Below are 72,089 nucleotides of genomic sequence, written 5' to 3' on the forward strand. Positions count from 1 at the left end.
TTTAAAGTAAAAAGAATTTTTTGTTATTTTTTAAATAATTTAAACTCTAAATCACTATTCGTAGGTTTTTTTTTATTTCGCTTAATTATGTGGCAACTAATTTTTTTTAATTAATATATTTTTTCATTGTTCATGCTTTTCTGCCTTTGTATAAGTTATCTCATCCGTCAAATATAAAATTTGTAATGTACACAAAATATTTTTGCTATTTTTTATATATTTAATTTAAACCCTAAATAATTATTCGTAGTTTATTTATTTTTATATACGTGGCACATAAAATTAAACTCTCAAATTACATGCGCTATGTGGCGGCTGATTGTTTTAATTACAAAATAAAATCTGAATCACTTTTTCATTGGTTGAAATAATACCTTTATTTATTATTATTATTATTATTATTATTATTATTATTATTATTATTATTATTATTATTATTATTATTAATGTTTTGTACCTAAGCTAGATTAATTTTCATGTTTATTAGATTGTTCAAATAAGTTAATGACTTTATAATTTTTAAAATAGTCAAAATGAAAAATATATACCAAGAGTGTTCTGATTGATAAAAACAAATCTTTACAATGAAATTTCATTATCATATGTCCTTTTAATAACTGAATAAGTATACACTACTACAATGATGAAATAATAGATATACACAAAAACATTTACAAAATAATACATATATTCTATCAAAAACTATAATACACAGATCACAATAATTAGAGACGGCTCTTACAATCTTTAATTTTTTTTCCTTTACTATTATTGTCATATTATAGTTGCATACTTATATTTCCAATCCACTCATTCCTCTTCTGGATATTTAAGTGCTTTATACAAAATATTATAGTCATGTAATTTCATTGTCTCGGCAATGGGTTTGGCGTATAATCTCGGGCAATTGAGCACTTAAACCATTTAAATTTTGCTTTCAATTAATATTTAACGAAAGTGTTTGACATATATTTCATCAATTGGCGCATGGACATACTCCCTTCAAATGAAGAATAAATAATAAAATAATTTTTTTAAATAGAAAAAATATTATAATTAAATTATATTTAAAAAAAAACTAAATACTAATAAGTAAAACAATTAGAGTAGGTAAGATAACAACAAAACAAAAATTATTGTGATTTTCCTATTTTTTGGTTTTTTGTTTTTTAAAATCATATGATACATGTTATGAAATGAATCAAAATTCAGTCAAACTTATTAAAATCATGATAATTTTGAAAACTGACAACAGAAAAGTGAAAACATCTTTTTCTTGTTTCCTATTTTTGGGTTTTTTCTTTTCAAAAAAACTGAAAATTGAAAACAAAAAACAATGCCAAACAACATCAAAAAGTGAATAACAATCAATTTATTTTGTTTACCATAAAAAATCCTTGATATACTTAATTACATTTATTTTCCAATATTTTTGTTAACCAACAAATTAGACTTCAAAAAAAATCACACCATGAAAAGGAGTAGATAAATAATATTTTACATTAAATTTTGCTTTTAATTATTATTTAACAAAAGTGTTTGACGGATATTCATCAATTGGTGCATGGACATAATCCCTTCAAATGCTGAATAAATAATATTATAATTTTTTTTAATAGAAATAATTTTATAATTAAATTTTTTTTAAAAAAAAAAATTAAATACAAATAAGTAACAAATTAGAGTAGGTAAAATAAGAAGAAAACAAAAATCTTAGGGCTTGTTTGGCATGTTTTTTTGAAAACCAAAAACCAAAAATTAGAAACAAGAAAAAGATGTTTCCACTTATCTGTTTTCAGTTTTCAAACTTATCATGATTTTTTTTTAAACCAAGCTATGAAAGAGGAGGTCAATTTCCGCCAAAGTAATCAAACTTTGGGGAAAGGACCCAAAGAAACAAATTCATTACAATCTATAGCATCCCAACGAGCAACGTTATGGGTTAGAGTATTACCCGCACGCTTGACATGAGATAAATAAAAAAACATCAAAGCAAGAAATCAAACTACGAACATAATCATAAACTAAGAAAGCAGGAGAAAAGCCAAACAGCTATCAACTTGATAGCACGCACCACAGCATCAGCGTCACTCTCTAGATGTACCTTGGAGTAGCCAAGTCTTCTTGCCACTCGAAGTCCAATTTACAGGCAGCAGCCTCTGCCTCAACAACCCCCCAACCTGCACCCTCTTTACGAGCTGCTGCAGCTAGCAAGGATCCCTGCTCGTCCCTTATGACCACCCCTAGTCCAGTTGCAACACCAATATGTGCATCGCAATTAATCTTCACGACCCCTGCAGCTGGACATTGCCACAATGTTGCTGACCCAACAGCCATAAGAGCAGCCATTTTGATGACTTTTGCAGCATATTCATTGCTCTCTCTAACATAATTCACCCATCCCTTACCAATCTCAACTACAACAACAGATTTTTGCTCATAAACGAAGGTATTCCTACAATGCCACGCTGCCCACATAAGGGATGTCATTGTGATAGCATCTGACTTGGGTGCATTCTTTGATAGCCATAACAATCTCTCACATCATTGAGAGTATCACAGAAGGGGTTTGCATCCCAGATTTCTCTAGCAGCAGAGCAATCGAACAAGGTATGACAGATGGTTTCCTCTTGAGCATTACAGACGAAGCGAGCAGAATCAGTGGCAATGTGACGGTAAAACAGTCGCTCTTTCACCGCTAAAACCCCTTGCAAGCTCTCCACAAAAAGTGCTTCAATTTAGGTGGGCATTCCAGTGACCATATAAGGCGCTAAAGCTCAGTCATGTCTACCCCTTGTGCAAGATTTGGCTCTCGTTTGCACAACAAATAGCCCGATTTAACACTATAAGCACCATCCTTGGACGGCCACCAATACATTCTATCGGGGGGACAATTTGGAGGCAAGGGGATAGACATAAATTTTGCAATGTCAGCCACACAAAAATTGCTACTCAACACATTATTATCCCACACACCATAAGAATGATCAATTAAATCACAAACTCTCATCTCCAAATTACTCATGGGGTTTGGGGATGGAACAAGAGCGGAAGAATATCCCGGCAACCAAGCATCACTCCATACATTAATAGAACACCCATTCTCCACAAGCCACTTAAGCCCTTCAAAGAACATTACCCTTGCACCCCACATACTCCTCCAAGCATAGCTTGGGTCATAACCTTGACTAGCCTTGAGCACATCACATGATTTTAAAATAAGTTTGACTAATTTTTTATTCACTATATGACATGTATCATATAATTTTACAATACAAAAAACCAAAAAAAAAAAAAAAAAACGCAGTGATACCAAACGGACCCTACAAAATAAATAACAATCAATTGATTTACTTTTTTACCATCAAAAAGCCTAGACATACTTACATTTATTTTCCAATATTTTTGTTGACCAACGAATTAGACTTAGAAAAAAAATCACACCATGAAAAGGAGTAGATAAATAATACTACCTCCGTTTCTTATTACTCGCAACAAATGGGTATTATTTGTGAGATATAAAATATTCATTTGTTGCAAGTAATAAGAAACGGAGGTAGTATTTACATGATTGTGTTTATGTATTATTATAAATTAGGTATTATAGTTTTAAGGAATTATATTGTGGTTGATTGGCTGTGCTTGTGAAGTATATGGTGTCTATAGAAAATTATATATATATATATATATATATATATATATATATATATATATATATATATATATATATATATATATATATATATATATATATATATATATATATATATATATATATATATATATATATATATATTTGAGAGGATATGATGCATAAATCTTTTACATCATCCTATCGTAGTTGTAGGGAATATTTCAAACATCCCAAATTTGAACCCCACTATGATCATACACTTAAGCATAGTGGTGTCCAAAGGGAAGGAAATAAGAGCAAAGGTGTCGCCAACAAGTTTTAGGAACTTGTAAACTGTTCACAGAGTGAAGGTTACACCACTTCACGATCCTAGATATCGCTAACTCCATAGTGGTCTGGAACCATGACTGGATATTTGGGGATGAAGGTACGAATCCAATCTAAAAGAGAAAGAACCCGCCCTAAAATAGGCCTTTATTTTATTCTTCTCATATTCATATGCGTTTTCTGACTAACATGCAATAATTAAGTTAGCCCTAAACCTGTTTAATCTATATTGGTTGAATATTAATGCACAAATAAAACTATTATTGGCGACCACTTGAATTAAAATTATATTAGCCTAAACCAAATTATTAATTATCTTATTAGACGTGATTTCAAGTACAAATTCCCTTTAAACCTGCATAAAAGGCGTGATCAAGTAATAACAATAATAATGCATCAAGCAATATCATATCATTGACACAACAAATCATCATAATAATAAGGAAAAATTGTCAGGAACTACACGCTTAATAGGGTATTTGGAAACAACTACCCACTAAAAATTTTTATCAAAAAAACTACCCCCTTAATATAAAAAGTTAGAGTAACACTACCCATTTGCATTTTCCGGCGAGAATGTCCGGTGCGTAGGCCCACTTTTTCAATTTTTCTGTGAAAAAACATGATGCAATGACAAATTGGACCTTAATTCGTAACCCTAAGATAACCAATTTGAATTAAAAGCAACAAATTCAACTAATTTTAAATTATCCCCAATTTCTAAGAACCCTAATTTTTCTAATCGTGACACCATAACATTAAAATTCATAATTAATGGATTAAAAGAGAAGAATTAACTATGAATTGCATACCCTACTTATTTTCACTTCTTCAATTAGGAATTTTCAAAAGAAAAATTGAAAAAGTGGGCCCCACACCAGACTTTCTCGCCGGAAAATGCAAATGGGTAGTGCTACTCTAAGTTTTTAAATTTAGGGGGTAGTTTTTTTTGATAAATTTTTTTAGTGGGTAGTTGTTTCCAAATACCCCTATTAAGCATGTAGTTCCTGACAATTTTTCCTAATAATAAAGCTTAATAATATTAATAGCAAGGCATGATACTAACAAGATTAATAACAAACCCTAGCATGTCACTAAACAATAAAAATCAAAGCTTTAGCCCTAACATGAAACTAACATGATATTAGAAAGAATAGGAAGTACCCTAAACATGATACTAGAAAGCAAGAAAAACATCCTAATATGATACTAGGAATTAATAAAATCTAAATATGCTTTGTAAAGTATAGGAAGTAAGCTAACTACTCACTTTGATGCCTCGTACCTTTTTCTAGTAACAAAATACACACGTTAGTAAACTTCAATAAAATAATAAATCAGACAATTAAACTAAATAATTGAAATAGGGATTTCGGACCAAACCCTCAGAAATTACCAACATTTCACGTCGAGGGCGAAGGCAACTTCGAGCTTGACTAGGTGTATCTAGAACTTGTGAATGCGGAATTGTGTTTGAAAAGGTTAGTTAGAAAGCAAGACGGAGAAAGAATAAGCTAATGCTTAAAAGAGAGAAAGAGAGAATTGAGATATTCTTGATAATTGTTGATGATTTGAAAAACGGGGATTGAGGACCCTATTTATAGAGAAAACAGTCCGAAAAAAGATTAAAAAGAGATCGAATTCGACTCGGATGAAAATAGCTCTTGTCGTGAATGACATGATCCAGTGCGAAACGACAAGAATCACGCATCGCGACAAAGTTTGTCGCAGTGCGACGAAAACGTCGTTTGGCGCTGATTAAAAGATAAAACGCGCTTTGTATAATTAAGTAATTAGACTCCGCGTTTATCAGTTTTAAAATCAAATTTATCATAATAAAGCACTTATTTTATTCCGAATAAAATTGTTTAAAATATAATTATTAATCCTAATTCCATTAGAACTTATATGAACCTTCTAGATTATTCTAGAAGATTAAATCCAATCCTAATAACTTTAGGAATAATAATTAATAGGCCCTCCACTGGATCATTGGGCCGCATATAAAATTCATTTCGGGACCAACTTAGTATTTTGGTCATAGTTTCCTCATTTTTCATCGGAATTGAGCTTATAATATATCGTTGGAAAGCTCTTTTCTAGACCTATCCAACTACACTATTATTGGATCCTTATCATGGATAAAACTAAATTGGGGTGGATATTTTCATAAATAGAGTAGATTTTCATAAACAGAAAGAAGGGATATTAATAAAAACAACCGCATCACTAGACTTTTCACACTTTCACTTCGTTTGATAATCATTGACGTGAAAGATATTCATTTGTTGGGTTTAGTTTTTTGGGAGACACATTTGGGTGTCTACAGTAGTATATGTGGAGTAGTAGATAAATCTATAATAATTTTTTTTAATTTAATCATGATAATATGAGATTACGAAATTTACTATTTACATGATTATAATGCCTAATCATGTGGATTGCTAGATAAGATAAAAATTGAACATTAACTTTTTTTTTTTGGAAGAAAATTGATTAGTTATACAAAAATTATTTTTTTTCTTTTAATATGGTTATTTGATTGAACATTCTTTTTTTTTTTAAAAAAAATAAATTGAATGTTCTCTTACAATAAATATAATTTTTGAACATTTTTTTTAAATCTGTTTGTATATAATATCATTATAGTTCTATTAAATAATTCAAATCCTAACAACTAAAGATGGTTTTTTTGTTCTTTAAAACAAGGACTATTTTTAGTTTTCAAGTAATTTAAAAGCATTATTTGTTGTTTTAACCTATGTAGCAAAACTCTTAAATCTCATTGGTAACTTTTGTACTGTTTAGGTGGCATGTGAATTTTTAAATTCAAAAATAGAATACAAATCTATTTTTTTATTAGCTGAAATAATACATTTGTGTGACACGTCGAATACTCTCGAAAAATACCTACTTTATTTAGATTAGATAGATTATATTTAGCCAAAAATAAATTAAACAAAAACTTGTTCTAAGCTCGTTGGGTTGACCTGTACCCAATATTGTATCGGGAATAAAACTCTAAACCAATTAATCTATCCAAATTGTATTGAAAATAAGACAATAAACTAACCTTTTTTATCCTACAAAATTTTTTTATCCTAATTCAAAAAAATACAACTTATATATTTATTAAAAATATATCCAAATAAATATAAATCCTACCTATTATAATATTATTTAAATGATACCTACATGGCACGACACTTGGCGAAAAGTTAAGCTGCCAAGTGTCGCTATTTCGTAGCCGGGTTAAAAATTTAGCCTTAAATATTAGTTATATGATATGATATGATGTGATTTATTAAAAGTTATGATTAATTTTGTATAAATAAAATATTAGAAGTATATCGATAATAGAACTCTACATAACATTTTTATCTTACACAATTTATCCAAAAATCGGTTACTTAGTATCAAATGTGTCACAATTATACTTATTTGTCGCCATCGTGGCGTGACACTTGACGAAAAAAAATAGAATGTCAAGTGTCGCTGTCTCCTAGTCTTGTTACGAGATCTGACTTTATTTATTAGTAACTAGATGAAGAAGCCTGTGCAATGCACGATTTTTTTTTTTTGAAAAAAAAAACAATCACTAGTATTTTTGTATGTATGTGATAAAATTTGTTATTTTATTCGTTATACATAAAATACCATTTAATTTTTTTTTTATTTTAAAATAAATTAATGTGAATTTCCTCACATTCCTCATATTTTAGATAAAATGCCTAATATCAAAAGTTAACATTTTATATTTAATTAATTTAAACTTGAAAATCTCATTCGCCAATTTTACTTATGTAGCATTTAAATTATGTAATTCAAATAGAAATTACAAATCTCTTATTTGATTGGTTATAACTACAATTAATAATCTAATATATATAAATAAAGTAGCCATTTTTGGAGAGCATTCGGAGCGCCACGTAAGAAATATACTTATTTCGTCCAATAAGAAAAATGATTTGTATTTTATTTTTGAATTAAAAAATCCCTACCTTATAAAAAGTATAAGATTGCTCTTATGAATAGTGCATGGACCATTATACCCTTAAAATGTTTGTTTATCTTCTTACCTCCATGTGTAATTTTGTAATTTTACTTAATACCAATTAATCAATTAGAAATTAAATGGAGGATGGAATAATAAAGATTGAGGTTATGGTTTAATTTCATGACAGCATTAGTTACTATACAACGAAAAGTTGTTGCTTTATGTGGGCGTTATTTTAAAGTAGTTTAACTAAAGTTTAGAATGTTGCACAACTATACAACATTCATCACATTTATCTATATATTTTCAAGTGTTACATTTCCGTACCTACCCAAGGATATAACTGTCAACAATTTATTTCTTAGGGCCTGTTCACATTTACTGAACTGAACTGAGCTGAAATGAATATTTTATGAGAGAGGAAAATTAGGAGCTGAACTGAACTGAACTAAACTGATTGGAGCTGAACTGAACTGAACCGAAATTAAGTAAATGTGAACAGGCCCTTAGTATATGCATTCTAAAGCATAGCCAATAGGTTTTGGGTGTCATGACGAGCTATTACAACTCGACCATAAACATCGATTATGTTGCAGCAACGCGCGCGTAGGCTCCCCGAGTTATATCAAAAATAGGAAAAGATCCAATAATAAAAAATATTCAAATAAAAACGCTAATAATAAAGTTTGATACCTACCATTAAAAGATAAATTTTAATAGTATTTATGATAAGAAATAAAAATTGTTCGTTAATTATAATTAAATTTAAATTTGTGATACCCGTCATTATAAATTGACACATAATACGACACAAACATAATTTTGTGTTCATTTTTGGTCATCAATAGCCAGAAATTTTTAGCTTAATTTATAAAACCCTATGTTTAAATTTGTATTTGTAATTACTACTTATATTGTTATTATTTACTAATTTTTTTTCCATACAGATCTAGCGCATCATAAGACACAAACAAAATTTTGTATCAATACAAAACCTTATCAAGCAAATTTTGTGTGAGTAATTTTATGTTAGTTTTAGGTCATCAATATTCGAGTAATTTTTTAAATCTTATGTTTAAATTTATACTTGTATTTATTACTTACACTGCATTTATTTATTTGGGATACTTAAAGAATATAATGGCACACAATTTGATGTTGTATACTTATTATATGGATGGCGTGGACTGTAGTTATTATTTTAGATGATGAAAAACATTCCAATACATAAATTTGATTTTATGTCGCAACAATTTTTCATTTATTGGTAAATATATTGATTTATTTTACATAAAAGTAAAGATTTAATTTATATCAATTTCACTTTTGCTAACTTGTCACGGTTCAATTTTATCATTAGATGTAGTAGGTTGATTGTGAACGAACGAAGTTAGTGATTCCATCGAAACAAAAGATATGGTAAAACAATGAATAATGATTTAAGATTTAAATTTTTAAAAATACTAAAAATTATCTTGTCACATTAAAGATGCTATTAACAGATAAACTATCATGCTTACCATTTATTTTTATTTAATAAATTTATTATGAATTACAGTAAAAAAAATTAAAATTTAACTTTTTTAATTTAGTCTGAAATTATTAGATACAATAAATCAAATAAATTAAAAACATTAGATGAAAAAACCATGCATCGCACGGGCTTTCATCTAGTATATATATACAGAGAGTTTTTTCTCGAGGTTTTAGAGAGCCACGTAGGATTTAATTTTTGAAGAAGCGAATGATATTTTTATGTTTAAATTAATAAAATATAAAATATTATCTTTTAATATTAGGAATTTTATTTAAATATGTAACAAATTTTAGCACATAAATACAAAAAAATATTTTAAAAAATTTAAACAAGTCGTGCATCGTATGGGCTTCATCTAGTCCTACAATGAAAGTGGAAGGCTTTTTTTTTAAATTATTATGGGTCATATTGGCGGGGCGTGCTGGCTGGCAAAAGTTTGTGCAGCACGCGAGCTCGTGCCGAATTTTTTTTTTTTTTTTGTTATAGAGGGAGGTGAGGGAATCCCCCTTACTTCCAAACATTTTGTAGTTGGTGGGGCTCGAACTCGTGACTTGGAATTCCCCACCAACTTTTTTATTTTTTAAAAACAAGTTCCCCAGCAACCCTACCAAGCTTCGCTTGGTAATATTCTTATATAAGAAAATATTGATGCAGCCATGATATTAATACAGATGATATGATGGAACATGTATCTAATCAAAGACATTAGTGGGGTAAAATCAAGTTTCTCTCTGAGATTAATCTGTGAATTTATCTCCTCTCACAACCTAACTATTTTATTTTATTTTTTAAATAATAAAAGTAAAATAACAAAGTGACATAGATTTTAATGCATAAAATTGTGAGAGAAGATAAACTTGAATATTAATTTTTGAGATCAACTGGGGCTCCTTCATATTAGTGACATGAAATAATATGATGATATGTCCCGTACATTAACGCAGATGCATGATTTAACAAAGAGGAATTTTAAAGGGAGGAAAGTTATACATTTCTAAATGCATAACATTGCTTAAAATATTTTTAAAACACATGATAGAGTGAGAAAAGAGGAGAGAGATAGGAAGACAGAGGTCTATAGGTTAACCCCACTTATTTTTTGGTCGGATTGTATCACGTGATGGGGGACCACAGATTGATTGTTCCACTGAAAGTTTATATGGTACCATTGAATCCTCAGTGGTACTATTTATGCATAAATTTTGTACAACTGAATGCATATATAATACCACTATGTGCATATATAGTATCACTATATATTCAGTGGTACCATTTGATCATTCAATGATACCAAAATGTTCATTCGTTTGTACATATGTACAATTACATGCATACCCCTTATTATGCATTTGTAAATGCCTAACTTTCCTCCATTTCTTTTTTTTTGGGAAATTCTCTTTGGTAGACTTGTGTTAATTTAATTTATCAGTGGTAAAATTAAAAAATCGTTAATATCCTTGGTAGACTATGTTTTAAAAAGTTAATTCAATGGTAATCTTAATTAATATAATTAGCAGTTGGTTAACCATGGTTAATGAGTCTAATAAAAAAAAAGATGGAAGTGACTAAAATAACCCCCATTTAATTACCCCCACCCACAAATGTCAAATCAGTTTATTTCTTTGTCTCCAAACGATCAGCCTTCCTTCTTCATTTCCTTGCGCGGCATTGATGAATGCTCTGTAGAAAATCGAAAGTTGAGTGTGAAATTTTTCGAGCTTTAAAATTCTGGGCTTTATGAAACAATTGTTCTGGGTATTTTTTTCCAATTATTAGTGGGGATTAAACACATTTTGGGGGAAAATTGAGGAAGGTTTGAGGGTTTTTGTTCGTGAATTGCGTGGAGTGGAAAGTTGTTTGTGCTTGACGATCTGCAGCAAAGTTTGAATTTTTTCAGAGAATCTCACCATTTGTCCTTAATTGAAGCAAGGTATGTGCTTTATTTGCGTATAAGGTTTATGCATGCTCTGTTTTTTTGGTAAATGGGGTTATACATGAAATGTGGTTAATCGTATTGGTTTAATTTGGTTGCCTAGGGTTAAAGCGTACTTTTTTGTTTGTTTAGGGTTAAATTATGTGGTATTATGTTGTATTGGTATGTTATTTAGGTCAGATTCTTATTGATGTCTATTGTGGATGTTGTTTGGTTTGATGATGCAGAATGGTTGACAAAATTGTACTACAATTTCAGTACAATGGTATTGATGTGTCTGTTGTGGTTGATGATGTTGATAAGGTTAATTTGATAGACCTTATTGTAGAGTACTGGGAAATTGCTAAGGAGAAAAATATAGAAACACCAGAACACCCCACCTTTCAGTATGTGTTCAAAATGAAGCATGTGTCTTTACTTAGTGATGCTGATTTGATGAAGATGTTTAGGAATTTACCTGAAAAAACTGAGATATACATATGGGTTGGGTGTGGTGCTAAAGATAGTAAAGTTGTTGCAGCTGCAAGATCTTTAATGAGGGGAAAGCAAAAAGTGAGTGAACCTGTAGCTAACCCAGTTGTTGAACCTACAGCTGACTTAGTAGTTGATCCAGTACCTAAAGTAGTAGCTGCTCCTAGGAAAAAACTCACACCTAGGAAGAATAAGCAACCTGAGAATGTGGAAGCTGTAGTAGTAACCAAGGCTGATTTTGATAGACATGTAAAGAGTCTAGGAAAGTCAAAGAAGATAAGTGAGCTTATGAGTGAACCTGTGAGTGAACCTGTGAGTGATCCTGTGAATGAACCAGTGACTTTAAATTATGACCCAGATCAAACATGGGCTGAGTTACAAGCTGAATTGGAAGCAAACCCTATACCTAAGGGGAGAGGGAGGGGGAGAGGCAATGGTAGAGGGAGAGGTAGAGGGAGAGCATCTGAGAGAGGGAGAGGCAGAGGTAGGAGCAGAGGGAGAGGCAGAGGTAATGCCTTGGAAAATTGGTTCACTATTTCCCCTACACCATGGCCAACTGAGCAAGAAATCCAACCCCAGCAAAATGACCAAATTGATGAACCAATTGATGATCAATACCAAGTGCCTCATGATATTATCACTCAAAATACCCAAGCCCAACCATCTACACAGTCCCTGGTACCTCCTTTGCAAAACATTGGTGAGTTTGGACCTAGGGGTAATTCAGGTGAGAATCAATCATCAAATTCATCTAGAGTATCTGCCTTTTTTCAAAAGAGAGTGCCTAGAACAACTGCTAAGAGAAAAGGGATTGTGATTAGCACAAGTACAAGTGGGGGGGATAGTGAACAACAAAATGGGGATCAGAATATGAATAGGGAGGTTACTGTTAGTTTAGGTGAGGACAATGATACTGTAAGCTTGGCTTTAGTTAGTCAGGATGGTGACAGTGAAGAAAAGAGGAATAGGGAGACCTGCAAGGAATAGGAGGAAGAAAGAGGGTGAGCAAGCCAAAGGGAAAAGGTCCAGAACTGTCAAGTGCAGCAAATGCCAACAGTTTGGCCATAATGCACAAACCTGCCAAGGTGGCCATAATGCACAAAAGGTGGCCCTAGGTCAGACCAGCAAAAAACCAACAACCCAGAAGGGCAAAGTGGCATCTGTCAGCCAACCTACACCAACACCAGTGGCATCACAACCATTAAGAGTTTCACCAAGGAAACAGAGAGGAAAGTGTCATATCTCAGCATCACAGCCATTAAGAGTCTCACCTAGGTCTAAGAGAGCTAAAGGAGGGGTCTCAGCTTCTCAGCCTGCATGATGTTTTTCTCCAGAGTAGTTGGTCAGAAAAGTGTATTTTTTTGCTTCTTACTTGAATGTGTTTGTCAAACTTGGATATGATCTGTTTCATGATGTCAAATTCTGGTTTTTTTGGACAAGACATTTAAATTATAAGTTGATGTAATATTTTCCTTTTGGCAAATCAATGACATATCAGCATTATTGATTGAGTATTACCAATTTCATGTCACAAAAAAGTTTGCAAAAATTCACAAAATTAGTACCACTTTAAGGTGTCAAAAATGCTTCCAGAAATTGACAATAGTAGTACCAAATGGTATGTGTAAATAATTGCTTGGAAGAATTGAGAAACATAGTACCAATTTCATTGATTCATCGTTCATTTAACAAACCAAATTACATCATTTCCATACCTATTACAAAACATCCAACTTCCACATTCTACTTCATACTAATACACCAAAATCATCACTTACAAACAACAAATAACATAATAAAATACATTATCAAAGCCATCTTCACGATTAGCTTGATGAAATTCATCAATTCATCCAGCCTTGAAGTAACACCAGCAAAACCACCTTGTTCAACTTCCAATTCATCACCAACCCTTATTATATCCTCCTCCTTCAACCACGCAAAATAATCGCACCCTTTGCACTTGTAAAAGAGTCTTCTAGGGTTCTTCGTGGTTTCTGAAATCTTCACAGCAGCCACTTGAGGGGGAGAACAGTCGCAGCGCATATGCCTAATCCAAGCAATCCTATCGTCCATGGTGATTGGCTTCAAGGAAGAAGATGAACGACTGTTCTTCATTGGCTCTTAGAGAGAATTTGGGGAAATCGATTTCTAGGGTTCTTACAAAAACAGGGAAATAGATTTTCATTTATAAAAAAAGGGGGAATTCGATTTGGAAGGAAATCAGGTCTGTTATTAGGGTTAAGTTAGTCATTAGATGCTTAGTTAACCACAGTTAAGCTTAAAATGCTAATTATATTAATTAAGATTACCATTGAATTAACTTTTTAAAACATAATCTACCAAGGATATTAACGATTTTTTAATTTTACCACTGATAATTTAAATTAACACAAGTCTATCAAAGAGAATTTCCCTTTTTTTTTAAATAGCTTTCCTCCATTTCTAGTTACTCGTTTAACAAATATCTAATCTAGTTATAGAAATTTCTCATTGGCTTCGTTTTGTTATTTTACGCCGAGCGATGACAAATTGTCAAATTGACAATGAATGAATAATTAAAAAGAAAAAACTCCCTTCTCTTAAATACTCTTCATACTTTGCTTTTAGCTTTGGTTAGCCAACCAATACCCCAAATTATACCACTTTCCTCCATTGAAATTCCTCTCAAACCTTCTCTTCAAATATCAATTACTACCATTTCAAGATTCATATTATCAGAGAAATTTGCTTAATTGATCAAATCAATCAATTTTTTTTAATCAAACCCCATTTCCCCAATTTTACGCGGTTTCCTCCCGCTCTAAATCTTGTCCTCCTTTTTCTGGGTTTTTGTTGATTTTTAGGGATCAAACCCCATTAATTAATCATGTTTACGAGGATTTTCGGCAAACCCAAGGAGGGTACAACGAGTGCTGTTGCTACTTTGGATAAATTGAGTGAGGTTTGTTCTTATGATTTTTTAGTTTTTGTTTTATTAATTAAGATTTTTTTTTCGATCTCTTGCAATTGATGAATTGATTGATGAGATGGGTGTTTGATTTTGGTAATTTACCGCTGAAATATATGATACTTTTTATTGGATTAATATCAAGTGTGTTCAGATTTTATTGCTGTTTTTTGTTGGTTAATTTTCTGAGGATGCGAATGAGTTTACCAGTTTTCTGTAAGAATAAATTGTCTGTTGCAATTTCGTCGTGTTCGTATTGATTTGATGCGTTGAGTTGGTTGTCCTGAGATAGTGTACTTCTGTGAGTTGTATTTTGGGAGTTGATTCATTCTCTGGATTAACTAGGCGTGAGGCGGTTTGAGGAGTATACTGTTTCGATGGGATTTTCTGTTTTGGTTTAATTTTTGGCAACTTAAGTTGAGCAACAATTATGAGTTTACAGACCAATTTGATTTACAAGTTTTTGTAAATTATTTTGTGAATGAGGTAACTAATCCTCACTTTAATTTCAACACCCAGTCAAATTAATTACAGAGATTAACTAATCCTAATAAGTTGTTTGCTTTGCAATGTCGTAGGGAAAAAGGAATAATAGATATTATTTGCTTATCTGTGTCAAACTGTCAAATAATTAGGTTTTTAACTTGAAAGTGTGGAAATGGAAAATAGTTATGTATCGTTGTCATCATGAAACAAAATTCCATCTTTTTCAAGTCCATGCCCAACCCCTTTGTATTATAGGAACCAGTTATTTCATGAACCGCAAATCAGAAGAGGGTGGAGGGGTGGTTTAGGTCTTGGTGAGAATCTTTATGGCATAAGCCGCAAATGGTGGAAATGTAGAGACAAGCATTAGTTGGTGGCAATGGTGTTCGACAATGAAAGAAGAAGTTTACAAATGATGATTTTGCACCTCAATCTGAAATATGGATAATGATTAGTCAGGAGTTGATAGCGAAAATAAACTTTTTGGTGTGGGATTATACATTTGATTGATATCTAAATCTGAATATTACAGAAGCAAACAATGTTTCCCTTGTGCCTCGGCAGGCTATTTATTGGGCTTGATGTGTACTAAAGTGTGAAGGGAACCTCTTTTGTTTTTTTTTTTTTACACAAGGTAATAGGTTTTAGCTTAATGAACTGTAAAGTAAAGAGACAGCTAGAAAGCCTTTTTATTAAGAGATTGCTACTTAGACGTAACTTCTGCTTCCTTGCTATTTGAGTAGTAATTTTCCCAAGCATACTCTAAGGGAAATTTAAGTCCAAGCAGCTTAACCGGCTGAGTAAATTTCATGACTGGAGAGATCTCTGGACACCGCTGTTTGCTGATGAATAGTGTCGACGATAAGATGAGAGGAGGAGGGTGGAATAGTTAGATTTGAATGGTTGAGGTGAAACAGGAGAGGTAAATAATAAGGGAAGGACGAATGTATTGAGGGTTGGCCATTTGTGCTCAGCAGCTCAATTTCAAACTGTCATATCTTGTTTGTTTGAAGTCAGATATAAGCTTCTGACAAACTCTTTTATCTCCAAGTGGAATCTCTGTGAAACGATTGTAATGAAGAAGATATTGCTGTCCAAATTTGACTCATTAACTACTCCCTCTGTAATTATATAAGTAAAACATTTAGACTTTTTCCACTATTCATCTAATTCACTTTGACTATTGTTTGTGATTTATACATAAGAATAAAAAGTCTTGTGGGTACTTGTTGGAATTGTCTCAATGAATAGTTTATTGTTATTCAGTTATAATTTTTACTTATTGATAAACAAAGATATTATTAGTCAAAGTTTTGCATTGGCATACATGCACAAGAGAAACATTTCACTTATTTAAATTCGGAGGGAGTAGCAACCAAGCACTTGCATTCCCTGTCATTCTTACTTTCAATTTACTTGTTCCCTTCAAAGTAACCTCATAAAGCTCCAATGCATTCTCTTAGGCCATGACTATTCTCAATGCACCTAAGCTACATCATTAGCTTATATTAGCCTTTTTAAATACTTGTTTTAGAGCTAAATGCCACCATCTGGAATTCAGGTCATATGCTAGATTGAACTAAAGGGATCCATGGATGTTACTGCATCACGTAAGTTGCTAATTTTGGATATTGAAATGCTCCAGAGATATAAACATTTAAATGATGTATATCCACCTTTACTAATCTAAAATTTCTTGACCCTGTACTGAAGTCTTAGTAATATACTGACATGGCCTGCTATGCATCTATAACTTACAATTATATTTAACAAATTATTCTAAACAACTTGACAATTATGCAAATAGCTTTTTCTCAAGATAGTCATGCAGTGATGAAGTTAATGAGCTGCTCTAGTAAGACAAATCTGGAACTTCAAAAAAAGATTCAATTGTCAGCCATCACCCATTGAATTGTTGTCTTGGTGATGCTCAATGGTATAATTAGAGCTCTAATGCCCAGCAGATGAACATTAGTTTCCTTCAAAGCATTTGGCCAAACACCTTTTGAGTACCTAGGTGTGGTTTTTCAGAAACACTTCAGTGCCATCTTAATGTATCACTGTCTTGCCATTTTGGGTTTACTAATATGCCTAATAATCATGTGAGTAGGAAGGTTTAATTTGTTAGTCCATATAATTTTATACACAATTGATTCCAAAATCATTTCTCTATGGTTTCCGATATATACTTCTGAAATTAGGTATAGAATATTGAGGTCTTTGATTCTAATGAATGATGGAGTATAATGAATGTTGAGTTAGGCCAAAACTAGGTGTCTGTGTACCCATTACCCAACAAACATCTAGAGGAAGGAAAGAGGTATAGTTATACCAAATCAGCACCTTATTGAAGCTACTTTAACAGAGTTTCCCTTTGGGTAGTTCATTTTTGCCAAATTTTCTCTTCCAGTTACATGAACTGTTGTTAGAGAGATTTTAATAAGATGATGCTCAGGCTAAGGAAAGAAATAATTGAAATGAGAGACAAAGAGATATTATATACATGCAGGGGAAGGAGAAGGAGAAGGAGAAGGAGAAGAGAGAGGAGAGAAGAGTGTGTTACTAACCCGAAATGACTGTGAGAGGTAGGGTTTAGCAATTAGGAATTCATCTGAGTAATCATTACATTTGGATCACACTTTTGCCTACCCTAATTCGTTCCCAAAATTCTTGTAACTGCTTATTTAGTTGATCGATTTATTTTGTTTGTGATTGGATAATCTGTTTAGTTTACTTTGCTTTTAATTTGGACACAACAATTGGTAAATATTATTAGCGCGTGAAAAAAAAATAAAAAAAAATACAGCAGTCGGCTAGCCTAGTATGTACAAGGGCCTGTCACCTACATCAACTTACAACAAGTTTTGAAATGAATTTGTGGATAAAGTAAATTATTGAGGGAAAAGTGACCAAATGTAATTATAGGTTTATAGTATGAAAGACCCGCAAATGGATTTGTCAAGGGTCAAACTGTGCAAAAATAAAAAGTTGGTGTTCCACTTAATGTGGAAAATGTTATGAATTTTGGCTAGTATTAAATCATGCTTGAGAGAGTGCTCGAATTCATGACAGAGAAAGGCAAAAGAACCTATTCAAAATCCTTTCACCACTAAATATTACAACTGATTTTAGTGCACCTTAATCAGCACATATTATCTATATTTGGTCGGTTTGTGTGCTCGATTTTTAAAATGACTTTATTTCCCGTTATTAGCCTTTATCCTTGTAAATTGTCTGCCCTGAAAAATAGATGTACTTTAAGGATATGTTGGCACAAGAGAATGTCATTATTATCTGACAATTGTTATTAATTTATGTTATTGGTCATTTAAAATTTTTCTACAAGGAGTAATTTACTACATATCTACATTAGTGGTATTCTTAAATAAAATATGTTCTTGTTTCATTGTACTTATAGGGTTTATACAATTTTGTGTGATGTGCAGACACTTGAAATGTTGGAGAAAAAGGAGCAGGTGCTTTTGAAAAAGGCTGCTGCTGAGGTAGAAAAGGCTAAGGAATTCACTAGAGCAAAGAATAAACGCGGTATTTTTTAGATTTTGGTGCTATCTTGCATGACATTGTATTATCTACTTTGATCATTTGCTATACTTCCATGATTTGTTGCCATACTCTTCCAACTTAAATAATTTATTCATGTAGATTTGTGTCAAATGTAAGGGGCATTTGGTTTGCACAGGGTAAAAGGAATGGAATCAAGAAAGGGATGGAGGGTGAAAGGAAAGTGATACCCTTTGACTTAATGTGCTGTTTGGGTGATATTTAGTTACTTACAAACCTCCCTCTTCTCATCTGTCCTCCACCAACTACTCTCATACTTATGAAGCATTGCTGATCCTTTCCTACCATCGCCAACGTTACCCCCCTTTCTGCAGCCACTGCCATGACCCTCATCCTGCCGCTACCTACCTCTTCTTGCCGCTGCCCCCACGTCATCGCTACCACCTTCCTCTCTCTTATTTATTATTTCATTTAAGGGCTAATTTAAAAAAATTTAAATTCAAATTCAAGCATGAAAACTTCAGATCTGGAGTTTTCATGGCCGAATTTCACCATACAAGACCATATTTAATAATATAATAAGGTAATTTTCCCAATTTTATTCTTTATTTTTAAAATTAATTTTAGGGTTGGTAGTATTTGGGAGGATGTAGATGGAGTTTGAAGGTGTTGGATTTTTTTGGTGGTAGTGATGTGGTTTAGGTGGTTGGAGTTTGGTTTTAGGGTGGTTGGGTGGTGAATTCGGGTGGGATAGGATGGATTACATTGGTGGGATTTTCAGTGGGATGGTTTCGGGGTTCGTTTCTGGTATGGTAGATGGTTAAATTGGACGAACAAACAACATAAGTAGGGTAATTGATTGCCTTTCCCTTTTCTGAACTCAAAATTTAAATTCCCCCTTAGTTGACTTGGCTCTTTTCCCTATTTTTTTTTAATTATAATTTTTAATTTATGTAGTATCAATGTACTAGCCTGTTCTGCGATGCTTGTAGTGTTGTTGAAATCCAGGAATTGGGCAGGGTTTCCCTCCAACATCCTAATGTTTGAGCTTGCATTAAGAATGTCTTTATATACATGTATTTTTAGAATGGGGTAGGTAATACTGCTAGTCTGCCATGTCTAGGTGATTTAGGAGTTCTAGCACATATCCTTTCATTAACTTTCAATCCTTTTTTTTAAAAAAAAACTTATGTTATTGTTTTCCTTGAAATATGCAATGTGCTGATCCCGTTACTGTTTTTATGTGAAGCTGCTATAACATGTTTGAAGAGGAAGAGGCTATATGAACAACAAGTAGAACAGCTTGGAAATATGCAGCTACGAATTCATGATCAGGTTGCTCAATTGACTTCAGTGCATGTGACATAGTTCAGTAGTGTCTATGCCTTTTTTTTTTTTTTTATTTATTTATTTAATGTGGCTGTTTAACAGTAGTGTACTTTTATTTGTGCATTGCGTTGAGGTGTCCTGGGTTTATTACTTCCCTTTCTTTCCTTTTTTGGGTGCGTCTGGTTTATATATTATTTTAATGGGAAAGATATATTTATTACTTCTTTGTTTTCTTCTTGTCGCTTCTGTTGGCTTGCAGATGATATTGCTTGAAGGGGCAAAAGCAACAACAGAGACTGTTGATGCATTAAGGTCTGGTGCCTCAGCTATGAAGGCCATGCAAAAGGCAACGTAAGTATTCCCTTAAATTTGCTGTCGAGTTAACGTGGGTCTACTTTTAAATGTGGAGTGGATGAGTTTCTAAGTGCTAAAACCCTGGTTTATTACCCATGATATTATGGTCTAGCCATTTATATTTTTGACCCCAAGAAGATTTATTACAAATTATTAGCACTAGGTAAAGTATGTTGTAGATTGTTCATTCAAGTATTTGATACCAGCTTATCTAGACTAGTAAAATTTGATAGTGTTATCGTAATTTGAAAATATAAATTGTCATATAAATGCACAGTTAACATACCCACTCTATTGAACCAATTTTTTTTTGCCCATCTTAGTTCTTTTATTATTACTATTATGTACTTCCTCCGTTTTTTATTCGCAAAGTTTGGAACACGCTTGCCAATGCACATTTTATAACTTAAATATCTTAGGTTGTGTTGTAGTAAAAACTATAAATAGCTGATAACATAGAAGTTCATTTCGGGATGATTCTAACAAGATCCCACATGACTATAGTTTTTCCATGGCTTTAATCACAAAACACGATCAAGGGAATGTGTGTGAATACTGAATAGTGTTAAATTTCAAGCGTTGCAATTAAAAAAAATGATGGAAGTATTACTCTTTGCTCTTTTGAGAACTTGTTTCAGGATTTGGCGTTCTTTTACAAGTAATAAGGGGCATACTTAAAATGAGTAAAATTCCTTATAAAATAATATTTGATAATGTCTGTGGCTTGGAAAAATTTATTGTTATAGAGAGTAGTATACTTTTAACTAATTTTACAATGTACACACATTTTAATAAGGTGTGAAAGTTTGTGAATAATTGAAAGGAGAGAGCATGATATGTGTTTGAACTTAGGTGATTAAAGGAATTCTGCCCTAATATTTCCGAAATTTTTTTCCCAGAAACATTGATAATGTGGATCAAACTATGGATGAGATTAATGAGCAGACAGAGAACTTAAAACAAATACAGGAAGCTCTCTCTGCTCCAATTGGTGCTGCAGCTGATTTTGATGAGGTACAATCTTTATTTTATCCTATCTTTTTTTTTTGAGAATTTTTATGGCATTGTCTTGACATCAAATTGGTCTCTCTTTACCCCATCCCCCATTATTGAAGGATGAATTAGAAGCCGAGCTTGAAGAGCTAGAAGGTGCTGAATTGGAGGAGCAACTTCTACAGCCAGCTACAACTGCTCCTGCTGCACCGGTGTATGTTTCAGATGGAAAACAACCTGTACGCCCTACACCTCAGAAGAAAACTGCTGAAGAGGAAGAGCTTGAGGCATTGCAAGCAGAGATGGCACTTTAAACAGGTTAGCGTCCCTCCCTTGTATCAATAGATTTGCTGGGTGGATGTGAGGGTGTGAATTTATATTATTCTTACCTTGTGCAAGACTATGTGCAAAACTATGTTGTAAATCCTTAAGCTCCTAGTCCCTTTTTCTATGAGCTGCATATTTTATCCAAATCGATCGGGAAAAATTCTGAACATACTCACCAACTAGAAGTACATGTTTGATTATGAAGTACTAAGATTGAAGTATAAACAAATTAACCATCAAAGAAGTGACGAACTCTGAGGCTAAGGTCCCTGGTTTGTATCTTGGTTTAAGACCACTTATTTCTACAAATTATCTTTCAGCTGTTAACTTGGTATTGTTGAGTTTTCATTTTTAAATTGTAAGTTATTGCCATTTTTTGTTCACCTATCCAGTGTCTTTGTTTTTAATCTTTATGTGCTATATAGTTTCAGTTATTATTTATTACTATGAGTCTTTATCCCTATGGTAGTGCAATATGATTTGGTAGTGCAAGAGGTAGTTTGTACAGATGGTATAGTGGTACTTTTTAAAAAAAGGGTCCTTCTAAAATATTTGTGGACGTTTGTGCCACTCAAGCTGGAAAAAGAAGATGAGTAGCTAAAATATATTTTGAAATTATCAATCCTCATCTATTCCCTGATGGCTTCAGATTGGACCATATAATTTGAACTAGGATTATTTTTAATGGTGGAACTCAATTAATTTGGGCTCATGCATTATCTCACCTCGCCGCTATTTTGTTATTTTTGTTGTGAACCTAAACGTTGTATTATAAACTCCTTTTTTTACTGTCATTATTCTTAATAGCTTCTGTTACTTCAGCTAGTATATAAAAAGTTGAAGCTCATCTGCAGAGAGCTTTGACATTATTGGTACTGGATTATAATACTAAAAGTCCTTGGAGAACAGTCTCTAGGGTAGAACAAGGCTCAAAATAATTAATCACGTGTGTTTGGCTGGTGCACTTTCAACTTTATGCAACTATACTCTTATTTCGTTCAAGGTTTTGGATCATAGAAGAATTAGTAATTGATTATTACTCTTTCTTTTCCATTACAAATCTGATTACATCTTCACTGTCCTTTAATCAGTGTGGGTAAGTGAGCTTTTGACTGAATAAAGACACAATCCATGCCTAAAACCTGAAATCAGAACCACCCAAATAATAACCAACTAGTTATGGGCCCGGGCGATGCCCCGGGTCATTATAAATTCATTACTTTAATCGAACTACATATATTTTGGCTTGTTTGTCACTGAGAGCTTAAGTGGTGGTTTATTTTTTATTTTTATTATTCTATTTTATTTTTTAAGATGATAGCTTAAGTATTTTGTTGTTTGTATGAATTGGTTTGACAATAAGAATAATTTTTTGCATTAAAATATACTACTCCATAATGCACAAAAATCTTTTACTCTGTAATTACAATATTATGAATTAATGCACAAAAAAAAAATGGAGTAATGTTTATTTTCTTACAAACTTTATTATTATGTAATTATTTAAGAGTTACATTCCAAGGAACATTGTTATGCATATGAAGAAGTTATTAATTAAACCAAACATTAATACATGGAAATTAATGCATGGAGTTTTTCAATCCCTAATGGTATGGTATGATTTTGCGACACGTCATATGTCAAATGGCAAATTTGATGACACATGGCAAAACAACATGTCTTGCCATGAGTTTTAATAATATATATTGATATATTGATTAACCAAGGGCAAGGATTTGAAGGCTCCCACCTCTAAGAGAAAGATGACATAGTATCTGGATTAGCGGTGATAATGAGTGTGATTTGCTTTAAGTGGCGGTATTACTAATTTTGTTGGGTTTTTATCTGACATATGAACATTACATTTTCACAACTATACCCTATCAAAAGTCACAAATTCAACTCATTTTTACAACGACCTATCAAAATTCACAATTTTATTTTACAATCACAAGGTCCACAACATCATCAATGTCAACATTAATTCAACAACTAATCAACTTCTTCGTTAACAATTTAGCAAGAGGCATCTACGAAATTAGTAGTAAAGGTTGAGAGAGCAGGAAAAATTATACTGTGGGTGGTTGGTTTATCCACAAGTGAACTTTCCTAGCTTCCTTGATGCTTGCTTGTTACTCATACTAAACCCAATTTGCTTGAAAATCAATCTTCAAAGAAACCCTTAATTCAATTTTGAAATAAGGGTTTGTAGACAAATGAGGTTTTTGAAATGCATTTGTAATTGATGAATTGCTGAAGTAGATTGACGGAAATTGTTGCTAACTACTCTTTTTGGGAGTAAAAATGCGGTATGTGAGAGGATATTTTAGGATGGAATTGTGAACTTGGTGGTTGTTGTGGTTGTGCTGAGTAGTGGACTTAGATTGTTGTTATTCATGCTTGGGTTGTGATTACGTAATCTTTGTGGTGTTTGTATGGCAGTTTGCTGAAATTTAAATTGCTTAATCATGTCTAGAAGGAACCAACCAAGAAATACCTCTTCCTCCAACCTTAGGACCCCCACTCGTCCACCTCCTATCAACACCCCACAAGTGGACACCATTGCTGTTTCTTTAATTATCTCGGAATTCTTGGCTAATTACCAAAGGATACGTAGAAGGAGATTATGCCAATCGAGTTTTATAATTATGGGGTAGCCGAAGCCTTGGGGGTATAGAACGGTATGAGACAATTATTTTCTTCCAAACCAAAATGCCCAATTGGCTTGAGCTTCATGCCTTAAACTACAAAAGGCTCACCTTTGAATTTCTCTCCTTTTCTTACTTTTAAAGGGCGCAAGGCACACCAAGGCGCAAAAAGTCCATGGAGCCTAGGCTCAAGGCGAAGGCGCTCGCCTTTTGTAGGTGAGGCGCACTTTATGCGTATAGAAAAGAAATAATAGGGTTGAAATTAAATAAGTGTAAACTTGAAATTATGAGAAAAAGTGGAAGGGCCATGTGATCAATAATAAGGGCTCTTCAAATCGAATTATAGGATATGGGATTTCTCTCTCCACTAGAATTGTAGAAAACCTGCCCATAACAAAGTCTCATGGTATGCTTTAGAAAAAATAAACTTACACAATAGCTATTGATGCTTTAAAACATAAAGTGCAAAATAAGGCGCAAGCCTAGAAAAAAGTGCAAAGGCGTGTGCCTTTTGTAGGTCTTTGAGCCTCAAAGAGCTAAGGCGCCAACTCTCGACCCTCACTGTGCCTTGTAGGTGCGCTTTTTAAAACTAAGCTCCTTTTTGTATGTCCATCGTGATAATGAAAGCTCACCTCGATGCATAACCTTCCAACTCATAAACACCACCCCACAAAGTGTCAGTAAAGCAAAGGCTTAGAGATGGAAAGATAGGTCTTGATTGAGAGTGGTTTCGTTCAATTACCATAGTAACAAATTGTACTCTTGTCAAATGGTGCGTTGCCAGGGACTTTACTTGACTAAAATGCTTGTAAGTGTTTAATTTAAAGTTCAAATCTGCAGCAACAGAATCTTTTTTTTTTTTTTTTTTTTTGACAACAGCAACAGAATTATTACTGTTACCTTAACAAACTAATGAAGTATAGAAAATTTCAGAAAGGTTTAGCTCTGAAAGTTATTGTGAGATCAGAAAATTAGCATCATTAAAAATTTTGCTCAAAATAAACAAGTTGGAGATTGCATTTCATTAGCATAAAATCTTTATATTTTTTGATTAATTTTTCCTCAAGGATGAAGATAACTTTGCTAATTACCTCAAGGCAAGTGGATGTATGGTCTGTTATCAATGAGCTTTGCTGATTTTTATGAAGTTGAGGAGAGAGCTATGTTGTTGGAGAGGAATTACATTTATCAAAGTGTTTGTTGAGTTTAGTGAGAGATTTTGGAAAATGTCAAGGTTGCAAATCATTACCAGAGATCAATGTTTATGTGTTGATCCCAACTTATGGAGTAGTTTGTCGTGAGTGGCTGGTGGATAGTGGAAGGAGGAGGATAGTGTAGATGCCAGAGGATGTTAAATCAATCACATGCATGTTGCCAATATAATCTTTCAATTTTTTATTAGTGAGCAGATGCAGCTGTGAAGGTTCCTTCTGGTGAATTTTTTTTAACCTATGAAGAGAAGAGTTGCTGATTAGGTTTTCGTTTCATGCATTATTCAGGTTACTAGAAAAATTTGCAAATTGAGCCACCCCTTTTATATTGCTTACCTTGGTTTTTGGATTTAACAGTAAAATACAATCCCACTAACCCTCTGAATCAGCTGCTTCTCCTGCATAAATTATAGGCCTAGTAATGTCCTCTTGCTTGCCTAGATAGTTTGCCTTGTTCTTTCTTCATTGATGGTGAAGAAGAATTATTCCTTTAGGACAATCACAAAAAGGTAAAACTAATTCAAGTCAAGAGATGGGAATAGAGTTATTTTTCTATAATATCATGTGGGTCTATTGTTGTATCACTTGTATGAGTTGTCTAGTACTACTACTATGTGAACATTAATTCTGGAATTGTCCCTGAATTAGAGCTGTATAGTGGCATTGCATCAATTCTGATAACACTGTTCTTGGTCTTCGTCAGAATTGTCCCTGAATTATAGTGTGTTCCACCTGTTCTTGAATATCATCTTGTAAAAGCACCCCTCCCCACCCCCCACCCCCCCCCCCCCCCCCCCCCCCCTGCTTGAAACACAGGTTTATTTGTTGCTACTTAAGTTTACAATATCTTTGCTCAAGTTGAAGCCAATATTGACCTAATGATTTAAATGCAGATTGTCAGCGCGAGAAGGCAGGAGGTGGTGGTCTTAACGTCGATGTAGCTGTATAATAAGCTTATTATTGCTGTGTGTGGCAACTTTGCAGGCACATATTACCCAATCTTTGATCTTTTGGTAATTTATTGTGCTGTATAGGTTGCGTGATGTTAATAGACCGTGTTTCCTCTTGGGAAAACGTCATCTTGATTGTACCCTATTCTCAATGTAAATTTCAGATTTTCTTACGTTGTAATTTCTGACTGTCATTCTGTAAGACTCTAACTAAGCAACACTCCACAGATGTAAAATGGATAACACAAGTCTTCAGACTCTTGCCGAGCATTTACAACTCTTTTAATATCTTGCTGCTTCTCTGCTCATACCAATATACCATTACTTGAAGAAATAGAGTGACTTTTGTGGACCTAACAGGCCATATTCTGTTATTCTGGATTCAGAGTACTGTTTTAATCTGAAATTAACGTTGATAGTATGTTAAGTAGAATTGACATTAATAATCTCAACTTTAGCGTAGTTTGCTCATTATATTCTAAATGATTATCCGACAACAATTCCCAACTAATAGGGATTTCATATCACCTTCGATTTCCCCTGCCATGTCCAGCGACCTCTTTTGCCTGCACAACCAATGAGCCACAATGTCTTGCTCTGTGCAACCACCAATTTCGAAACCTACCAGTCATACTTTAATATTTCCCAGCTGTGTTTACTCAATTAGGATACCTGACATTTTAGTGTAGTGAGCACCAAAGAACAATGATTTAATAGGATTTGAATACTGATTCTAGACTTGAACCAACTACGATAGTTGGCATCCACAATTAGGAAGTCACTGTAAATAAATGCTTTGCTAACAATACATTAGAAGCTAAGACATTCCTAGTAGATGGGATTGTATGTATAACACATTATTTTGGCAATGTAAGGAAATGGTAGCATAGGTAAATGAACAAGTTTTTTTTTTTTTTTTTATTATTTATATATATATATATATATGGATTAATGAACAAATTAACTGAAATAATAAAAACCACAGCAATGCCAAATGAACCTGGATTAATTTAGAAGGAATAAGGAAGAAACAAATTAAGGTAAAATATCTTATACCATTTCTTAATCACAACAATAATTCAACTATATTGCCAATTTGCACTTGTCGATTAAGTTATTATTCATTCATGGATTTATCATCTTCTCTATAGCATGATGGTTATCAAACAATCAAATTAATATATGACAATCGAACTAAAACAATTATAAATGACTATGACATCATGTTGATGTTAGCAAATGTCATCCAATTTCTATAGATTATTTTGGCTGACATAGCCAACACATACAAAGTCAATTAATTATGCTGACCTCGATTTTCAAGATGGTGGAATGCTAGGGTTTTTGCGTTTGTCATGCCCTAAATTCATTCCCTTTTATGTAGGCTCTTCAATTTGTTTCATTCATATACCAACATCCAACAATATTTGTTTTATTATGCTACATTGCTAATGATTAAATTAATCAAATAGACCACATGGACTTTAATTTGATAAATCGATGGAAAATAAAATAAATATATAATGGTGGCTCGCTCTAAGCATATGCAGGGTGGAAAATAGTACGAGGCATTTCAGTAAATAGGTCTAAAAACTTAATATTGTTATATAATGTTTTTTTTCAAGAAAAATTATTTATCAATGATTTAATATTCGATTTTATCATATAATTGCTAATTTAGTATAGTGTATTTCTAATAAAATTCATATGCCCGTAAGGGCCGGTTCTCTTACGTTGAAATTCAGTTCAGTTCAGTTCAGTTCAGTTCAGCTGAGTTCAGTTCAGCTGAGTTCAGTTCAGCTCCTAATTTCCTTCTCTTATAAAATATTCATTTCAGTTCAGTTCAGTTCAGTTCAGCTGAGTTCAGTTCAGTTCAGTTCAGTCAATGAGAACAGGCCCTAAATCTTCAAAACAATGATATATGTCCTTATTTCACAAATTGCACCGAACTATTGTCAATGTTAGCATTTATAGCCCCACCTCTGAATAAAAAGAACATATTTTATGCTTCTTAATGAATCTTCATTGTCTATTTTATCTCAATAGAGGTTGTTTAAAGCTAATATATGCTACAATTCTTCATATTTGTACGTTCAATCTCCAAATATAATCTTTAGTTCTCTTGGTCAATATGGAGTAATCCCCATGCATGGGCATTGGTTCGATCAAGTGGCAGAATTATGATTATAAGTTATTTCATTGGTTTATTTTTAAAGCATTGTTTAGGAGTTTTCCTAATATTCCAATTCCCTTCTTATTCTGTCCTTCTCGCATTGTTTAGGAGGGCCAAGACGCTATGGGGTTTATATATTGGATGCACATAATTATACACATATGTAATGCATGTATGTTTCAAAAAAAAAAAAAAAAAAAAAAAAAAAAAAAAAAAAAAAAAAAAAAAAAAAAAAAAAACTGTTTTGTAATTAATTAATCAATTATTAGGTTTTGAAAATACTTTTTTGATTAAAATTTTTCTTCTAATAAATAACACCCTCAAACAATTGAGAAAAACAATTTAAGAAGAGATTGAAAAACTTTATTTTTACAATATTAGCAATGTAACAATGTTGGTAGTTTAATTTAATGTAACAATGGAGGTAGCATTGAAATTTTGAAATGCAATTAAAATGATAGTCGAAACGCACTGCACTCAAGAGGCCAAGATAACATACTACTCGTACTTGTATAAAAGAACATGAAATATTTCATCACCTAAGCTACAACTAGATAAAATATCAACTAGAAATATTTCATGTACTAATCCAATGTTAATTTAGTTTCAAGATTTAAGTACGATGATAAAATATCACCTTCATTCCATTGAGTTTTTTCTACATTTGTTTAGATCATCGAGATCGAGTGTTTCATAAAGTTCTTCCTACTTAAACTTGACCTATTTATTTGGGAACACTGGTCCACGGTTATTATTGTTACATTTTATCTCTCTCCTGAAACTAATTACATGAATCGACTTACCAAAATTAAATAGAGAGAACTTAGTAAATCGGAGGGAATAAGCCAACTAAATTATGAAGAATATTATAGAAGTAAGAAGGGTAGCAAAAGCGTGCATTATGATATAATCACATTCGTATGGTATAGTAGAAGGTTGGGTCTATAATAAGTTATTGTAGACCGGGTCTATTCTAGTCTTTATACTTAGCAAATCGGAGGGAATAAGCCAACTAAATTATGAAGAATATTATAGAAGTAAGAAGGGTAGCAAAAGCGTGCATGTAATGACAGTGGTCATTTATAGTAAGACGTTAAGCAAATAAACTTCCTTTTAAAGAGATCAGATCGATGATCATATGATAATTTTTATCCAAGTGAGTGCTCTCAGTTGTACTACTCTAACTCAGATCATATCATATCATGTGTTAAAAGTATCACTCCATTCTCATGCTTTTTTACTCTTTTAGACAATGACCCATCGATCATTGCAAAAATTTAAAGTAAAATAAAATTTCCATCATTCTCAAAATATTTCCTAACAAATAATAAATAAATAAATCAAGAAAAATAATTATACCATAGTACCTCTGTTTCAATTTATTTGCAACGATGTCACATTCATCAACTACATGTAGGTAAATTTATTTATACGGGTAATTAGAGAGGGTAAAGTTACATGTAATATCACGAGAATAAAAAGAAATAAAATAAAAAGTAAAAAAGAAAAGAAAATATTTATTGCAAATAATTTATAATAATATCCATTTATATGTTAAATGTTGCAAATAAATTAGAATGGATTTTTCATATATTTTGACTGAGTCATAGCAATAGCAACACTAACTTTCTCTCTATAGTATGCATGCCGATGATTAGGTGCATCGTAAAGAAAATAAAGCAAAGAAAGCAACATACATATTGGCCTTGGATCCCACAAAAGATCATCACACCCAAATCATATTTAGATCCTTTTACAGATTCTCATCAACTTTATGTATGCATATCTAATTTATTTTATTTTCTACAAACTTTTTTTTTTTTAATTAATTAAGATGTTCTATATATTATATACACATTAATTTATTTATTTTGAATATAATACACATTAAGTTTTAATTGAGCTAAAGATATTCTCTTGATTTAAGGTTTAATGATAATGTATGTATGTATCCTAGGAATTAGATTACGTTTGTTTCGTCCCAAATATTTACCTCAAAATCCAAAAAAAAATTGGGTGTGCTTATAGAAGAGCATTTTTGCATGCTTTACAAATTTTATTTTTTGGTTCAAAATTAAAGTGGTCCACTAGACAAGTAGACAACTACTGTTTTGTTAGAAATTACTAATCCGATCTACATCTTTAGAAATCATAGATATGATATCGTTCAATTAATACGTCATTTTAATAGAAAAATATGATAAATAGTACTTTCATATATGGATTGGAGTATTGCACCAAAATATATATATATATATATATATATATATATATATATATATATATATATATATATATATATATATATATATATATATATATATATATATATATATATATATATGGATTGGAGTAATAAAAAAAAAACTTATGTAAATGATGTTAGTATATAATTAAACAAGTATTCGCATATATTATTTAATAGCGTGACTTTTGTTTAACATTAACAGTTTTTTTGCAAGTATTTACTTTCATTTATAATTTGTATATAATGCAATCATAATTATTTCTTATCCATTTCACCATGTGTATGGTACAATCAGTTGCATGGTTTAGTTTAATAAAATCCTCATCTGAATTACTTGTTTTTCTAGCGCGTTACTATTTCCAAATGGAGATTCATACAAACCAATAAAAATTGTTAGCACTAGCTAGCAGAAATATATCTCTTGTTCTTGTTCTTATATAAAATTTGGCCCAACACTACAAATCAATAACATGATTTGGATACATATATAATAATGAAATTAGTGTTACAGAAGTTTTGATCTCTTTATTTAAATATGTACAAAATCAAAGACTAGTAAAGTTTAGAGTTCTTATGTATAACACACTCCAATTCCCAAATTACTCATAAATTTTCAATTTGTATCCAATGAGTTAGGTTAATTAAGATAGACAATAACATTATTGCTAAATTGTTTATAAGTTGGGATAGTGTCAATTATTTGGACATGCATGATTAATAATGTCAGATAAGTGTAACATTCCAAACATAAATTTATCTTCGATTTGTATGTAAAAACAATTCCAACAAGATAATTGCTTCCCATTATTATAGATCTGTTTACAATGGAATATTTGAACTTCAATCATGACTATTGGAACAACCTGAGCAGACTGTTAATTTCAGGAACAATACGGAATTTACTTTTACTTTTTATGGGCAGCTGAATGATAGGTTTCTATTTATTAAATGCTACGGATTAGAGTAACTATTAATCATTTAAGACGTCACCTATAAAAAATCATACTGTAGTAATAACTGAATACTATCACAATGCAAATATGTGACTGGTCACACACTCACACCGTGTGGCCGGATTTACTTATCTAGGAGTTATTTATGGGGCTACTCTTTCGATCAGGGGTTATTTAGAGCTTGTTCGATTGGTCAAAAGTTACTCTCACATAGAAAACGTGCTAACCGACTAATAAGTAACCTCAAAATAAGTAACCCTTAACCTACTGAGTAACCGTAGAATAAGTAATAACCTTTGACCGACTGAATAACCCCTAAATAATTTACTCTGAATAAGTAACTCTTTGCATACGGTGTGGCCGGCCACGACCACACATAAAAAACACTAAAAAACTATAATTCATATACTCTGTAATATTTTGATGATTTAAATGTATATGAAGTAAAGAAGGGGGGTTGCTTTAGGGGGAAGATAAGAGAAATTCGTCACACCTCAAAGTTACAAAGTAGATATTACAAAATGAATGTATAATGATGCCACTACTCCGTTACCTTACCATGCCTCAACAAATTAAACCTCCATCGTGTAAGATACATAACAACTTCGTACCGTATATGTACCTCTTTTAAGGTAGCTAGAGGGCATCATTTAATTTCCTTTTAGATAACAAGTTTCAAACCCAACACTTAGTTGTATGTAATTAGAGTTAGTGATTCGAATCAACAAGTCGAGGTCAGCCTAGATTGCGAATTGAGTCGAAAACTATCAAAGCTATTGTAATATATTATATACTCAAACTCCATAGTTACTACTCTCTCCGTTTTTAAATACTTGCTCCACTTTTTATTTACAGCCGTTTTTAAATACTTGTTCTATTTCCTTATTTGGAAATGTTTTAAAATAATTAATTAATTTCTCTCATCTAATGGACCCAACATATATTCTCTCTCCTTCAATTCTCTCCACTACTTTTGCTTTTTACAATTTTTTATTTTTCCATCAACCCCACTATCTCCATATTTTATTACTTTATCCAATTTCTCGTAAAACATCGCGCATGGAGAAATGGAGCAAGTATTTAAAAACGGAGGGAGTAAATAATACAGGCTCAATTTGGAATTTATTTGGGTTTGTTTTAGATCAAATTCAAAAATCTCTCAATAATTTCAAGGCAAATTTGAATCAAGCTATTTAGTCGAGACAAAGATTGTTAGCCCTATATGTAATCTTGTAGGAGGAAGGAAGTGCAAATTAAATGATCAACTATAGTATAAACTATTAACTCATATACCCCTTGTTTAATTACATAAAGTGACATACATCTATCATTACAAAATCAAAGAAAAAATAAATATAAAAACTATTCCAAATACCCCATATATCTAAAGGTGAGGGGAAGTAATCATTAAAACAAAAAAACAGATTGGTTACTTGAGAACACCCAATTTAAAGATGATTTAGGAAAGTTTGATATTATTCCAAATCATCTGATCTTGCTTTAATTTATTTATTTACTTACTTACAATAAATTTATTTTTAAGTTTCAATTTTTTTGGGTAGGTAACTTGGACTAGAAAGCAAAAAGATTCACAAAAAGAGAGATAAAGAGGTGGAGCTAAGTTGCAAGATCCAAGAAAGAAAGAAGAGGGCCACATTGGAAAAAGGAGCAAAATTACACATAAGCTTTGTTTCAATAGAAAGACCAAAATTATGCAAAAAGAATAATAAAGGGTTTTTGTGACCCCATTTTAACAACAAAAGAGTAGCCGTTTGGTTTCCCTTTTTTTTTTTTTTTTTTCCTTTTCTTTTCTCTCTTTTTATTTTCTTTTATTTTTTTTTATCTAAAGACTGTAAAAGTTTTTAAGCTGTGGAAACTTTGTCTCCAGTGCTCCTATTCTCTTTTCAAACTTGTTTGCAATTTTCATTCTTTTATTAATTTTTATTTATTTGTTTTGTATACTCCCTTCGTTATCTTTATGTAATAATCACAACAGTTTGACTTTTTGTACTTTTTACTTGATTACGTACCTTAACTAAACATTTTAACAATATACTGTATATATGAAACATATGTTGTCATGTATGTAAAATATTTATGAATAAGTCTTTATTTATATTTTCAATATATTAACATTTTTTACTTTTAATAATATATAATTACAAATATTAGTAAAGTAGTGCGTCGGTATATGTATTAATCAAAGTGTTACAATTATTATAAGACGGAGAAAGTATATTATTATCTGAAAAAGATTGAGGCTGGTATGGAAGCTTGTCTTGTGTTGTGGGGCAGATTTTGTAACAGTAACGATCAAAGTGTAAAGATGCATTGCCTTTCAAAAGTATGCTTTGCCTTTCAAAAGTATGCTTTGCCTTTTATTTTATTGCATTTTTTATTTACTTTAATTTGATTATATGGTGTGAGCTATCTTGAACCACAAATTTTACAAGAAATAGCATATTGGTCGTTTAGCCTCGGAGAGATTTATATTGACTTAATTTAGGTTGCATTTGGAATTTTGGATGATTAGTTATTTTGATTTGAGTTTAGGTCAGAATATATTTGTCAAATATATGATAGGGCTTAATATATTTGCTAAGGCTATATTAGTAAAATATAAACTAAATATATACAAGATTATTTATATAATCTAACATAACTAGGGGTTACTCAAATAAACAAATGGGGTTACTCATTTCTAAATTACTTGATTTTATTATGAATTTGGGTTACTCTTATGGACAATATGAGGTTACTCTTATGAAAAAATGAGATTCATCATACATATAAATAAAAATTACTCTTATAAACCAATGTGGTCATACTGTGTGACTAGCCACATACAAGACTTACCCTGATGTATACTTATACTCATATATATATAGACTTTATACATGTCAATAATAAAACATGATTAGAAGGTGGATATGAAAACATGATGTGGAGTCGAATGAAGAAATGGAGTCAAGGTTACGTTTTTAGTAGGTCATATACATACACTCTGTGGCAATAGCATAGATTTTGGTTTTTCTGAAAATATGAATTATATGATAATGCAGGGATTAAATGAGTGTTTTTTTTTTGACGGGATTAATTGAGTGTTAATTGTACAACATAATCTAGTCTTAAAAACAAAAACAAATAAAATAAAAATAAAATAAAAAAATACAACAAAAAATAAAATAAATTAAAATAAAATAAAATAAACAAAAAATAAAAAATAAAAATGTTACACACCTCATCCGTGTGAGTTGTGACTTATATAATAGATAGTTTTTTTACAGAACATAATAGATAGATTAAGGGTTTGTTCTCTTACGTTGAAATTCAGTTCAGTTCAGTTCAGCTGAGTTCAGTTCAGTTCAGTTCAGCTCAGCTCAGCTCAGCTCAGTTCAGTTCAGTTCAGTTCAGTTCAGTTCAGCTCAGCTCAGCTCAGTTCAGTTCAGCTCCTAATTTCCTTCTCTTATAAAATATTCAGTTCAGTTCAGTTCAGTTCAGTTCAGCCGAGTTCAGTTCAGTTCAGTTCAGTTCAATTCAATTCAGTTCAGCTGAGTTCAGTTCAGTTCAGTTCAGCTGAGTTCGGTCAATGAGAACAGACCCTAAGATAGATGATTGATTATTAATGACAACATATAATTACAGATTTATACTTGTCCTTGCCCTTATCCAATAAATTATCTGGCCCCTCAAAATTTTTCATGTAATAATGAGTGTACAATAAATATGTTTAATACCTCATCTAAAAATAAAAGGGGAAAGGGATACTGGGATAGAGAGAAGACCCTAAGCTAATACTTTTATACGAATTAGGGCACCAAGTAAAAATATACAAGTAATTATCGAGCCTTACGCATATGAATGATGTGATGATGAACATATATAAAGTTGTTTAATTAAATATTATAACATTAACATTTAACAACAAAATAACGTCGTCTTATAATGATTATATCCTTAATGGGGATCGATGCTCGAGGACGTTGCTTCCTCATGAGACACTAGTTCATTCCATCATTACATAATTTTTAATCTTTTTTTATGATTTTAATGCTATAAAAATAGCAAAGATTACGACGGCTATAAAATTTTAGGGAAAGAATGTTTAGTCTTTGCTTATTTGTCCACATTCTCACTAGTCATTAGTGGGAGAATTATCAAGAGCATTAAGTTTAAATAGTCAAAAGTTAACAATTTTTTGTTATTTAACTGTAGTGAAATCAACAACACGTTTAAAAGGTTAATCTTCAAAAAAGTTGGATCGATATAAAGTAGGAAAAGCAAAGTTATGGACTCTTTTCAAACTCTCATAAGTACTCCTTTGGTTGATAATATATTTATATTATAAAAACACCAATATATATATGGGTCTGTTCACTTTAATTTAATTTCAGTTCAACTCCTATCAGTTCAGTTGTGGTCAGTTTCTAAATTCCTTCTCTCATAAAATATTCATTTCAGCTCAATTCAGTTTAGTTCAGCTCTAATATAATCAGTTCAGTTCAACTCAGTTCATCAAATATGAACAAGCCCTGAGTTGTTATATTTAGAGATTTTAGAAATAGGAATATTGGGCACATAACCAATTAAGGAGGAGGATATTGTGCTTCATAAACTTCAAATCTTAGTTGATAGTACCTATGTTAAATAATAGATGCAACATTTTGTATATATATATAACTAGCCTTTTGACCTGTGCAATGCACAGATTGTTTATAGGTGTACAATATAAGTTTTTATTTTATAATTTGTTTTTATTGGAAAATGAATATTTAATAAAGGTTGAGTGGTGAAAATTGAATGCAATGTAGAAGATATCAAGTTAGGGGAAAGTGAACCAAACTACATTCATGCATATATTGAATTAAAGCTAGTTTTTTTTTTTAATTATTATTTTTTTAATATGATAAAGGAGATTAAAAAAAGAAAGGTTAAATAAGGTGACATGTGGCATTGGTGAAAAATAAAGTTTACATGTGGCATGATGGTCGGGGATGATGGTTTGTGTTTTTAAATACTAAGTATAGATATAGATGTAGATTTATGCATAAAAAAATGAATGGTTAACATAGTGCATGTAACTGGAATGTAGATAAGTAAAAATGTTGTATCTTATGAAACAAAGGCAGTACATTTTAAAAACTACTGGCATTTATATATTAGGGTTGTTTTCGATAGTACGTATAAATACTTTAGATTTATATAATTAAATATTAATGAAAATAATTTTTTAAATTAAATTATGAAACTTTATATAAAAAACTATCTAATAACATATTTTATGATAAATTATGTGTTTATTATGTTAGTAAAATTACGGTCAAAGCTAATCTATAAATAGTGAAAAAATTCCTACGTCCCAAGTATTCTAAGACGGAGGGAGTATATGATAGAAATTAATACTCATAATAGATTGTCATAAAAGGAGTTAAGGAGAATTGGGTGAAAATAAATAAAAACTAATGAAATAAAATAATAATTACAGGAATTCCATTGGCTAGTTTTTTAAGAGGGTATTATTTAAATGCTTGTATTTATTTTAATTTTATATTTTAATTAGCATTTTTTAGTTTTTTATTTTTTGACATAATTAGCATTTTAATTGTAGCTTCAAGATGGTCATGATGTGGCTCGGCTTTTGTGATCTTAAAGCATGAACATCCTTTTGGTCTAAAGATGAAGATGCTTCTTTTTGTCTTTACATTACCTCTACCGGTTTCACACTTTTTAGTCCTTTGCATTTCTTGCCATCACTTTTAATTATTTCATCATCTTTTTTCTTTATTCCGCCAATTTATTTTACAAAACCATGATTTATGAAAGCGTAAAGCTTCTACCAGCCATTTATTTTGGCCAATCATATTGAAGATATTAGTTTATTTTGTTAAACAGTGTTTATTTAAGTAGCAATTTCACCTGACTTGGTGAATAACATTCTCAAGGTAAACCTTACTAAACACTTCAATACATCGTACATTTACTATTCCAGTTTTTTTGTTGTGTAGAGAGTCGCAAGGGCATGGGTGATAAGAATCAATCCCAAAATTTCCAGGAATTGGAAGAGATGCTCTAACCACATGAGCTATGTATCCCCCATTCTCACCATTCCAATCATGTAACACGTGTATTAGTCAAATTGTTGTGATTATTATAAAATGCGAGGAGTAATGAATTGTATAATTATAATTATATATATATTAATTATAGGTGTTGTAAGGAAAATATGCGTGAAAACTTATAAATTAGTATATAAATTCGTTCTTTAAGATCAGACCATTAAATTGAGTTAGTATTACCTATTTTCTACAAGTTTGACTCACTTAGGGCCTGTTTACATTCACTGAACTGAATTGAACTGAACTGAACTGAACTGAGCTGAAATGAATAATTTATGAAAGAGGGAAATTAGGAGCTGAACTAAACTGAACTAATTGAAACTGAACTGAATTGATTGGAGCTGAACTAAACTAAACAGAACTGAAATTAAGTAAATATGAACAGACCCTTAGTCACCTACAGTTCAAGAGGTCAAAATAAATAAATTTGACAACATTTTATGATTTATAAAAAAGAAATAAATTAGTATCTTGAATTTTATTAAATTGACCTAAGTGTAAATTTCAATAAGCTCAATTCACAATGCAAGTTCACAACTAAAATTTACATACTACAAAAGAGAGTCCAGAATACTTTAAGACCATTATATTGAGTTAGTTGTGCAGTTTGTTTAAATGGTCATAAACATTTTGAAGAATTCTAGTTTTGGCTATGGAAAAAGAACTATCACGTACAATCTAATGGTTAAAGTTCTGTATCGACCAATATATAAATCAAATTGTTACATGTTAAATGGAATAGGGAGGAACGAGGAAGTATATCATTAACAAGTCACCACGCTATATATAACTTCGTTCTCATATACTCCATATATGTTTGAAAGGTTGATAATGTGAAATAAATGCATAGTAATTGTTTTTAAAGTGAAAAATATAAATAGCACTTCCAAAATTAATTTCATAATAAGTATCTTAGCTACTTTCAAAGAGAATAAAGAGGAATAACTCAAACCTCAGTCCTCAAGGAAAGAATATTTTGTTGCGAAAATTATCTAGTTGAGGAAACCTACGACTTAAAAAGAAACTTCTTCAGAAAAATCAAAATGCTTTGTTTTTTAATCTGTTAAGAAAAGGCCACTTGAACAACTAATCATCGTATAATCTAATAAACTAATCATCGTATAATCTAATAATTATCATCGTCCATTGAATATAAAAAATACAACTAATCATCATATACTCTAATAATTCGTAGAGCTGTCAGCTTCTAACCCGAACCACTAAATCCGACTATTTTGAACCGATCCGAAAAGATATTGAACCGTTAAAAACCCGTTTTTTAGAAATCGAAAACCGACCCGACCCAATTTTTTTCAACCTGAAAATGAACGGAACCAAATTTGTACGAACCGTTATTGACCATACTCGTTATCAAGCCAAATCGTTGCAACCTGAAATAGAAAAACAACCAAACCGATTACGTCTAAACCCAATAGTAACCCAACCCATTTTAAACCGAAAACCGCTTAAACCCAGTACAATTCCGATACACTTGAATCGTTCCAACAGTTGTGACCGAACCGTTTTTTAACTTGTAACCCGTTGTGACCGAACCGTTTACAACCCGTAACCCGTTGTAACTGAACCGTTTACTACCTATAACTCGTTGAGACCGAACCGTTTATAACCCGTAACCCTTTATCACTGACTTTCTAAGTCATTTACAACTCGTAACCCAATGTGTTTATGATTATCTGTTTCAACCCACTACTCTATGAACCCACCTTACTCATGACTTCACAAGATTGTAACATGACCTATTCCGACTCATAATCTGATTAATTAACTTGACTCGATAATGTTTCGACCCGATTTTAACCTGATATGATTTTATTGAAATCAGCTTCAAATTGGGTAAGCCGTTTTCAAACCGACTAAGTTCAATCCAAACCGATTATGACTTGAACCGATGATAATCAAACCCGATTTCACCCGATTTATTTTGAACCGAAACCCATTTTCAACCCAGCCCATTTAACCCAAACTGATTATGACCCAAACCAATTACAACCCGACTCGATTAGGACCTGAAATATTTTGAACTGAAACCCACTTTAAACTGGCTAAATCCGTATTCAAACCGAAGCGGTTTAATCCAAATTGATTATGACCCAAACTGATTACAACTCGACCCGATTAGGACTCAACCCAAAGAGAAAACGCAATTAAAAAAAACAAACCGAACTTACCCGATAATTTTCAAAATCGACCAAAACCGATTTGTTAATCATTTCAACCCCGTTTTATATTGAGCCCTTATAACCCGAAACTGATAAATCCAACCCAAACCTGAACCGTTTACCCAAATTGACACCCCAATAAACCTATTTTAAAGAAAAAAAATTCTAATAATCATTCTCCGATCCAAATAAAAATATCCCCTCCGTGTGTTACAGTTTGACCGGCACATAGTTTTAGGCAATTTAATTTATTTAAATAAAATAAAAGGTAAGTGGGGTAGTTGGAATTTTAAAAATTTGTAAAAGAAAGATAGTGGGGTTAATAGTTTATTGACACGTAATGAATGTGAGAGAAAATATATAATAAAAAAAAATGTAGTAGTGGTATATGCGAGGACCATGAGAGGAGAGAGATATAATATTTTAATATAGCTTTTTGTCAAAATAGGAAGTGTAACACTTATTAAAACACGGCCGGATTCGAAAAGTGTAACACTTATAAAAATTCGGAGGGAGTATGAAAAATACAAGAAATGATCATTAGATATGCATGAATTTTTCTCACTCTTTCGAAGATAGTTTATTCTTTCCTAATAAAATAAATATAGATAAGTTTTGATATGATAAATTTTGGAAAAATAAGAATGATAACTAAGTCAAAATTAGAAATAAAACAATCTTAAACCAAATTTAATAAATTCGGATGAGTTCATATAGAGTGATCTGAATAGAACTAGGAATATGAGAAGTACTCTACCAACATATAATTTGAATTATATTACTTTATCTTTTAACATGGGAGAAAGTTCAATATACTCACAATTGTACTTAGCAATTTTCAACTAAAATGTAATTCCTTAGCTCTCCTTTTATGTACACTAGGGATTCTTACGCGTGCGATGCGTGCAGATGACTAGCCTTTTAAGTAGAATTATTATTGGTGGTCTCTATATCTCATGCATATTTGCATGGTATATTATTATATCTATTTGCATAGTAATTTTTAAGTACTTATTGATGAGACAAATTAAATAAATTAAACAAGTCATCATATAATTATATATTTTTGTAAAAAATAGAGAGTCTAAAAAATGCTTTGAATATTGAAATAAACACAAATAATTATTCAATTTTGGTGATTCAAGGGACAATTTTAAGGCTCTTAAATTCAGGGGGGGTAAATATGTAAATGGGGAGTCTAAAAATGCTTTAAATATTGAAATAAACACAAATAAGTAATCAATTTTGGGGACAATTTTAAGGCTTTTGAATTCAATGGGGTAAATATGTAAAAGAACATTGTTATGGATATAAATGTCCATGCACTATTCATAAGAGTATTCTCCCACTTTTTATAAGGTAGGAAAATGACACTTTCGAATAACGTCTAGTGCATAGTGAATTAGTGAGAAAGGCCAAGGTGAGCTATCTGATACATAACATTCTTTAGATATAGAGGATCGAAGACGAAAGGACAATTAATTAAATGCTCATGTTCATGAACGAAACTCTAGCAATTATTTATACTACTACCTCCGTTACATATTATTTGCAACAATTAGACATTTGTCCTCTCTACTTTATGTCAAATCGTTGCAAATAATGTGTAACGGAGGTAGTATCTCTGTTTCATATTATTTCTCCTTCTTTAGTTTAACATTGTCTCAGGAAATGATTTTATGTAGGAAGAATAATATAAAATGAAGGTAGCACTAATTTTGGCTCAATCACCTAGAAGGCTAAAACTTTGCATTACAAAATCAAATTATTTAAAAACAAAACCGCGAAACACAACGAAAGTTATATACCATTAACTAGCCACACAAATTATGCAAGCCAGAAGATAGATTAAGTATTAAAAGGACAAAATTTACAAAACTATATTAACACACATGAACTGTTACTCAGACCAACTGAGAATGAACATGATTACTATCTTACTAATTGTAATTAAGTTACCTAATTTTCCCTAATTTTAACTAATTTTCTTAATTTGTATACCATCCCACCCATTTTTAATACTCAAACTAAGCATAAATAATAATTAAGAAAACAATAAGAAATTAAGCTATCAATCAACTCTGATCTTCTACAACACTTGGATTTTGAAAAAGACTTGTTTATCTACTGAATCCAGAATCCTGATATCTCCAACTGAATGTTCATCAATTCCATTATCCTCATCAAACGCAATGTTCAAATCAAGGCGAACACAGGAAGAAGTGGCTTCCTCCACTTCATCGTGATCAAGCTTATCTATCTCAGTTGAATCATGTTTATCAGTGTCGTCGTCCAACTTTTGTTTGACAGTAGGTGAACAAGCTCTAGATGCTGAACTAAAACTGTCGCAACTGAAAATAACAATTGCATCTTCAAGAGAGACTGTTTCTTCATCTGACAGACTTATTTTCCCGGCCTCGATTGCTCGCTTGATGCCACTCAGGGAGCGTTGATCAAGCTGCTCGACATCCTCAATGAAGAAAACGCGGTGAGGATTTTCTTTCACTGCTGCTGCAAGCCTTTCGAGGTATCCACCACTTGAGTCATCCCTCACTCTTTTGCTCCGTATGTCATCAGTAGAATCAGCTCTCGTCGATGAGTAACTGCTTACACCAATGGCCTTAAACCTGCTGTAAGACTCGAAAATTAGCTTAGCTAACTCTCTTCCTACTGCAAGCTTACCCTCTTCGTCGGCCCCCAAGAAGAACAGCCAAGTTTCCTTCTTCTGCTGTTCTTCTTTGGGTAAAGCATTACTCTTCCTGCACATCATCCCTGATCTTATTTGTAAGATTGTTGTCGCGATTTCAGGGATTATATCATTTTGCCATGGGACTCTCTTCTCCAAGGCAGAGCACAAGGCCTCCAAATTCTCAGGGTTGTTCTCTTTGAATCCAATTACCGACAACGACGACGATGGTAGTCTGTCAAATACTGCCTCTGTTGCTTCACTTGATGATGCTGAGTTTGGTGTAGAATTGGGATTGGATAAAAGTTCGGGTTTTCGTTCAATGTTAGACATCAGGAATTGGTGCTCTTTTGATGCCCATGTTGGCTCAAATAACATAGGCCAAGTAGTGATTGGTTTTGTATCTTGTAAATGATGTTTGTTATGGTCATAAGACGATATCGAGGTGGATGAAGAAGGGGAACATGATGAGAAATTTATCGTCTTCTCGGCCAAATTCAAGGTTTGATGAGATGATGAGCTGCATATTATGTTCCATTTCTTGCATAGCTCTTTGATTTGCACTGTTTCCTGCTGTAATAACAATAAAAAAGAGTGTCAGTGTGCAACTTTGGGGTATTATTTATAAGATATTAAAAAATATATATATAAATTAAAGTTGCGGATGATAATTAACAGGGTAATTTTTTATTTTTTTGGAAGTTGTTTTGACATAAGTTTGTTAAGATGAGAACCAACCTGATGATTAGCACTGATTTCTTGGCTCTCTTCCTTACACTTTTGGAGCCACGACGGTAGGCTCGAGCTAGTGGATGTAGTGGTGGTGGTGGTGGTTGTGGTGGTCGAGTCGTTGTTACGAAAAGTGCCAGCTAAGCACTTCACTTCTCGATGACAATTAGCCGAACAGTCCATACAGCAAGTGAGCTGCATATCAATTTTATTTTCAACTAGTGGCCAGCTAACACCTTCTCCTGATACATCACTTTTGTTTTGGCCCTTCAATGAGCTGAAAACAAGCAATAAAAACAGCATCATTAGCACTAATACAATACAACAAAAAAAAAAAAAAAAAAAACTTTAGTTAGTCAATAAATAAAACAATGATTAGTGATCTAATTAAATTAAATATTTTACGAGTTTGGACAAAATTTTTACACATACCTCTCGAGGTTGAGACTAAGGTCCAAGCTTCCGGCGGGAATTGTGAGAGGATGAAGATCCAAGAGAGTTTCCAATGAAGGAATGCCTGATTTACATTTCATGTAAGAGTTAAAAGTTGCAATACCCATTAACCATAATCTTCCTGTTAATTCCATATTACCGAAAACTAATCGCCTTAATCCCATTACTAAGTGTTCCACAGGACAATAGTAATGTTTCCTTTGTTCTCCATAGTATGCCCAATACTCAGCAACCCATTTAAGGTCACCTAAGTACAAAACTACCCCTCTTCCTACACAACCTTTTAAGAGGCACCTAATTTCACCAAGCCTTAAATCTATTTCTTCCCTTGAAAGGTTTTTCATTGAGGATAAAGGGCAATTTAGGAATTGTACATATCTTAACTCTAAGGGGACTTGATCACCTCTTTCAACTCTTTCTTTAACTCCTCTTACAACACCTTCAATGCTACTCAAACACTCTCCTACAAGAACAACACTACTCTTTTCTCTTTTCTTTGCCCACGACTCGATCACACTTGATACATCCTCGGTTCTAGGCTGGCTTAAGGGCTTAGAAAAAGCCAAATCGAATTGGTTCAAAGGCGGTATGGATGAAAGTGTGTGGTGGTTTGTTGTGGAACGATAAACCATAGGGCTCACAATTTCGGTTTTAATGTTTGTAGTAGTGTTTGAAGTGATAGTAGTAGTAGTTTGAGAGCAACCTTCTATGGAGGTAACAACTTGCTCAACATTAGACTTAACATGAGGGCTCGAAAACCCGGCTTCCCTCATAACCCTACTAACACTAGGGTCATCAAGAATAGAGATTACTAGTTGTTCAGTCTCTATCTTGAGGGCTAAGATAGGTTGTTGTTGGCTCTCAATGGACCCTCGTCGTTGATGAGCTTGAGCCCTCTTGAACGCGGCCATTAGGGCATTAGCCAGAGATGGATAATGAGAGTGTGTGCCAAGTATTGGTGTAGGAGTTGTAGTAGGAAGACGGTTTAAGGCAACATTGAAGCAAAGCTCCAAGGCCTTACATTGAAGAGGGTGGGAGTGTGACTTTAGACAAGCCGCTCTAAGGAGACCGGCCGGTGATGCTAGCATAACACTAGCAATATGGATAGGGGTGACTTGTGCATGGCCTCTCCTCCTAGCAAGGTTTATGGCTTGCTTAACAATCGTGGCGGCCTCCGGTGTTAGAGATTGTTGTATACTACAACCGCCGGTTCGCATTTTGAGTGTGTTTAGGGTAGTGATTATTGAAGAAGATTAGGGCAATCTAGTGTAATGAGAAAAGAAGAGGAGAAAAAAGAGTTTAGAAGAAGTTAGTCATATTTTTTGAAAGTTGTAAGTTTAGTAGTGTACAAAGTAAGAAGGGGGTGTGAAGATATATGTATAGGTTGGTTTTATGCCTTACTTGTGGAAGGAGGAAAAATGTTTAGATTTTATGTCTGTTGGAAAGTGGAATGCATGTGAAGCAAAGTTAAGCTGTTGTTGCTACTTCATTCTACTCTCTTTAATATAAATAAATGTATAAAAATTTTCACTCTCAAATTAATTAGGGATAAAGTTAAATAGATGATTGGGAAGGTGGTCTCTTTAAACTTTATAACTTTGGTATAAAATATGTTTGATTAAGGCACTAACATTAAAAATCCAACATTTGGCCTATACTCTACTTTTTGTATATTGCGTTCAAAGTGAAATTTGAACCTTGGTCCATCTAAATCGAAGAATAACTTTATGGTGTGGGCCAAGGTAGTATAAAGAACTCAAAATATTTAACATGTTAATTAAATTAGTAATTCTCTCTATTTTCTTTTGTTTATTAATATAAAAGTTATACAAATTAAGTGAGTTTAGGAAATAATTTTAACTTTACCTTACATGAAACGATTTACTCTTTTGAGTTTTGATTAAGTAGAGCTGATGAGTGGTGGGATCAAGTACAATGAATGTGAGAGAACAATATTAAACTTTAAACGAACTATCATGCGAAATAAAAGAGAACAATAAGTTTTAAGAGACAGAAAACTAACATAATATACTTAAACTAACAGTAATATCTTTTTTAAAAAAAGTAGTTAATTCAAGAATAGTTAGATTTTTAGAGATAGCTAGATAACTTTACTATTTAATCAATTTAAAGTGTGTTGATTTAACCTTGCTCTTTTAAAGTTAATTAGTACGAGTAACAATATTTGTCATACCAACATACTTTAAGGTTTATTTTTTGTTTTACTTTTATTTTAATTTTTTTCCCTTAACTAAAGAGTATTAACAAAGTTGCAATACTCTTTGTCTTTTACACACTTTATGCTTATATGTTTTACCCTTTCACCTTTGAATAACATTTAATTTAAAAATTAAGTGTCACAAACAAGATTAATTGTTTTCGAGATATTTTGAATTTTGTCACAAGAGTACCGCCTAATTTTTCTTATATCACCAATTTATAATTTAATAGTTAAAAAACAGTTATAAGAAATTTAATTAGATTCATCTTGATATACTTTGTACTTTTAAAATTATCATTTTTATAAATCATCTAAAGATAATGAAAAATACAATGGTATAATTTATGCATTGACAAACAATAAATTTGGACAAGTAATTTTATGTTAATTTTAATTTATTTTTTTAATTTTAAAAAGAAAAGGTTTTTTTTAAAAAAAATAAATAAATAAATAAAATAAAAATAAAAGTAAAAATAAAGAAAAAAAAAGAAAAAAAAAAAAAGAGGAAAAACCAATGTACTTGATTTGTATAAAAAGAAATGAAGTGATATGATAATGATGAGAATGATCAAAACTCAGATAAGAAAAGTGAAAGAAAAAAAAGTAGAAAAGCAAATAGGAAAAAAAGAGAAAGAAAAAAGTAGAGAGAAGAAAACTCCACCAATAACGAGGTCCTGTAAAGGGAGTTTGGACTGTCTGTCTGGGTTTGAAGAGAATTGGGAACTGCGTCTGCCAATTGGGCCTTAATAATACTACTACTGTACTAACATTTTCATTTATTTATTTTATGTTCATTCTTTCATAATTTTAAAAAGGAGATCCAAGGAATAAAGTTGATTTCATGGGATTTTTATGGATCATAAATTTATATATTTTCAATTTCCAGCTTTGTACTCCATCGGGAAACATTCCTCTTTGCTTTTTTGGATTATATATTTATTTATTTATTTATTTATTTATTACATCAAAAGACAAATCAAATAGGAAAAGTTTTTTATTTACTTTATTTTTATTTTTGTTGTTTTTGTAAAAGTTGATTTATTTTTGGGCCATGGATTAATGTAGGAGAATTGGGATGGTGTTGTAGTTTGATCTCATCATTCATGAGGCTGAATCTAGATGTGAAATGGGCTGAGTTAGGTTAAGCCCATCTTGTGTTGTTCTTTTTAATCGCTCAATATTATGAATTTGATCCAACAAACTCCACAGTTTAGCATGCTTGAGGGAGAGAAATAATAGGATGGTTAATCTTTTGGAAAATCCTAGGTTGTTAATTAGAATATTCAAGTCAGATTTGGATCGAGTGAAATCAAATATCAGGTTATTCAGGTCAATCTAGCCTCTATATCTGGGTTCAGATTGAGGTCGGATCAGTCTCGATTCAAGTTATTTTGGTGTAAGTTGGGTTCGATTGGATTCTAATTCAAGTCGGGTTCAATTTCATGTTTGGATGTGTCGAGTCGAGTTCAGGCAGGTTAATAATTGGTAAATTTGGGTTTGGGATAGGGTTGGGGTTGGTCAGATCTAATCTTTAAATTGGATCAATTTTAGATTTGCGTCAAAATCAAGTTGAATCAATATCGGTGGGGCAACTTGAACTAATAATATTACCTTTTTTATAATTCGGTCCAGCATTATGAAGATTTTTACTAACCCTATGTACGGAGTATTTGAGAACAAGAGGTAATTAATTTGTACAAATTTTAGCAAAAAGTTATTAAGTAAACATATCGGTATCCTATATGAACAAATTTTACAATTATATGGTTTTATCATTGAAAACAATTTAAACTCAAGATCGAATTATAAGGTTTAATTTGTTTTGGGTTATTTGGGTATAAGCAACTCGCACTAATATTCAGTTTCATGTTAGTCTGGTCATTCATGTTAGTCTGGTAAATGGTTGATGATGAATTGACAAGTCAAATAAAGTCTGGTTATGGGTCACCACAGGTCGATTTGATAATAACAGGTTGTGTTGGGTTATAGGTATTTTCGAGTTCTAATTGGGTTGTGCACTAGTTTAGGTTTAGATCATTGTCCGATCGAGTTAAATTAATTGGTTGTCGAGAGTATCAGGTTAAACAAAGGTTCAAGTTCAAGTCATAAAGTATTAGATCAATCGGTGGTTGTTTAACATCAGGTCGGGTTTGGATCGGGTTACAGGTCACTAGTTTCACCCTATAATTCAAGTACAAATTGGGTTCATATCATTGGCAGTTTAGTCATAAAAAATATTTAATATTCCCAGGGCTCTCGACATCCAATAATATATATTGCTCAATTTTTTTTATTTTTTTTATATAATTTATTTTTATTTACATTTATATATATATGTATATGTATATATATATATATATGTATATATATATATATGTATATATATTTATATATATGTATATATATATATATGTATATATATATATATATATATATATATATATATATATATATACATATACATATATATATATATGTATATATATATATATATATATGTATATATAGGGGAGGGATCCGGTGAGAATAACTTCATATGTGAGAATTCATACTTATGTGAGAACTGATTTAAAATTTAGAACATGTGAGTAAAAATTTAGAACATGTGAATAAAAATTTAGAACATGCGAGTTAAAATTTAGAACATGTGACTAAAATTAAAAATTTGAACATATGAGTAATAATTTAGAACATTTGTGCGAGTAATAAGTTTAGAATATTTGATTTAAGAATTAGAACAAGTGATTAAAATTTATAAAATTTGCTTTATGAAATTTTAAACATACTAGTAAATTTAGAACATCTGAATTAAGATTATGAACATGTGAATAAAAATTTAGAACATCTGATTTAAGATTATAAACATGTGAATAAAAAATTTGAACAAACTAATATAGAATATAGAAAGTGTGAGTAAAGTATTTAGAACATACGAGTAAAAAAAATAGAACATATGCTTTGAAATCTGGAACATATAATTAAAATTCTTAGAACACACGTTTTAAAATTTAGAACATATAAGTTAAAATTTTGGAACAAGTTATTTAAAATTTATGATATCAAACTTAACTAATTTATGGTTTAGAACATGTGAGTACTAAATTAGAAAATTTGATTTAATTTAGAACACCTAAGAAAAAGTTTAGAATATCAGATTTAAAATTTAGAACATATGAGTAAAAATTTTGAACATAAAGAGTGTTCTCACACATGAAAAATTCTCACATAAGAAAGATTCTCACGAGAGCCTTCCCCTATATATATATATATATATATATATATATATATATATATATATATATATATATATATATTGCAAATAAAGGAGATTCTTTTACTAAATAGCAAAAGAATAGATCATCCATTGAATTGACACAAAAGTAGTACAGAAAGCTAAAGCATCAGCATCAAACTATATAGTTCATGTTAAGAAAAGTAGGTGTGTTATGGTATAATTATATAGTTAAGAAAAGTAGGTGTGTTATAATAAAATTATACTTCCTCTGTTTTTTTTAGTTGACACATTTTTATTATCACACTTGTCAACACATGTTTTTAACGGTTAATATCTGTAATTATCAACATGGTAAAGTTATAAAAAGTGGATATTGATAAAATATATATTGAAGCGATTCAAACAAGATCCCACATGAATATAATTTATCGTATCTATAAACCACAAAAGTGAGTCAAAGCGTGTTGTGTGAATAGTGTAAAGTCAAATGGTGTCAACTAAAAAAAACGGAGGAAGTATATGGAAAAAAAATTGAAAACAAGCACAACCTTTTGGGATACCCAGCCGTAAATAAAATATAAAAATTTTATGTAGTATTATGAAGCAGATTGGAAGAAATAAAACAAAAGATGCTAGAAGTTCATTTGATACATGTCACTCTCTAATTAAAAATGTTCTAACCTATTTTTCTCACAAATAGATAAAGTAATTCCAATAATAAGTTTTTTATTCGATAATTGATATACTTCGTATTATATAAGATTTCAGTAGTATAGTGTCTCTCTTCTCCTTTTTCTTTGCTCCATGTGCTGTAAAATGGGGTTGTTCGGCAATCGGCGGTTGGCAGCTGGTTGTTGGCTTGTTTGACTAGCTGTATGGATTGACTTTTTAAATTAGTTATTTAAGCCAACTGTTTCAAAAATGTTCGGTAAATTTATTTATGGCTGTTAGCTGTTTATTAGTGATAAAGTGGGCCAACAAGCTAAAAGCTAATTGAAAAAGCTACTCCTACTAGATTTTGGCTTTTGACGGAAAAGCCAGCTTGAAAGCCAACAAAAAAGCCAACTACCAAACATATTTTTTTACTGTTTGACCAAACTAAATAGCCAAAAGTTAGGCAAAAAGCCAATTGCCAAACACCCCTAAATATATTACTTGTAGTATTTATTATGCATTTGATTAATACTTTCTCCATGGGCTTTGATCACAAGGAGATTGACATTGACATGGACTTAGACCCTTTTTTTTTTTTTTTTTTTTTATATTAGGCTTGGACTTGGACTTGGACTTAGACTTGGAAAAGAACAAGTGGGCCTAAACCTTATATTGGATACGCAATGAATTGGTTTTCTTGGAATGAAACTGGTGAATAAACTTTTATTCTAAAAGGGTCCTTTGTTTTTTTTACAAAAAATATGACTTGACTTGTTGGGCCTAGCACTTTATCAGAATTGACCCGAAGTTGGACTATACAATAATACATGCATGAGTAGAACTGAAAGTTAGACAATGGTTAGAAATGACAAGACTTGAAGTTTGTTGAAAGCTCATTACACAAATAAGTTTTTCCTTGTTCTAGGCACAACTTAGATAACATGTACTGTGGGCTTGCACAGCCTACTCCTTTCAATTTCCCAACTCCAACTAATTCCATGTTCTGATATACTAAAAACAACTAAACTGATTGGGAGTTGAAGTGAACTGAAATGATTGGAGTTGAATTAAACTGAACGGAACTTAGCTGAATATAGTTGAAATGAATTGTTTGTAAGAGAAGGAAATTAGGAACTGAACTGAATTGAATTGAACTGAAATTAAGCTGAAGAGAAGACCCTAAATCAATTTTTACCGGATATTCTCATTAAATGTCTTACCTTTATTATACAATACATGAGAATGAAGTCATTTGGGACTTTGGGAGATTCTAAACATATGTCTATTATGTATGGGAACCATTAAGATGAGTAAAACTTTGATTTATCCCTTTTCATCCTCCAGACAAATAAAAATAAATAATACGAAAAATATATAGGTGAATCGGACTCACGAAGAGTCCAATAAATCTGACATTAATAATCTAAAACTTTTTTGACATTAATAATTTAATTACTCATGTCAAATATTAGATAGTTAGATTACTATTGTCAGACTCCGTATTAGATTATTAATATTAGATTAATCATGTCAAATATTAGATAATTAATGTCATATACGAAGTATTAAATTATTAATGTCAAATATTAGATTATTAATGTTAAATATATTGGTATCACAATGTCCGGTCTCACACAAAACGTTTCCTAATTAATATTTTCTCTGTTTCCTTTTTAGTTGCATAAATTTTCTCGAATGGAAATTGTAAATTAGTTACATCACTTTCTTCTTTAATTTATAAACTCTCTCTATTTGTCCTATCATATGGTTTTTTATTTTTTTTTATTTTTATAATTTGTCTCATCTTAAAAAAATTGTATAAGAGTCCGCAATTTGCAAATTGATGCAACTAAAAAAATGAAGGAATTATATTAAAATTATACAAAATAAAATAGATCTGCCTATAATACAAGAGTATTTGATCAACAAATCTGCCTAAAATAAAAGAACTAGTACCTCCGTTTCATATGATTTTCAACGATCAGACATTTTTTTACTTACACTTTATGTCAAATCGTTGCAAATAATATAAAACGAAGCTAGTATTACCATACGAGACTAAGGGCCTATTCTCTTACATTAAAATTCAGTTAAGTTCAATTCAGTTCAGCTCCTAATTTCCTTTCTTATAAAATATTCAGTTCAGTTCAGTTCAGTTCGATCAGTTCAGTTCGATCAGTTCAGTTCAGTTAAGCTCAGTTCAGTTCAGTTCAGTTCAGTCAATGAGAACATACCCTATTACTAAGAAAAAATATAAATAAAAAAGGCAGGATGAATATCTATGCCACAAAATATAAGGTATGGTACTAAATAATGTGAAACAATAATCTTTTCCCAAAATTTGTAACAATAATATAAATATATTACTCCCTTTGTCCCTGAAAGAACGACCCATTTGGGTTGATTATGCGGGTATAGAGCTGTCAAAAACCGACCCGAACTGGTGACTCCGAACTGTTCCGAACTGTTCCGAAAAGGAACCGAACCGTTAACAACCCGTTATGCTATAACCGTAAACTGAACCGACCCGATTTAATAAAACCTGAAACTGAATCGATCCAAATGTTTGAAAATTGTTAAGAAACCATACCCGTTTTTCAAGCAAACCGATGCAACCCGAAACCGAGAACAACCCGAACCGAGTAATGCCGAACCCGATGGTAACCCGACCTAGTGTAAACCGAAACTGTTAAAACCCGACAAAAACCTGAATTAACCCGAACCGTTTATAACCCATAACCAGTTATGACTGAACCGTTGACAACCTGTAACCGATTGCGACCGAACCGTTTACAACTTGTAACCGGTTATGACCGAACTGTTTACAACCTGTGACCGATTATGATTGATCAATTTATAACCCATAAGTCCATAACCTATTATGACCAAATCGTTAACCCTATATAATTCCTTTTATGAGTAATGGCTTATTGGATAATATATATTGTATTAAAAAAAATCTGAAAATTATAGCTAACTTTAGATTATATTTATTATAATAAAAAATTAAAAAAAAAAAAAACACTCAAATCATGATACTTTGGTAAACAAAAGACAACATGACTATTTCATAATTTATTAACTTGGTAAGAGTAAAAAGTTAATTGAGAGACTAACTAAAGTAAATTGAGAGACTAAGTAAAGTGTAACTAAAGTATCTTGAGGTGAAACAAAACTAGTAACATATTAATAAAATCACCTATGAAAAATTAATTTTGTCAATGTATGGTAAGTTGGTAACTGAATAATCTAATGCCTAATGGCTGATGAAGGCTAAATCACAAATGAATGGCTCTCATTAGCTTCAGTTTAAAGAGTTCTAAGACTTTCATTGTAGATAAATAAAGCAATTCTTTCTCATTTTTGGTGACTGATCAAAAACACAAGGTCCCCAAGTATCAGTTTTTCTCAAAACAAGAGTGTATCAACCATAAAATTTATACGAAGTCCTGTGACAATAGTAACCTGTTTATTAGGTAGTAGTAAGATCCACAAATCAGTAAACAAAAACACCAACCACTTAGCAAATTTACTTTAGAAAACTAAGCAGAAATTATATAAAACAAAAATTATCCACAATGCAGTCGAGCAGCAGCAGCAACCACACTCAATCACTAGAGGAACATCCACAAGGCAGTGGAGTAGCAGCAATCAAAAATAGCAGCAGAAACAGATGCATCAGGAACCTCAACCAAAAAATCAGCTGCACATCAAGATCAACAGATATATAAGTACGTGCCTTGCTCAATTGCAACTCTAACTCTTTCCTAGGAAGAAGTAATTTAAAGAGTAAAAAACACGGTGTAAAACAAAGCAAACATCTCTTCCCCTAAAATTAAAGACGGAGTAACTAAAATAAAATGTGAATAAGAAATCATAACTATAACTAACATAAGAAATCATAAATATTCCATGGCAAAAAAAAATAGAGCAAAAGCCAAAAAAAAAAAAGAGAAAAAAAAAAGAAAAAAAGAAACAAGAGCATAACCAGCAAGTTAGTGGCACCAAGTGGAAGAGACAACAAAATACTAATTTGATGCTGCACTTTCAGTTTCAGTTGACACTTCTTTACCAATTTCAAGAACATCTTCATCAATATCGGTATCATAACCAAGAAACCAATTTTGAGTGGTTACCAACATCTCTACATTTTTGGGAAGAAGAGCACTCCTATACTTCGTCAAAACACGACCTCCCATGCTAAATGAAGATTCAGAAGCAACAGATGTTATAGGAATGGCCAAAACATCTCTAGCAACACGAGATAATGTAGGATACAACTCAACTTGTCCTTTCCAAAACTGAAGAATATCAAAATTTTCTCCCTTTGCTACTTTTTTCCGAGGTAGGGCCAAATAAGCATCAAGATCAACAGTTAGGCTCCCCATTGAATCATCATCATCATCGATAGCACCACACTTCTAAAATAATGATAAAAAATATTTTAATCAATTAATACAAGATAAGACATGCAAAATCATTAATAAACTAATTAAAACAAATATTCACCTTATATGCGGCTGACAATGCAAGAAACCTACCGCCGTCATCATCACCATTATTAAATTCATTAAATGGTGTACTGGATTTTTCCCTTGAACTAGAAGTAGGTTGTTGAGCAGAATAGAAAGAATACAATTCAATAAGAGAATCCATTACCCTTTTTACCTTTGCGTCAACAGCCTCTCCAACGTATAACAAGTTGTATAATTGCCTCACACGTTGAATCTTATAACGAGGGTCAAGAACAACAGCAATTGAAAGAATTAAAGAATAATCCTCCCAATAATTCTCAAACTTCTCCAACATCATTGATGCCATAGGCGCAAGCTTAGGGTCTTTATGAGCTTCGGTGATATAATACTCAATAAGAAGCACATTCTCAAAATACAAATTAGAAGTAGGATATTGAGAACCAGAAAACAAAGTGGTAATGTTATAAAATGGCAAGAGAAAGTCGCAAACATTTTGAATAGTCTCCCACTCATCATCTGTGAGTTTATAATCAACCCCCAAAAACCTACTGATATATTTTTTGATTGCAAGCTTAGCTTGTAAAGCTTTTTGAAGCATCAAGTATGTGGCATTCCAACGAGTGACAACATCAAGGCGCAATTTACCATTAAACACACACTCAACCTCAGAAACAGCTAGCTCAAATTGAGTGAGCCTAGAATCAGAGCCATCAATATATTTCACCACTTCACGCAACTTATCAACACTTTCATCAACAAACTCTAAACCTTTTCTGACAATTAGATTCAAGACATGAGCACAACAGCGAACATGGAAAAATTTGCCTCCACAAGGAAGAGGAGAACAATTCATGACATCTTTCCTCAGAAAGCCAACCATCACATCCATAGAACGGGCATTATCAACGGTCATACTGAAAACTTTATTTTGAAGGTTCCATTCTTTGATCAAATTAAAAACAAATCTTTCCACCTCTAAACTAGAATGGGGAGGTTGACAATACCTGAAATTCAGTATTTGAGACTTGAGACCCCAATCATTATCCACATAATGAGCCGTCAAAGTAAGGTAGCCGCGATTAGTACAGGCAGTCCACAAATCACAAGTAAAACTAACCTTACTACTAATTTTACCCAACGTATCATACAACAAAGCTTTGAATTGGTCATGCTCAACAATACAATACTTAAGAACAGTGTTCCTACAAACATGTTTTACATTCTTATTCAAGTAAGAAATTGCTTCCCTGAAATATTTATGCTCAACCATTCGCAAAGGATATGAATGACAAATAACAGCTTTAGCCCACTTACTCAACCAAATTTTTTGATCAAAAGAAGATTGATCAGCAGAATCTATTTCCTCTTTAGGTGCATGAGGACATATCTTAAAATGATGTCTACATGTTGAAGTACCCATGCCAGATTCTGCTTTGATAAGTGCTCCACAATAGTTACACGTAGCATAAGTGGTAGTTAGTTTTTGACCTGGTTTAGGTATTTTACCATCAAGAATTTCACTCATAACAAAATGTTTCCAAATATCTGCTCTTCGTCCACCTTTAGACACTTGGCCTCTACCTTTAGCAACTTGTAAACTTGGGGGAGTGACAGTAGCGCATTGGTTCTCTACTGTTTGATTTAGAGACTCCATTGTTTCAAAATATGAGTCTCTTTCATCATCAAATTCATTTTGACCATCCATCACTTTAAAACCAGAAAAAGGACATAAAATTAGTTATTTAATCGTCAAAATTTCATTTCTCCAAAGTATTTCCGGTGTTATAAAATTTACATTGAAGATTAAATTTCCACAAAAAAAAATAAGTAGATATATAGATGATAATATTCGCAAAATCAATCAACTAATACATCATGTATAATCAATCAACTAGCATATGGTAAATATATAGATGATTATAACACACTGTTTGAAGTAATAAAGTTTTAAGGAGCCAAAAGCCAAATCATATGGCCGAAAGTATTAATGGTCTGCTATAAAACCATATTATCCGCATGATTGTGAATCATCATGTAAAATAAATAAATAGTACGTAATATACAACAAAGATGAAGAGTTTCCACAAAATGGCTCCATGTTTCCACCCACTCATTATATCTTAATTATTTCAATTCATTGAAAACTTTGTATCATCACTTTTATCAGTTTATCACATCATTTTTTTTTTTTTTTTAACAAAAGAAGAAAATTTATTCATGATGGTAAATTATTAACATCTTTAGAAGATTAATAATTCATGTGCACAAATCTTTCAAACAGTTTACATGAAGTGCAAGAACCTAAGTAAATTTCAAAACGGGAAACTGAAGATCTTAAAATGTTTGAAGCGTAATTAAATGCAAACAGGAGATGACTCTTCATCATTATCTTCCCACCACAGGTAGAATAATCTCATCTTACTGCATCAAAAATATGCAGCTACTTTAGCTCGGCCTCTTCTTGGCCATAGTTGTAAATAATCTCAATCCCTTTAGGTGGTTCTGGGTTTCTGCAGAACTTTGAACCGCCAGGAGCCCATGGAACGATATAAGGATCAGGGTGTCGCCACTTATTGTACTCAGATTCACCAACTGCAATCATTCTGTCAATTGTATCAAGGTCTTCCAGATTTTTGTTAGCCTCATCATTTTTAATTTCTCCTTGGACATACTTTACATACCCACAACCCACCTTTGTATTACTTCTAGATGATGCAACATATTATTTTTCTACCTATTCTCTTTCTAGCTATAAAAATCAAATGCTCTCTGTTTCACATCACCCAACATCCCAGCAAACACCCTCCCCCTCTCAACCTACCACTCTCTTGTACACAACTACACACGCTGCCACCCCTCTGTTTTGAGAGCATGCCGCACCACTTCTCCGGCAATGGGCTCCTTATTCACAATGACTAATCTATTTTGAGCAACCCAAATTTATCACTTAAAGCTATAAACATGTAATTAATTTATCACTTAAAGCTGTCACAAATTAAAACCTAAGAATTCATGTATACATCTAATTTAATACAATATGCACACCACCTGTTCGACATTATGTCTCAAAGACCCAAAATTTACTTTCACTACCAAATTTTGTGGGAATTACATAAAATTGCATCATATTCAAGAATTCACTTCTGGGTTTTTATAGATTCAAGCAAAATTTAGCAACACAAAGAATAGACAAGAAAAAGGGTTTTCAAAGTTCAATTATTACCTGCGTATTGGTGGGTAGCGGAGGCGCATTCCTTGTGAGTTCTTGCTGATCGCCTGATTGGGTGGTGAATTGGTGATGAACCGTGCTATTAAAGTTATAATTGAAGGAGTGTTGAAGAGGATAACCGTGATTATAGGGTTTGAATGAAAAAAATTGAAGCAGAGTTGAAGTTTGCTGATTTTGATTAGGTTTTTTTTTTTTATTAGGTTTTTTTTTTAGGGGATTTTTTTTTACTACGTATTAGGTTTCATTATTGGGAAGATGAATAAGGCCATTGGATTAAGGATGAGTTTAATCAGCGGTTGTGAGGGTGTTTTGATGAGGGGTATGGATTCTAATCCGTGTTTTTATCGAGTGGCCAATGAGAATTAATAAATTATAACTCAATTTAATACTATTAAAGAGATTATAACAAACAAACTAACTTACTAACTATTACTAGCTTAATGTTATTAGTAACTTACTAACTTGCTAGTTAAAACAAAATATAAATTCAAATCTATAACTAATAAAATTAAAGTATAAATTATAATGATTACTATAAATATATAACGTGTTTATAACCTGACCAATTACAAATTTACAACTCAATTCGTTTTAATTCATTACTCGATCAATGTTGTCTTTAAACCTTTATTCAATTTTGACATATTTAGTACTCGTACATTTCAATATTTTATGACCCGATAAATCCATTATCTATATGACCGTACCAGACTTGATTATGACTTGAGTCAATTGACTCATTTCAACTTATTATTCAATTAACCCAACTTATTTTTAACTCATATTAATTAACCGAGCATATTTATGACTGAAACCAAATTTCAACTTGTTCAAATTTTCGTTACCTATTCAACCTAACTTGTTTAACTCATAACTCGATTTTAATTTGATCTGATTTGAATTCGTGTATGAGTCGTAACCTAAGTCATTTGATTTGAATTCGTGTATTAGTATACATGTATGAGTAATAACTTGTTATATGTACTATATGACCTAATAAACCCAATTCTTTATAACCTGCTCAATCATATCCTAACTCACTTGATTTGTTTAACTCACTATTCAATCAACCCAGCTTGTTTTGTGACCCTTATTAATTAATTGTGACTTTGTGAGTTAGGATTTTATCCAATTCTTCATAACCTGCTCAATTATATCCTAACTCACTTGATTTGTTTAACTCACTATTCAATCAATCCAACTTGTTTTATGACCCTTATTAATTAATTGTGACTTTGTGAGTTAGGATTTAACCCAATTCGTTTTGAACCAAAACTCGTTTTAAATCGACTGAGTTCAACCGGAACCGATTATAACCCGACCCGATTATAACCCGACCCGATTAGGACCCGATCTGTTTTGACTCGAAAACCGTTCTAAATTGGAAAACCCCGTTTTCAAACTGACCAAATTAAGCCCGAACCGATTATAACCTGAACCGATTACAACCCGACCCGATTAGGATCCGATCTGTTTTGACTCGAAACCCGCTTAAAACCGAAAAAATCCATTTTCAAACTGTTGAATTCAACCCGAACCAATTATGACCCGAATCGATTACAGACCGATCTGATTAGAACCGAACCCGAGTAGAAACCGTAGTTAAAAAAACCCAAACCGAACTGACCCGATTTTATTTAAAACCGAACTGAACCGACCCGTTAATTACTTAAACCCGTTATAAACCGACCCGTTACAAACCGAAATCTGATAAACCGAACCGAAAACCGAACCGAAAAACCGATTGACACCTCTATGCGGGTATTAAGAAAGTTAAATATAAAGAAGTAAAAGTATGCTAGAAAGATAAATTTACATGGAGTTTGTAAAAAAATAGAGTGAGAAAAAGTAATAAAATTACATAGAAAATTAAAATTTTATATGGAAAAGCTAATTTTGAACAAATATTGTTGCAAATTGGTGGGTGTTTTAATGCAAATGGATCATTCTTTTTGGGACTAAAATTAGGCCAAATGGGTCGTTCTTTCAGGGACGTAGGGAGTACCAAGTATTACCGTGGACCTCCTCATATCATAATTATGAAGATTGCAGATACCAAAACTATTCACTCTCCAATGAATTCAACTCAGTGGTCATGAAATTAAAAACTTACAGTTTGACCACATCCAAGTATTAAACAACGTAAACAACATTTAATATTATTACCAGTCAACCACATCAATAATTCATACAGTTAAAAATTAAAAATTACTTTTTTTTTAAAAAAAAAGAAAAAATTAAAAAAATTTACCTCAATATTAGTTAATTAATCATCTAACTCTCTCAAACATAACATTAATAATATTATTATTACTATCTATTTACAAAATTATACATATTCATCCGAACTTTACATAATAATACTTTCTCAAAAAAAAAAAAAAAAAAAAAAAAAAAAACTTTACATAATAATACAAAAAATAAAAGGCAAAAAAGCCAATCAAAACAATGCTAAAACAAAAAATAATTCAATAAATTATAGGATCTAACAATATAGAAGAACCCAAAGAAGAAAGAGAAGAAGCAGCAGAAGAAAAAGAAGTAGTAGACTTAGAAATTTCATGATGATAATCATTTTTATTATCTTCATCAATAACTTTAACTTGAGCTAATAAATCAACAAAAGCATTAATAATATACCCATGAATTTCTCTTCCATTAATCTTCAAATACCAACGAAGCAACTCCTCTAATCCTTCCCAATCATCCCTAACTCCTAAACTCTCCACCATTTCTTCCATTGACTTCTTAAAATCCACGTACGGGTCCTCGCTTTCGAGCGACATCGCTACCGACTTCTTAAACGGCCGCTTCTCGGCCGTTGTGGAACTCGTCTTTTCTTCCGTTGTTACAGTATTCTGTAGCCTTGGGGAGTCAGACTCCCCGGGATCGAAAAACAGGCGATGGTCCGCGGAGGACGACTGTTGTGCTCCGCGGACTATCGCCTCTAAATGAGTCTCCCTCTCCGTCTCCCCCATCGAAGTGTCGTCACACTCGGCCGTAGACAAACTCCCGGCCTCGGATGAGTTCGTAAACCAAGAGTCTGGGGTTTCGATGTTGTCCACCTCATTGTCGAAATACACTGAATTGATGGTCTTGTAGATATGATCATCCTTCAACGTCGTAATTCGAAACGATGATGTCTTAGGTTGTTGCGTGCATATTGCAGGCCTCCAATCATTTGGTTTGAACAAAGTTGTAGGAAGAAGTTTCATTTTTATGTTTTTTATTTTAATTTTTTTGCTATTTTAAAAAATTGTGTGTTTTTTTTTTTGTAAATGAAGAAGCAAATAAAGAGGTTGCAAATGAGTAAGTTATAAAGGATGATGAAAATGAATGAGAAGGTGGAGAGGAAATGTAGTGGGTCCCATATAAAAGAGGTGAGGTTTTTTTCTCTTGGAAGAATTTAATAAGGGAAGTAAATGCTTCTTTGCTTGTTTGCACCAACTGAAGAGCAATAGTACACTTTATTTGTCCAATTTAATTATAGAAAATCTACGTCAACTTAATTAATATATAATTAAGTATTACAATAACATTATACGAGTAATAATTATTGCGTAGTAATATAGTATTAGAATAAGGTTTCAATAATTATGTTAGGTGATATCTTTGTGTGATTTATTCTTTGTTAGTTGCTGTGTATGTAGGCATAACCGCAGAACATGCATCGTACATGAGATTAAACTATGATTTTTAAATTTGATAAGGTGCGTTACATGCATGGTTTTGACCTTTGCCTTCAATTTTCTATATATAGCTAATTATTGGAGGTTTTTGTGGTGATAAGAGGTTTACACTTAATTAGTACAGTATTAATTACTAAAGTTTTGGTGTTGGTATAGTGGTATCTAAAGTTCAACCGATAATCTTATGTGGACTGATTTTACAATTAATTTAATTTATTTTACACCGTCCTATGTTTCAATAACCCTTCTAATTAATCTTCTATGGGTTTCTAATGAACAAAACTAAAACTGGTTAGTAAAGTTAGATTTATCGCTATATGTGTTTAAGTTATCAATCTTATTGTCATTTATTTGAAGGATAATAGTATTAACTCAAATACTAATTTTCATAATAGTATAAGAAACCTATGCAAATATGTATGAGCTAAAAATAAGTTACTACATATTATCTAGAAATAAGCCATACAAAAAATTTTAATAGAAATTATGGATCAAATTAAATTAGTAGGCGTATACAAGATTATCATGTTACAATATAATTAATTAGAGGAATAAAAAAAAATTCAACAAGTAATTACTATAAATTTAAATAGAAAATTTTACCTTAGCCATTCGCAATACAACAACTGTCATTATATTTGTAGATGAAATTATATATAGGACAACGGAATCATTGATAGGACATATTCCAAATACAATATAATTATGGTACATACGAGTAGTAAAGTAATCTCTTTGTGATAATTTAATTAAATTGATACAAGTATAGAATATACGTAGTAAAAATGATGAGATTTATGTTAAAAATAATGTTTTGGTCAGAAATATATATATGCTTAGTGTCTAGGATATGTTTTGTATTGCCTAACGAAAACAGGCTGGCTGCATGCACAATTGACTGAATAGAGAAGCACAGGAATGTAACAGTTAATTTCGGTTAAAGACAACACACAACAGTGGCACATGTTTGAAATTATACTAGTTTAATGTATATGCACTATATCTTATACGAACTAACTCGATCTCTCAAATAATTGAACATGAGAAGAACATTATGATAATCTTACAAGATAAACTCGTATCTTTTATTCCCATATAAAATTCAAAATTATTAAGTATAACCTATCTTATTGGATACATGATACTATAATATTAGTAAACACCAATGATCCTCTTGTACATAAGACACTAACTTCTCATAAAAATTACGGGTGACCATTATATAGAATCTCCATAATAAACTTCTTATTGTTAACAAAATAGATGAAACAACTTTTATACTAAAACTGACATTATTCATATTAGTTCCACCGGTCCGTGTTGTGTGTGGTCAGCCACACCACCATGTAGCCACTTATAAAAGAACAAAGTAGTCCATATAAAACTGATCAAGTAACCCCTGTAATAATACTAACTGAGTAACCCCTATAACACTAACCGAGTAACCCCTATTACACCGACCAAGTAACCCCTGCCACATGGTATGACCAACCACATATAAGACTTTGTGTTCCACGAATTTTGATAAAGGCATTATCTAGTGTTATGTATCTTTAAATCTTACATATTAAATATATTTTAATTTAAAATAGTTTTCAATATTATGTATCTAATGAATTTATCTTTTTTTAATTCAATAAAAAAAAAACTTATCTTACTACGTACTTAGATATGGAAATTTTGTCTAGAACTACCCTAAAGATAAGGTCATTTGTGAACAACTACTCATTTTTTTCTATTTGTTTAAAACTACCTGAAAGTTACAAAACATTTCGGTAGCACTACCAATTAACGTTTTCCGTCTAATTAAGACGTTATTGGGTCTACTTTTTCACTTTTTCCACTTAATTAACTTCCATAATTACCTTCTCTCTCCTCTTTAATTAACTTTCCCTCAATTCTCACTCAAAAAATCCAAGAGAACATACGCAATCAATTGAACACAAATTCTCAATCATTCATGTAATGTTTCACACTTTCCTTCTAATTCATTGTTTGTTGAATGTGTTTACAAGTTTTTATTGAACACAATTAACATAATTAGGGTGTAAATAGAGATTCGGATTAGGGTTTATAGGTTTAAAAAATTTGGAGTTTTTGATTTTTAGGGTTTAAAGGTTTAATTGAGTTCTATGTTTCGACTATTTTCACTTTGAGATTGAATTCAGTTGCATTTAATTATTAATTGGTCATTGTAATTGGTAGGATGTCTAATTGGCTATTGTAATCGGTAGGTTGTCTAACTTTGAGGATTTTGATTTCTTGGGTGTATGGAAAGTTAATTAGGAAGGAGAGAGAAGATAATTAGGGGAGTTAATTAAGTAGGAAAATAAAAAAGTGGGCCACATTAACGTTTTTCTGGATGGAAAATTTAATGGGTAGTGTTACCCAAACTTTTTATAACTTCTGGGTAGTTTTAACAAATAAAAAAAACGAATAGTTGTTCACAAATGACCCTATCTTTAGGGTAGTTTTAGACAAAATTTCCCTTAGATATTATGGGGTGGGTATTAGATTATCATTTCTAAACATATTTATGTATCTTATAATGTGTTGGTGTCTACTAGTTTGATTATTAGTTGTTCAAAATAGTTAAAATCTTGAAGACCGGTGTATGTTCAACACTTAAGATCGAATAATGACAACATCTTTCACCCTTTACAAGTCTCTCTACACCATTTAAAAAAAATATATACAAAAATAATAATAAAAAATCGATCGTCCAAATTATCTTATTAGGTGTTACAATCAATTACATATTCCCTTTAAACATGCGATATGGTGATCAATAAATATAAAATAAACATTAACATTGGAAGCAATTTAACCATAATGCCGCTAGTCAAATCAAATCATGATAATAACCCTAATTATTATACTAGAAATAAAAATAATAATAAGAGTAATTAAGTGAATTAATTACTCACGTTCTGCGCCTCTTTAAATTGCTACATCATGAATAAATTGTTATTAACTTCAATAAAAATATACGAAGTAAATCAAATTGAAACACTTAAATTAAATAAAAGTAATGTAGATTTGGTAGTCCAAACCCTCAGTCGATTTTACCTTTCATGCCTTGGTTTAAGTATAGAATTTCGGGTGCAGTTGATCTTGTATGGATCCAGTCTACAATAAATTATTGTAGACCCAAAATTTGACACTTTCAAATAATATAATCACATTCTGGATTATATAATCACTTTTTTAGATGATAAAATTATCTTTTTGTGAGTCATATATTTTGAATTATATAATCTCATATTATTATATTTTGAATTATATAATCATCAATGTAAGTTAGTTTTTGTGTTGTTGATTTGTTATTAGTTTTAATTAGGTTAGATTTGGCTGAATAATTTGTAATTCGTTTTTTTTTTTATCTTATAATTGCTGAATAATTTGTAATTCGTTTTTTTTTTATCTTATAATTCATAATTTTGTAACAACAAGTTGACTGAATAATTTATATCTAGTGAATATGACTGTTTCAACTGTTTTTTTTATGAATTTTATTTTAATTAATGAGTTTCCGTGATGGATTATTGAATTGCTGCATTTTTAATCTGTTTGTAATTATGAATTTTGATTTTTTGATTGAGTTGATGATATTTGTGTATAATTTTTGGAAAAAAATAAACTCGATGTACTTTAAAATTGAACATTTAGTAAAAAAATGAACATTTAGTACATAAAAACTGAACATATTTTAATGATCTGTTTTATCTTTAAATCCGTTAATAATTATATAAAATGAGTTGGAATTTATTTGAATATAAGAAAATCAGGCTCATTTTTAATATACTAAATGTTCATAATTTTTTTTCACTTGTTCATTTTATTTATACTAAATGTTCATTTTCTTTAATATGTTCATATATTTTTATGAAATGTTCATTTTATTAGGTGTGGTCAACTTATTCTATTATTGTATGATAAATGTTCATTTTTAATATACTAGTGTTCATAATTATTTTTGACATGTTCATTTTTTATTACAAATGTTTTTTAATTTATTATTATTTTTACGTGTTCATAATTATTTTTACACTAAATGTTCATTTTTAAGGTTGTAGTCAAGTAATTTTGTGATTATCATATTTATTTTTAATACTAAGTTATCATTTTTTTTTAATGTTCACTTTTAAGCACAAAATATTCTTGTGAAATAGGTCATTACTCATTAGTTAATGCATCTGGAGTACAGTGCATACATTTTATAGAACTTCACTGTCTAGTACCTTAGCTTTTGGAGAATGCATTAATTAGAGAACAAGTGTGCGTGTTTGCAAGAATGACTAAAGGCCATGTTAGTGATTAGAATGCATTGGTAAGTTCAATCAAGTTAAGTGCTAGTGCTTGTGAGGTCAAGTGCGAATTGGTGCACATCTATATTTAGGTGTGGGGATTGTTTGACACTAAATAGGCAAACTTCGATTAATTAAAGTAGAGTAAAACTTCGATAAATATATGTGTTTTTTATTGTTTTGTTTAAGTGTTTTTGTTGTCCAAAATTAGGTATGTTTTTATGTATTTATGAATTTAAACCAGAGTTGAAATTGTTTAAAGTTTTGGACCTCAAATTGAACCCTTAAGAGCCAATATGACCCTAATAACCTTAACCAAACAATTATCACTGCATGAAAATCAAGACAATTTATCCAATCAAAAATAAAATGCAAATCTTACCCATCCAATTTCCCAATCAAAAATATATAGAAGCTCAATAATTGAGGTATTTCATGGAATGTAAGCAATGCATTTCTGGTATGAAACATGCTAAATTTGACATCAAATTTGATACTTATTAAGGAATAAATTGACCGTTTGAAACTTTAACTAATCAATTTTTCCACAAGCAAATCGAGATAAAACCCAAAATGTCTCTTGACACACAAATCATGGCATTTCTTCTTCTTCTTTTTACTACCATTTTTTTTTTTGCATATGTTTCGAATACAATATATTTTAATTAAAATATCTAAAGCATTATAAAGAAATATATAAATTTCAAGATTTGGAAACTAAAAATCGAGATGAATCTAACAAGATCCTCCATAATTAGGGATATCAGTGGGGTAGGTCAAATAGGAGAGCCGCCCAGTCTCAGTGTGGCGGGTGGTGGGGTGGGGATGGGAATAAAAACCATATCCGCCGTGGCGGGGGTGGATTTTAGGTTATACCCGCCCCATCCCCACTTCATACCTGCCCCGCCCCACCCCACCCCACCCACTCCACTTCGTACCCGTCCCATTCCTACTTCATACTCACCCCACCCAACCCCACCCGCCCAACTTCGTACGAGCCCCATATCCATATTCATATACTTCCTACGTTTTCTTTTACATGCAACACAGCCTTGTGGCACGTGTTTTGAGGTCGGGTTTATGTAATGTAAACGGAAAAATTTTTCATAATAATTTTTACAAATGATACTTAACCCTATTCTAATTTTCGTGTTAAAATTATATTGATAAAATCGCTTGTTTACCCTCACTAATCATCTCCTAAAACTGCGTGCTTAAAAGGTGTGTTGCAAGTAAAAGAAAAAGGAGGAAGTATATTATTTACATATAAATATATACTTTTTTTTTATTATTTTAATTATAAATTAAGTAAAATAATATAGTAAAAGTCTAATACTTTGTAATAGACTTAAATTATAAACATTTTTTTTTTTTTGTATCTTAATTAAACACTATGGGGCAGGAATGATATTGTACCCGCCAAGGCGGGAATGAGGATGAATTTTGGACCTGTTGCGGGGATGGGGGGTGGGGATGAGGATGAGAATGTTAGGTGGGGATGGGGATGGGAAAGCCAACATCTGCCCCACCCCGCCCCATTGACATCCGTATCCATAATTATATTTTGAGGTATAAGAAATTGTAATTTGTAACAAGTGTAACAGAGATGACAGTAGGCAGGCGAGGGTTAGGGAATTTCCACCACCCCAAAGTATCTCTAATGGGTTTGATCTAGAGGTGATCAAAATTCGGGCCGAGCCGGCCTTAACATAATATCTAGTGTCCAAACCCACAAAAAAGTAGCGGGCTTGTCGTCTAAAGCGGCCTTTTGGGGCTTTTAGGTCGGATTTGGGTTTTAACTAAATATGAGCTTTTAACCTTTATCAAACATGCCATATTTTCCGGACAGATCAAGCCGGGCTAGCAAGCCAGATCGATGTTGTTCACCTTTACTCTTTAATCACACACTCTGATGGTTGTGAGATGACAAACCTTTCTACTAGATTAAGCATTCTTTGGTACATGCATTTAGGAATCTGAGGGGTAAATTGCACAAAAAAAAAAAAAAGATATACTCCCCCCGTCCCCTTTTGATAGTCTCTTATGGGCATTTTTCATGGGAATTAATAAACACAAATTAGAATAGTTAAAGTACATTGAAAAAGTAAATTGACATTGGGTATGCAAAAGAGTAGAGAGAGATAGTAATAAAAGTACATGGGAAAACAAAATTTACATGGGAAATATAACTTTGCACAAGTATTATATTGTTGCAAATTGGAGGGAATTTTAGTAAAAAATTAATATTAACGGTTGTTGGAAAAAACAAATGAAGTGAACATTTTGGGACTAAAATTTGCCCATAAGGGACTATCAAAACTCAAAAGGAGACGGAGGTAGTACATAAATTAGTGACTACTGTAGTTAAATTTTCTTTGAAGTGATGGTTTGAATCCACTTACATATTGGCTATACCGCTATATCCTATATGACAGGAATTTAAACTTGTCATATGAGGATTGAGGTTGACGATGATAGATTCTCCTATCTTATGCTCTTAATTGATGGAGAGGCCACATTACGCGTGTGATTTCGCCGTTGGGCAGTCATTAATAAAGTTCACATGAACTCTCCCCTCGATCATTACATTTTTGCTGTACAAATTGTTTTCCGACCTTTTTTGTTCTATAATAAATTAAATTTATTTTGTGAATAGATAAACTTGCTATTTGGTCAATGACATGAATTCCAATTTTGATTTGAGCTGGGCAGATGTGATCAACTATGACGCGACCCAACAGTGCGGATTTAGGCAAACTTAAAAACACATCTACCTATCTATATATTAACAAATTAATTTATGTTTTGAGAATCGAACCTGTAATCTCTAAAATACAAAAGTCATAAATTTATTATCTCAACCAACTTTATTTTAAATTTCAGATAATTAACATTATATATTCTTTTTGTATATTAAGTAAACTAGGTGCTTCAAAAAAAAAAAAAAAAAAAGTAAACTAGGTTAAGTCTCATGCCATGCACGGTAATTTCTAATACTTAATACTTATCATTAGTTTAACTCTATTATTTAATTATAAAAAATACCTAATTGCAAAATAGGATGATAATTTTGTAATTCAAATTAGTAGTTATAAGTACTTAAAAATTAATAGTTAGTACTCCGTAATTAGATTATTAGTACTTAACTAGTAATATGTAATTAATAATAAGTGCTTAATAATTAGTAATTAGTACTTAATAACTAGTAGTTTATAATCAATAATTAGTAATTATAAATTAGTAGTTGATATTTTGTATTAGTAATCAATAATTAATAATTAGTAATACTGATAATAAATGTATAAGAATACATTATAATGCCCTTTAAGGTTGTTTTGCATATTTACAACCAATATCTAACAGCTGATTTTACCAAACATGTTTACATACAATAAAAAGTCAAATAACCACTACGAACAACCAATACTAACAGCCAGTCAAACAAGCCAAGTTAAACAGCCAGTAGCCAACAGCCAATTGCCAAACAAGGCCATTATAAAAGGTCGTTGAAAATTAATCTTATCACAAGTCTAATAATGTGTAACGATGATGGTGGGAGTACAACATTGATAACCTTGATGTTGCTGATGAACTTTTTTTTTTCAATAAAAAAAGAAATACAAATTCTTATATGTGGCTGGCCACATCGTATAACTAGCCATCATTGAAGTTACTTTGTTAGTGTTATAAAGATTACTTGGTCAGTGTTGAAGGGGTTACTTCGTCAGTGTTTAAGGGTTGCTCAGTGTATGCGTATCATAGGGGTTACTCGGGCAGTATTACAAGAGTTATTTGGTTAGTTTTATAAATGTTAATTTGTTCATTTATAAGTGGTCACACGGTGTGACCTGCCACAGACAAGACGAGGTAGAAGAAAAAAAAATGGTATAGAATTAATATAGTTCTCTCCTTTTATCGCTTCATTTATTAAAGCTAATGTTGTTTTTTCACTTCCACTAATTTATTTCACTACTGGATAAACTTGTACATGTTGACCTCAGTTACGGAGTAATATTTATTAATGTGTTTGTGGGTTGGTTGGCCCTGTCTCTGCAAGCCATAACACTACCCTTTTAAGTTTTAACATAGTAAGAATATGCAATGAAACAATGCAAATGGTACGGAGTACTACGTTGTAGATATATGTGGATTGTGGATTAGTTGGAGTAATTTTTCAAGTATCCGGTGAAACAATGCAAATGGTAATGTAATACGTAGACACTAGATCATGTGTAACCTCTTATCCAAGTGTTAGTTAATTAGAGAACGCTAAAGTCTAAACCCGACCCAAATTGAGCTCGATCTTAAATAACAAAAACCCAAGTGAAACTCTCATTTACAAGAATCCTAGAGGCTTAGTATCTTGTAATTTGCTTTCAAAAAAAAAAAAAGTATCTTGTAATTTAGTTTAGATACGTAGTATATTTTTACCATAGTTTAGAGGTGATAAAAAAATTCAAGCCGATCGGGCCTTAACATCAAATCTCATAGGAAATTTTGCATTAAATCACCTTTTATAACCCTTTAATTGCAGGAAACCACCTTATAAAATTTTTTTCGCAAAAACACACCTTAATCGTAAATTTTTTTGCAATCACACACCTTTTCTCGGAAAATACCCATTGGCCTTGTATTCCGGGGTTGACTCGACCACGTGCCTCGCACGTGACACCCTAAAACCACTAACCCTCCCTTTTCCGGCGGCCAACCAAATTCCCCACCCCACTGCCGGCGAAGGCGACCACCTCCCTACCCTAGCGCCGGCGTTCTTGCTCCCTTCCCTTTCCCCCAACCCACGATTCTCTCTCCTCCTCTTCCACCTAACCACCATCACTTCCTTCACTCTCACCACCCGAACCCAAGATCCACCACCACCACTACCCACTTTCCTAAAGCGCCGCCCACAAATTCTCTCTCCTCCTCTTCCCCCTAAAGCGTCGTCGTTCGATTTATTGCCCAAACCCAAACTCCGTTGTTCGTCAACCGCCATGGATGTTGCACTTCACAAAGGTACAAGAATTGGGTTTAGGGCTTGAGGGTTGGGTTTAAGGACGGGAATTGGGAAAGGGAGGGGATGAGGTCGTCGGCAACGAAGGAGGGAGGTGGTCGCCGGCCACTGGAAGTGGGTGGCTGGGGAAAAGGGAGGGTTAGCGGTTTTAGGGCGTCTCATGGTCGAGTCAACCCCTGAAAACCAAGTCAATGGGTATTTTCCTGGAAAAGGTGTGTGATTGCAAAAAATTTTACGATTAAGGTGTGTTTTTGCGAAAAAAATTTTATAAGGTGGTTTCTTGCAATTAAAGTGTTATAAAAGGTGGTTTAATGTAAAATTTCCAATCTCATATCTAAACTTATATAAAAGTGGTGAACGTGTTGGACCAAAGCACACTTTTCGGGCATGTTTCAACCGGATTTGGGTTTTTAACTTTGAACTAGTGTGTGGGGTTGCTAGTTGTACTTATTTAATTTGATAATTATGTCCGACTGTTTGTATAGTTAGTGTGTGGTTCGAACGTTGTTTAGTTTTTTTTTCTTTTTTTTTTTATAACCTCATGTGTATTTATTTTCTACTCTTGTGATAGATAAATAAAATGTATAACCTTTAGGGCGTGTTCGACGCTAGCGTATGAGTAGCTTTTAGTGGTTTGACTTGGTCAAACCACTACTTAACAAAAAATGTGAGTGTTTGGCAAAGTAGTGGTTAGGGTAGCTTTTAATGGTGGAGGTAGCTTTTATGAAAAGTTAGAAATAATAGCTTTTGAAAGTAGAGGTAGCTTTTGAGGTATCTGTTGCTAATTTAATCTATAGTTTTAAATATAAAATACTGATTTTTATATGTAACAGATAGTCAACCGCTATTTTACTTAACACTCATACCTAAATTATCTAGCTTCACAGCTACAACTTGTTAACAGCTAAAAGCTACCTACACAACTTACAGCTACCTTCACAGCTAACAGTTGCCTTCACAGCTATATTTTGCCAAACACGCTCTTAATCTATAACTTTATACTAAAGGTGAAACCGGGAATGACACATGTCATTTCCTGGTTAAAAATTTTCCCTCCAAAAAAA

General features: G+C 31.9%; 3 protein-coding genes across 3 annotated transcripts; 1 reads left to right on the plus strand and 2 right to left on the minus strand.

The window, feature by feature from the left end:
• Positions 1-14,486: 14,486 nt before the first annotated feature.
• On the plus strand, positions 14,487-26,926 carry LOC145604792 (vacuolar protein sorting-associated protein 32 homolog 2-like). Its single transcript, XM_081660746.1, has 7 exons — positions 14,487-14,843; positions 18,782-18,881; positions 20,107-20,192; positions 20,446-20,537; positions 21,440-21,554; positions 21,656-21,851; positions 26,613-26,926. The coding sequence occupies exons 1-6, from the start codon at positions 14,769-14,771 to the stop codon at positions 21,845-21,847; spliced, it is 660 nt and encodes a 219-aa protein (XP_081516872.1). The 5' UTR covers positions 14,487-14,768; the 3' UTR covers positions 21,848-21,851; positions 26,613-26,926.
• A 15,240-nt stretch (positions 26,927-42,166) lies between these two features.
• Positions 42,167-45,653, minus strand: LOC145604632 (protein SMAX1-LIKE 3-like). The gene is made up of 3 exons (XM_081660536.1): positions 44,187-45,653; positions 43,764-44,031; positions 42,167-43,598 (listed from the first exon to the last, which is right to left on the minus strand). Exons 1-3 carry the CDS (start codon positions 45,422-45,424, stop codon positions 42,429-42,431), a joined length of 2,676 nt encoding a protein of 891 aa, XP_081516662.1. The 5' UTR covers positions 45,425-45,653; the 3' UTR covers positions 42,167-42,428.
• A 14,403-nt stretch (positions 45,654-60,056) lies between these two features.
• LOC145606056 (transcription repressor OFP13-like) lies at positions 60,057-61,284 on the minus strand. The gene has a single exon (XM_081662119.1). The coding sequence runs from the start codon at positions 61,234-61,236 to the stop codon at positions 60,490-60,492; it is 747 nt and encodes a 248-aa protein (XP_081518245.1). The 5' UTR covers positions 61,237-61,284; the 3' UTR covers positions 60,057-60,489.
• Positions 61,285-72,089: the final 10,805 nt, after the last annotated feature.

Source organism: Chenopodium album, chromosome 22, assembly GCF_948465745.1.
Source record: "Chenopodium album chromosome 22, dcCheAlbu1.1, whole genome shotgun sequence".
NCBI lineage: Eukaryota > Viridiplantae > Streptophyta > Magnoliopsida > Caryophyllales > Amaranthaceae > Chenopodium > Chenopodium album.

What these genes read in the sequence shown, in the direction of transcription:
- LOC145604792 (XM_081660746.1), top strand. Translation starts at nt 14,769, where the DNA reads ATGTTTACGAGGATTTTCGGCAAACCCAAGGAGGGTACAACGAGTGCT. An exon ending in AGCTACGAATTCATGATCAG is followed by an intron (nt 20,193 to 20,445) that starts GTTGCTCAATTG and finishes GTTGGCTTGCAG; the next exon opens with ATGATATTGCTTGAAGGGGC. An exon ending in AAGGCCATGCAAAAGGCAAC is followed by an intron (nt 20,538 to 21,439) that starts GTAAGTATTCCC and finishes TTTTTTTCCCAG; the next exon opens with AAACATTGATAATGTGGATC.
- LOC145606056 (XM_081662119.1), bottom strand. Translation starts at nt 61,236, where the DNA reads ATGAAACTTCTTCCTACAACTTTGTTCAAACCAAATGATTGGAGGCCT.
- LOC145604632 (XM_081660536.1), bottom strand. Translation starts at nt 45,424, where the DNA reads ATGCGAACCGGCGGTTGTAGTATACAACAATCTCTAACACCGGAGGCC. An exon ending in CTTAGTCTCAACCTCGAGAG is followed by an intron (nt 44,032 to 44,186) that starts GTATGTGTAAAA and finishes GCTTGTTTTCAG; the next exon opens with CTCATTGAAGGGCCAAAACA. An exon ending in AAATCAGTGCTAATCATCAG is followed by an intron (nt 43,599 to 43,763) that starts GTTGGTTCTCAT and finishes TTGTTATTACAG; the next exon opens with CAGGAAACAGTGCAAATCAA.